General features: G+C 42.7%; 3 protein-coding genes across 3 annotated transcripts; 1 reads left to right on the forward strand and 2 right to left on the reverse strand.

Annotated features, from left to right (window-relative positions):
- Positions 1-5,566: 5,566 nt before the first annotated feature.
- On the reverse strand, positions 5,567-24,564 carry TDP2 (tyrosyl-DNA phosphodiesterase 2). Its single transcript, XM_073678866.1, has 7 exons — positions 24,335-24,564; positions 20,453-20,571; positions 18,564-18,740; positions 16,449-16,540; positions 13,884-14,002; positions 7,519-7,689; positions 5,567-6,097 (listed from the first exon to the last, which is right to left on the reverse strand). The coding sequence occupies exons 1-7, from the start codon at positions 24,482-24,484 to the stop codon at positions 5,816-5,818; spliced, it is 1,110 nt and encodes a 369-aa protein (XP_073534967.1). The 5' UTR covers positions 24,485-24,564; the 3' UTR covers positions 5,567-5,815.
- A 115-nt stretch (positions 24,565-24,679) lies between these two features.
- Positions 24,680-31,853, forward strand: ACOT13 (acyl-CoA thioesterase 13). The gene is made up of 3 exons (XM_073678867.1): positions 24,680-24,970; positions 28,225-28,409; positions 31,579-31,853. Exons 1-3 carry the CDS (start codon positions 24,887-24,889, stop codon positions 31,733-31,735), a joined length of 426 nt encoding a protein of 141 aa, XP_073534968.1. The 5' UTR covers positions 24,680-24,886; the 3' UTR covers positions 31,736-31,853.
- Positions 31,854-59,137: 27,284 nt separating this feature from the next.
- Positions 59,138-66,859, reverse strand: CUNH6orf62 (chromosome unknown C6orf62 homolog). Its single transcript, XM_073678859.1, has 5 exons — positions 65,532-66,859; positions 62,811-62,987; positions 62,184-62,306; positions 60,856-60,990; positions 59,138-60,407 (listed from the first exon to the last, which is right to left on the reverse strand). Exons 1-5 carry the CDS (start codon positions 65,658-65,660, stop codon positions 60,282-60,284), a joined length of 690 nt encoding a protein of 229 aa, XP_073534960.1. The 5' UTR covers positions 65,661-66,859; the 3' UTR covers positions 59,138-60,281.
- Positions 66,860-72,089: the final 5,230 nt, after the last annotated feature.

The following is a 72,089-nucleotide window of genomic DNA, read 5'->3' on the forward strand; positions in this document are numbered from 1 at the left end:
GTTTTTCCCTTCCCCTGATACGCCTGTCTCTGGGGCGGGCGGGATTTCTGAAAGGGCTGAAATCTATTAGGTTTTTCCTCAGGGAATCCCTTTTTCTTATCGGAGGCTTTTTCCAAGATATTATCTAGGATTGGCCCGAATACCCTTAAACCTGAAAATGGGCTGGCACATAATTTATTTTTAGATTGAACATCCCCCGACCACGTCTTCATCCAGAAAGCCCTCCGGGCTGCATTAGGCAAAGAGTTATTGCGGGCCGCGAACCTGACTGACTCAGCGGAAGCATCCGCCATAAACCCCGTGGCCAATTTTAACAATGATAAAGAATCTATTATGTCCTCTCTAGGAGTATTATTTCTGATTGGATCAACCAGCTGGAGGATCCTCAGATACATGGATCTCGCTACTGAAGTGGCAGCTATGTTTGCCTACATTGTTGCCGCTGACGCTTCCCAGGCTCTTTTAAGTAGTCCGTCCGCCTTCCGATCCATTGGGTCTTTTAGACTTGATGAATCCTCAAAGGGAATAGAGGTCTTCTTGGCTACCTTAGCCACATGAACATCAATTTTTGGAACCTCGTCCCAGGTCCTGATGTCCTCTGGTTCAAAGGGAAGTCGGAGCCTGAAATCTCGGGGCACCACCAGCCTCTTTTCTGCTTCTTCTCATTCCTCCAGGATCATCTCTCAGATATGGTGGTTTACAGGAAAGACTGTCTCTGAACCCGCAATCCGCCAAACATCTCATCCTATACTGACTGATTCTTCTGGGTTTCTTCAACCTGCATGGTACCAGCCTCTTTTCTGCTTCTTCTCATTCCTCCAGGATCATCTCTCAGATATTGTGGTTTACAGGAAAGACTATGTCTCTGAACCCGCAATCCGCCAAACATCTCATCCTATACAGACTGATTCTTCTGGGTTTCTTCAACCTGCATGGTACTTCTTACAGCCTTCAAGAGTTTATCCGTGTATTCTGAAGAAAATAAGTATCTCTTCCCTATCTCTGGAGTATCTGACACCACCTCCCCTTCTTCCTCTGGATCCAAGGAAGGGGGCAGAACATCTTCTTCAGAACTTGCTTCCATCTCCCACCTGGGTCGTTTGGTGCGGGGACCCGGCTGTGTTGTATGAGCGGGAATTAGGCTGGAAACTGAAGCTTGCACCTCCTCTCTAATCATGGATCTCATTTCGGTTAGAAGGGTAGATCTTTCTTCCCTAACGATCTTTGAGGTGCAGGTTGTACATAGAGGCTTGCTGGAGTCGCCAAACTTCTTATTACATATGGCCATGTCCTAGGCTTCCCTGATCCTTTCTCCTTGGATGGGGTAGGTGTTGCCATGTCCTAATATCAATATAGGCATATTAGTCTTCTATACTAATACTCCCCCTCCCCCAGCCCCCTCATACGCTGTGTTTTACTCACAGATGCCGGGGACTGCTCATTTGGGGCCTCAGACCTAGCTGTATCCGCCGTGGTGCAGCTTAATTCTGGGATTTTTCCCCCCTTAACGGACCCCAGGTAGCTTTTATCCTACCTTGGTCCTCATGTCTCCAAACCGCCTTGCGTTCCAGCCTGGAACGCACGCCGGGACCGGAAGAGGATGGTCCGCGCTCCCAGGTGACGTCACCGCAAGTGCGTCTAACTTCCGCTGGCCGCTCTCTACATATGAGCGGCGTCCCCGGCCGGCGCGAGCCGAGAGCCCCCACTCTGGGGGAAGCGGCTCGAGACCCCAGGAGCTCCTCCGCTCGACTGGGACATGGCTGGGTTACCCCCCTTGGGGGAGGTGTCGGCCACCGGGCTTCTTGACAATGCAAGGAGAGGCTGGAACCCCCCCCCGATCCTCATGGCCCCAAGTAAGTGTTCTTGCTGCGCTCTCCTCTCACACACCTGTCCTTTACAGGGACAGGAAAAACACTGAGGAGAGGGTGGTGGGAGGGGCTTTTAACCTCTCGCATTTCCTGTCCCTGTAAAGAATAGGAAGGACGACCTCCATAGTGCCATTAGGATGGACGTAATGGAAAGTACAATTTGTCCCGCAAAAAAACAAGTCCTCATACGGCTATGGACGGAAAAATATAAAAATTATGTCTCCTGGAATAAGGGGAGGGGAAAAAACTAAACTGGAAAAATGGAAAATCGCCCGGTCGGGAAGGGGTTAAGGCATTGTCTCCATTACAGATGCTAGCTACTATGTCTACATCTTAATCCAAGGCTGAATTGGATCAAACCTTCGTGCCCAAAATCTATCAAGCAGCATCCAGATTTCAGCTTTGCCAGGCTTTCTAGTCTGGATGGATCTCCTGGACCTGCCAGTAATATATTTTGGGGAAGCGGTTTTTAAAATTTCCCTCCCCTTTTTCCTTTGCTACCTGTTTCCCAGACTGAATAAGCACAGTAAGAAAACATATTTTACTTAGAGAAATTTTGAGTCTGGAGGCAGCACTATATTTTTTGAGTCTGGAGGCAGCACTATTTGCTTGTCTATTCTCGCTCTCTGCATATGCAGCAAGGTCATAAAGTGGGTTTTAGGGTTATGTCAGTTGTCCCTATTTTTTCTCTAGTTTATTCTTTGCTGATGATGCCACTTCTGTTCTGTTGTAGAGTGCTGCCTTCAATTCATATAATATAACAGTTTATACTAAGCAGACTACATAAACTCATATGAACCAGTAAAAAAAAATAAAAAAAATAAATCGGCATGCCTCTGTATGTACACAGATGTACAAAATACACTTCTGTGTGCATGAAGCCTAGCCATAAGGTAAACCATGTGATCATCTTGTGGTGTATAAGGACTAAACAACTCCATGGAAATAATGGTAACCTGCAATAGCTAAGTCCCTGATAGTCACCATAAATGATTATTCCTGCCTGTGCTAAAGGTCTTCATATCCAACGCCATCTCAGCAGCTTCACTCTAAAAGACAGTTATTCCAGAACTTATGCTCATGTTGAAGGATGGTCGGTTACTTATTGGATATTCTAACAACATATTACGCTCTATGCAGTGGCAAAGTGGATTTAGGTTTGCTGTCGAAACCGCATGAGATTCTAGAGCAGCAGTCAGCAACCTTTTTTTGCGCATAGTGGTGAGTAAAAATAAATAAAAAAAATCAAATATAAAAGTACTCCATCATACAGTGAGGCAAAAAAATATTTAGGCAGCCACCAATTGTGCAAGTTCTCCCACTTAAAAAGATGAGAGAGGCCTGTAATTGACATCATAGGTAGACCTCAACTATGAGAGACAAAATGAGAAAACAAATCCTGAAAATCTCATTGTCTGATTTGGAAAGAATTTTTTTCAAATTTAGGTGGAAAATAAGTATTTGGTCACCTACAAACAAGTAAGATTTCTGGCTCTCACAGACCTGTAACTTTTTCTTTAAGAGACTCCTCTGTCCTCCACTCATTACCTGTAGTACTGGCACCTGTTTGAACTTGTTATCAGTATAAAAGACACCTCTCCGCAACCTCAAACAGTCACACTCCAAACTCCACTATGGTGAAGACCAAAGAGCTGTCGAAGGACACCAGAAACAAAATTGTAACCCTGCACCAGGCTGGGAAGACTGAATCTGCAATAGGCAAGCAGCTTAGTGTGAAGAAATCAACTGTGGGAGCAATAATCAGAAAATGGAAGACATGCAAGACCACTGATAATCTCCCTCAATCTGGGGTTCCACAGAAGATCTCACCCCATGGGGTCAAAATGATCTCAAGAACGGTGAGCAAAAATCCCATAACCACATGGGACCTAGTGAAGGACCTGCAGAGAGCTGGGACGAACGTTACACAAGCTACCATCAGAAACACACTACGCCGCCAGGGACTCAGATCCTCCAGTGCCAGACGTGTCCCCCTGCTTAAGCAATTACATGTCCGGGCCGGTCTAGAGAGCATTTGTATGATCCAGAAGAGTATTGGGAGAATGTCATATGAAACCAAAGTAGAACTGTTTGGTAGAAACACAACTCGGCATGTTTGGAGGAGAAAGAATGCTGAGTTGCATCCAAAGAACACCATACCTACTGTGAAGCATGGGGGTGGCAACATCATGCTTTGGGGCTATTTCTCTGCCAAGGGACCAGGACGACTGATCCGTGTACATGAAAGAATGAATGGGGCAATGTATCGTGAGATTTTGAGTGCAAACCTCCTTCCATCAGCAAGGGCATTGAAGATGAAACGTGGCTGGGTCTTTCAGCATGACAATGATCCCAAGCACACCACCAGGGAAACAAAAGGGGTGGCTTAGTAAGAAGCATTTCAAGGTTCTGGAGTAGCCTAGCCAGTCTCCAGATCTAAACCCTATAGAAAACCTTTGGAGGGAGTTGAAAGTCCGTGTTGCCCAGCGACAGCCCCAAAACATCACTGCTCTAGAGGAGATCTGCATGGAGGAATGGGCCAACATACCAGCAACAGTGTGTGCAAACCTTGTGAAGACTTACAGAAAACGTTTGACCTTTGTCATTGCCAACAAAGGATATATAACAAAGTATTGAGATGAACTTTTGTAACTGACCAAATACTTATTTTCCACCAAAATTTGAAAAAAAACAATTCTTTCCAAATCAGACGTGATTTTCAGGATTTGTTTTCTCATTTTGTCTCTCATAGTTGAGGTCTACCTATGATGTCAATTACAGGCCTCTCTCATCATTTTAAGTGGGAGAACTTGCACAATTGGTGGCTGACTAAATACTTTTTTTGCCCCACTGTATCGCACCCACTTATGGTGATATTGGACTAGCTGACTACTGGTCACGTTGGCAGAGGTGACAACCTTTGTGCTTGCTCTTTTCTGCATTTTACTTGGGACACAGGAAAGACGTCGTGCCCGATGATTTATGTAATGCAATGTTTCTAATGGAATTTGTCACCCGAACAAACCAATATAATTTCTGCCCGAATGGTAGTCTCTTGGTAAGGAAAAAAGGTAGCGCTCAGTGTCAGCCACGTATCTCTTTCCTCATTGGCACAGCTTGCTAGGCTCAGCCACATTTGCTTGGTACACATCTTGATATTCTCCTATTAAACTTTTTTGGCATTGTGCACCTTACCTTCTTGGTATTATACCCACCTGGTTATTCTGTTGATAAAGGCTGCCATCTCTCTGGCTGGTCCTTTTGTTGCTGCTACCATAAAAACCATGTCAACTTGTAGGTGGTCAATGACTTTTGGATAACCCTTATGTTGACCATATAGGTATGATTGGGGTTGGCCAAAACCCTGCCCACCTGCAGATGCACCAGGAACAGGAAATTAAATTTTGAACAAAAAGCCACATGGTAATAACAAAAAGCATGAAGATATAGAATATGTATTAAACATCAATGTGTCATTATAAGTAAACATGGGGACATAGTGTGTAATAAATATGATTTTTGGTGATTATTCGAGTGACTGTATAGCTCATGCTGACACATGTTGCTACAATTCATTTCCATGCCAGAATAGTGTACCCATTTGTGTTATATATGCAGAAGGAATGCAATGGAACTCCTTATTTTAGGATTCGGGAAGCTTTCTTTCCCCTTTGACAAAGTAACAAACTTACACAATATAAGTTTTGTGCACCGTGGTTTTATTTATTTAGATATTTGCTTAATATTTAAGAAAATCAAAATGGTTTGAAACACAATAAAAACATTCCTAATGACATTGGTACAGGGGATAAAAAAAGATTTACATTTCCCACATGAGAGAGGACTCATTTTTGCATATAAATAGTTGGCAAAGGAAAAAGAAAATGTCTAAATCAAACAGCTTAATTAAATGAGATTTAAAAGGAGTTTAGCTTCAGATCGACTTTTTACAAAATCACATCAAAGACACAAAAGAGACCCCAGTGATCACTAGGAAACCTTCCACAATCCAGCTTTTCAGTGCCAACTAAATCCAGAGAGTGAGGAACAACTTGACTCCCATCCTCGGCAGCTCGGTAGAATATACGGTCAAACCGTAGCCTGCAAGTATATGAGGCTTTCAGATTGTTATTCATCTTTGTGTCCCAAGTATAGCGACAATGCTCGGGTTTCCCCAAGAGTTCCCAAATGTCCAAAATATTACTTGGTAAGCCTCCAATTTTTCCAATCTGTAACAGAGGGAAAAAATATTTCAGCGTTAACTTAAAGTCTATTAGGCTTTGTTCACATACACTTTCACTATTGAAAACTTTGGAACCTCTTTATAAAATCAGTAGGTTAGTCTTATGGAGTGGAAGCCAAGACACCAATGTGGAAAAACAGTCCTAATTTGAACTAATTTATTATGTGGTGCATGTCTCTTAAAGAGGTTGTCTGGTCCAAACAGCTAAGTCTGCAGACTTATGAATTCCCCCCAGCGCACGCACTGTGCGCTGCGAGGATTCGCTTGTTTCAGACCTGGGAACAGAGGGTATGTATGCATTATACATACCCCCGGCCAGCAGGTGCTGGTTTGCTCCATACACTTCTATTGAGCTGAGTCTATTGAGCTGAGGCCACGCCCCGTTTTGTGACGTGACCATAAAGTCGGAGTGGTAACAAGACACAAGTGTATGGAGAGCGAGGCCGTGCCCACTGGCCGGGGGTATGTATAACTCATACATACCTTCCTTTCCTGGGTCTGATACCAGCGAATACCCCGAAGCACACACTGCGTGCGCTAGGCGGATTCATAGGTTGCAATCACACAGAGTGACTGCAAACTTATCGGTTTGGACCGGACAACCCCTTTAATGAATTAGGCACATACATCTTACTCCTGCACGGCCCTCATTAAGAATGGAATAGGAAAGCCCAATATTAAAGGGGTTTTCCAGTCTTGTGGTGAAAGTCTGCAGTCACTCTTTGTGACTGTAGACTTCTGAATCCTTATAAGCGCATACTGAAAGCAGTCAGGATTCTCTGGTGTTTCCAGCGAGAACGGGGCAGTCATGTGACCACAAATATTCAATTTCTGGCCACATTCCAACTAGAGGTGTTCAGAGTTGCTAAATTCACTAGTATTTACTGAGGCCGAGCATGTCTGGTTGGCATATGACCACATATAAGCAAATCCCATCACTGCCTTTACTTGACCCACATAGACTAATGGCAGACTTTGACCACAAGACTAGTCAACCTCTTTAATGAATTGGACCCTTGGTGTCAAGTTATAATATAAGCTTTACATTCTATACATGATATTTGAGTAAACAATAAGCACAACAAAATCATTTAAAGGGTTGTCCAGGACTGAACAATTGACGTATTTTTAAGATGAGCTGAAAATGTACAGGACGGTACTAAGCAGTGAACGAGGCAGAACACAGCAGCCCCGTACACTAGTGGTCACCACCAAGTATTGTGATTTATCTCCCATTCACTTGAATAGATGATATGCTGCAGTACTCAGCAATAGCCACTAAGCAATGTACACGGCTGCTTTGCTTTGCCCTGACAACCCCCACCGATCTCATATTAATAACCTATCCTGTGGACAATTCTGGACAACCCCTTCAATGAGGAGTTTAAACTGGTGATTGGAACAGACCTCTTGGTCCCTCAGGTTTGTATCTCCACCAAATATGACAGTGGTTGAAGCAGGCATCTCCTGAATCTTCTTCAGGACAATCTGCAGCTGTTTCTGACGTTCACTTGCATGTTCCTTGGTACTTTCTAGATGGGAAGTCATAAGGCAAATATTCTGCCCACAGATATTAACCTATTATAAAAGCAAACACTAGTCACATTTACTCTTCATGTTACAGTAGAAAAAAAAAAAAAAAAAGAAATAAGAAGGAATGAGTTGAAAGGATTTCTACCATAAAATAGAATACTCAAGGCACAGAAAAGCATATAGGAACAAAAGAAACATTTAATATGCAAAGTGCCTCTTCAGAGAAAAAGAGGACTTGAACTCTATAGCTCCATCTATTGGAAGCAGCAATCCTACAAATCACAATCGACCCTTTAACGAGTCGTGCAATATGACTTAGGATAATAGCCAAATCAGAATCTCAATTTGCAGACACGGTGTTTCGCGCTGTTGGCGCTCATCAGTGCAAAGTATGAGAACACTGTGTCTGCAAATTAAGATTCTGATTTGGTTTTTAAGTCATATTGCACGACTCGTTAAAGGGTTTATAGTGACTTGTAGGATTGCTGCTTCCAATAGGTGGCGCTATAGAGTTCAAGTCCTCTTTCTCTGAAGAGGCAATTTGCATATTAAATTTCCCAGAGGAGCATTGCACGGCGAATAAGCCTCCTTACCTTGACATGCCAGAGCCGGTATGTCACTCTCCACAAGGAGAAACGTTACCCCTTAAACATTTAATAAACACCAGTACATAAATATTCTAATTAATGACATAACGGAATATTGTTTTACTGATGAAAATCATTCTAAAAATGTAACGAACCCTTCTCTCCCCTCTTGGATACATTCCGAGCAGTGAAAGGGAGTGTGTCAACCCAAACTTACAAGATAAACTAAGCAAATAACATTATAAGGAAAAAGAGCCCCTATAAAAACCTCACCTTGATTCACGAATACTGGCGCTTTATGCTTTATTACTCCTCTCAGGGGCTTGCATACATTTGTCGTAATTTACGTCAGTTTTGTGGCATATAGTATGATGAATTTGTTGGGCGCGCTTGGACATGTTCATTTAAGCGCTGCTCACTTTTCAAAAAGGTTGGCAGAGCCGGCAGACACTGGCGTAGAAACAAAAGATGAAACTTTAGTTTCTGCAGAAAGGAGGCAGCCATTACAACACAATCTGCTTAGCCTTTGAATGCCTGTATTCCCTACAAAGTTGTGTGCTTATTTTGTACTGTCAGTTTGGGCTAACACACTCTTTAACCCCTTACTTACATCCGCCGTACATGTACGGCACAAGTCTGTAGTGGGTGTATGGAGCGGGCTCACGGGGTGAGCTCGCCCCGTGCCTGGAGGGTACTTGCTGTGTGTTACAGCCAGGATCTGCATCTAACAACCACAAGTGGAGAAGAGCTCTGCCCACAAGTGTTAACCTGTTAAATCCGCTGTCAAAGTTTGACAACGGCATTAACAGTGTGCTGGCATGGGGGTGCATCATTCTATGCGTCCACTGGCGTGCCCGTGATGTGATCACGGTGCGCAGATGTGTTGCTATGACAGCCGGGGTCTATTAAAGACCTCTGTGCCAATCATTACGGCGCTCCCTTGAAACCCATCCTATGGCTGGGCTTTAAAGGAGACTTTGATTTTGACTATATGCATCAATACTGTGGTATCAGACGATCACAGGACTGAAATACAATAAAATAAAAAATAAATAATAAAAAAAAAGTTTAAAAACCATGGGAAAAAAAAATACAAAAACCATAAAAAAAAAAAATTTCTAATCAACCCCTTTTTCGCCCATTAAAAATAAAGATAATAAATAATAGACATGCATGTGGTATTGCAGCATCCAGAAAAGTTTGATCTTTCAAAGCATAAAAATAATTAACCCGATTGGTAAACACCATAAACAAAAAAAAATATTTAAATACCCCAAAATTGTGTTTATTTGGTTGCTGAAAAAAAATGCTGTAAGGGCTCATGCAGACATCTGTGCAACATGGACCACAATGCACAGGCTGGCCGCGGGTCTTCAGACTTGAATGTAACATCTTGTCGAGAAAGGGTTAATGTCCAAAGCAAATATAGCAATGTTGGAATTTAACCCCATGAACTTGGTTATACTTTTTTTTTCAGAAGAAACAGTGCATTCTTTTGGTGCTAAAAAAACAGAACCCTTGCTATCATATAATACCATAATATAGTACTGTATAATATATATTTTTTAAATATAATAGTATTATATAATAGTAAAGAAAAAAAGTGCAAAAACAGTTTTTCAATTTAATGTGTAAGAATTTTAAATTATATTTTTACTAATTTTGCCTTTAGGGATTTAATCCCTTATTTGTTCTGATTACATGGATATCATGCTGGTGCATGTTATTTTTGTGGACTAGTATAGAATCTAAAATACATTGAATTTCCCTTATTACATGTAAAATAAATCAATTTCAGAAAATTGCATATGGCCTGACAAGCAGATCACAGTGTAAGTATAGAAGAATAAGCCTAGTACTGAAACATAAAATGTTACAAATTAGAAAGTTACACATTGTCACAATTCATATTACAATTAAAAAAGAAAAATGTAGCGATTTTATAACCCTAGCCCTTCTCTTAGCCATAACCCTAGTTAGGGTTAGAAAAAATAGTGTAAAATGTATTTATCTATTTATTTTGTACAGGAACAGTTCTCCCAGCAGGCTCATCTATACTCTCACAGAATTAGGCTATGTTCACACATGTTGGGTTTTTCAGAGTCACAAGTCTGCAGCAAAATCTAATCTCTGGCAGGAAATCAGCTGCATCAAAAATGCATGTTTTGCTGCGTTTTTCAGTGTTTTTTTCACTGTCCTTATTTATGTACAGTACAGACCAAAAGTTTGGACACACCTCATTTAAAGATTTTTCTGTATTTTCCTGACTATGAAAATTGTACATTCACACTGAAGGCATCAAAACTATGAATTAACCCATGTGGAATTATATACTTAACAAAAAAGTGTGAAGCAACTGAAAATATGTCTTATATTCTAGGTTCTTCAAAGTAGCCACCTTTTGCTTTGAAGACTGCTTTGCACACTCTTGGCATTCTCTTGATGAGCTTCAAGAGGTAGTCACCGGAAATGGTCTTCCAACAATCTTGAAGGAGTTCCCAGAGATGCTTAGCACTTGTTGGCCCTTTTGCCTTCACTCTGCGGTCCAGCTCACCCCAAACCATCTTGATTGGGTTCAGGTCTGGTGACTGTAGAAGCCAGGTCATCTGGCGTAGCACCCCATCACTCTCCTTCTTGGTCAAATAGCCCTTACACAGCCTGGAGGTGCGTTTGGGGTCATTGTCCTGTTGAAAAATAAATGATGGTCCAACTAAACGCAAACCGGATGGAATAGCATGCCGCTGCAAGATGCTGTGGTAGCCATGCTGGTTCAGTATGCCTTCAATTTTGAATAAATCCCCAACAGTGTCACCAGCAAAGCACCCCCACACCATCACACCTCCTCCTCCATGCTTCACGGTGGGAACCAGGCATGTAGAGTCCATCCGTTCACATTTTCTGCGTCACACAAAGACACGGTGGTTGAAACCAAAGATCTCAAATTTGGACTCATCAGACCAAAGCACAGATTTCCACTGGTCTAATGTCCATTCCTTGTGTTCTTTAGCCCAAACAAGTCTCTTCTGCTTGGTGCCTGTCCTTAGCAGTGGTTTCCTAGCAGCTATTTTACCATGAAGGCCTGCTGCACAAAGTCTCCTCTTAACAGTTGTTGTAAAGATGTGTCTGCTGCTAGAACTCTGTGTGGCATTGACCTGGTCTCTAATCTGAGCTGCTGTTAACCTGCGATTTCTGAGGCTGGTGACTCGGATAAACTTATCCTCAGAAGCAGAGGTGACTCTTGGTCTTCCTTTCCTGGGGTGGTCCTCATGTGAGCCAGTTTCTTTGTAGCGCTTGATGGTTTTTGCAACTGCACTTGGGGACACTTTCAAAGATTTCCCAATTTTTTGGACTGACTGACCTTCATTTCTTTAAGTAATGATGGCCACTCGTTTTTCTTTACTTAGCTGCTTTTTTCTTGCCATAATACAAATTCTAACAGTCTATTCAGTAGGACTATCAGCTGTGTATCCACCAGACTTCTGCACAACACAACTGATGGTCCCAACCCCATTTATAAGGCAAGAAATCCCACTTATTAAACCTGACAGGGCACACCTGTGAAGTGAAAACTATTTCCGGTGACTACCTCTTGAAGCTCATCAAGAGAATGCCAAGAGTGTGCAAAGCAGTCATCAAAGCAAAAGGTGGCTACTTTGAAGAACCTAGAATATAAGACATATTTCAGTTGTTTCACACTTTTTTGTTAAGTATATAATTCCACATGTGTTAATTCATAGTTTTGATGCCTTCAGTGTGAATGTACAATTTTCAAAGTCATGAAAATACAGAAAAATCTTTAAATGAAAAGGTGTGTCCAAACTTTTGGTCTGTACTGTATGTAAATAAAACTCTGTGAAAAAAAGAACCCCATTCTATTTTGCCATCAAAAACGCTGATTTAAATGGTGGTGCACTTTTGGTGTTTTTTTTTCACCACCCATTACTTCCTATGGGTGCAAAAACGCTGAAAGAACTGACATGCTCTATTTTCCAAAAACCCAACCAAGGCACAAAATACTCAAAAAAAAACAACCAAAAAACATGATGTGTGAACAGAGAATTCTGGTTTCTCATAGAATTTGCTGGTACTGCAGAACGCAGCTGAAATTTTGCATAAAAATCTGCAGCAAAATACACTGAAAAACCCAACATGTGTGAACATAGCCTTACACTTGAGAGGCTGGGAGATGCAGGGGAACACAGCCCAGATTCTTCCTAATAGCCAGGCTGTGAATGCAGTGATAGGCCCATTGCAGTGATGACAGATAAGCCTATGACAGCGTTCTTCTATGCCCCGGCTCTAAATTATCGAGGGGAATGGATAGCTGAAGTGCCACTGTAAAAAGGTGGCGCTGCAATAATGACTACAGTAAAAAGGCATATTTGTGATCATTAAAGGGTAAAATTGGAATAATATATAAGCATAAGTTAAATAATTTAATTTTAACTAGTCATTACATTTTTAATATACGTGTAATTTTAGTTTCCCCTAATTAGGCCCTTCCTCTGTTATTCCCCTTAAAAGCAAAGGAAAAACACCGACAACTGGAAGAGATAATTTCCTTTCGCCAATTGGGTGTGTCCTACTGACACTGCCATTTCTGACTGGAAAGTATCATTGTGGAGGGACACACCCCCATAACAAGGGGAATGATAAACCCCAGTTGTCAATGCAGTCATACATTTCCAGAGGAAATAACAGGAGGGTGGCAGAAAGGGTTGAAAGAAAAGAAGCTGCAGAATTGGTATTTTATGGGGGAGATTGAAGAGCGCACAACAAATACAGATAAACCTTAACTTGGGGGGAGTTGCCCTCTTTTGATGACCATTTTTCAATATCATTTTGGGTGACCATTTAAATGAGGTTTTATTATTATTTTCTAAAACAGGTCAGGGAGATGAAGGGTCGCTTTTCAGACATTACGCAACAAAAGAAACAAAAACACACACTATTCTTACAATCCATAAAAAAAGACCTGTTTAAATGGTATTAGACACAATCCAGACAAGTAATAACAACCATTGTTTTCTCTAAGGGCGCATTCAGACGTCTATAATCGAACTGCAATGCACGGACTGGCCGCGGGTCTCTTGACCCGAGGATTACAGCTTCATATATTTACTTGAAGCTGTCACGCTCAGGTCAGGAGACCCGCGGCCAGTCCGTGCATTGTGGTCCTATCTGACAGATTTGACTGAATGTCTGAATGCACGCTAAGGGTGAGAAGAGCGATACGTTTTCTAATGGAAACTGCTTTAGGAAACGCTCCTTGTTTGGGGGGCTTACGGAAGAGTTTTCCATTTAATGAAGGGATTTTGAAAAGTTTTTAAAGTGTTTCGTAACAGGATTTTTGTAAGCATTTTTTGCAGCTTTTTACTTGGACAGTGCCTACTTTGTAGAGGATTCTATAGAGAGCCACTTCAAATAAATGGTTTTACAATCAAAATGAATAGGAAGAGTCTTTCAAGCATTTTAAAGCAATTTTTTGTTTCAGTGTCTCCCTCCCCCCCAAATTACCTGCTCTTAACGCAAAAATCTGTGTTAACATACCCTATACTAGAAAGGATGACAAGCCTAATAACAGCTTTGTCTGTAAAGTATAGAACTTTTAGCTCGCATTTCCAAAGCGGACAGCGACGACAACATACTTACATTTGTGATCAGCAAATTTCTCATCATAACTGTACTTGGGAACGGAACAATTTTTTGACTGAGGAGTCTTACTCTTGATTTTTTCAGCATTATGGCAATAAAATAACCATCGTCATTTCCTAGAAAGTTATCAAATAATAGTAAAAAAAAAACAAAAAAAAAAAACACGACACATTGAAATATCCCTATGATATTCCCAACAGTCGTTACAGACAAACTTACACAAAAGTCAAGTCAATTTCATACCATGAAATAACTATAGCATAAATTCACTTGAAAAAAACTCACCTGATTTATCTTAAGTAAGACAAGTTCCTAGAAAATTATCACCAATGGCACGAATACCAAAATAAGATTATACTATAAAGCATGTAATTAAGCAACAAACTACCATACGTTTATACTGTATACATCTGTACCCGTTTTTCTGATCCTCTTCCTCAAATGTGAATTATCTGAAAGTTCTCAACAGGACTTTCCCTCTCCCACCTTTCCTCCCCACCCCCCCTCGCTTCCATTTTGTTCCCTTAACTTTCAAGTTATTGTCCCCCATTTACAAAACGAATGTCGTTGTTTTTTGTTACATTCAAATGTATACAACTGTTATTATCTATGCTTCCGTTTTTCCTTACACCATTCTTAAATAAAGAATATACAAAAAATAAATAAAAAAATTAATGTATCAGAAAATGTCAGACTTTTTTTTTTAAATCAGATTTTTAATATAAACTTAGTTTATTTTTGTACTTTTTTTCTCATTAGTATCTAGCTAAATACATCTTGAAATGTTACAGGTTTTTTTTTCATACTGGCCACAATGGTCAGAAAAGATAATGAGATTACTCTGCTCATTCTGTCACTATCATTAGAGGGATAGTGTTTTAGCAAAACACTAAACCTAGAAGAAAAATAATGGGTAAATTAAACCAGGAAGTTGCCCCCACTGGTTGATAATCTGCAGCACTTTCTGTATGATCCTGAAACAGCCAGTCTTGTAGAATTCCTGTAAGGCTATGTGCCCACGATGCAGAAATGCCTTCTGCATCAGTTACTGCATCAATGCGGCGTGGCATGGAGGCGATCAGCCTGTGGCACTGCTGAGGTGTTATGGAAGCCCAGGTTGCTTTGATAGGAAATTAATATGTACACTAAAATAGTATCGATAAAAACTAAAAGTCATCATACTGTGAAAAACAAAGGACTCATGTAGCTACCTTGGAGAGAAAAATGGTTATGGCCCTCAGGATGCAGATACAGAAGTCCGTTTTTTCATAAAACATGTTTTAATAGTGCAGAAGTAAAAAAATTTAACAAACCATGAAAGCGTTAGTTATCACTGGAGTCATACCAACCCGTAGAACGATATTAATCGGATATTCTTTATGCACGGTAAACGGTGTAAGGGTAGGTGCAGACAAAAGTTTTCACTCCAAGCGGAAAAAAACGGTCCGATCATGCTGATCAGACTCTGATAAGAGTTAGATCAGAGCGGAATCAGTTTTTCTCAGAGGCGGAGAGAAAAAAAAAATATATAAAAAAAAGTTTCTCCACCTTCTCCATTACGTCAGTCCATGAACATCAGACTGCACTAGGATGTCACCCGAGTTTGGTCTGATGTTTTCCACGGACCCGTAGACTTGCACTGACGAATTTGATCTGACACTTGGATCAAAATAGGACATCTCACAGAAAAAACGTCCTCGGAAATAAATACCAGGACATGTGCACAGCCCCATAGAACAACATGTCTCAACTGTGAAAACCACGGATAGCACTAGTCCGATAAAGTCAGTCGTGCGCATGAACCCTAAGAAAAAGAAAAATAGTGCTGTTTTTTGCATTCCCTCACTCAAAAAAAAAATATATATATATAAACTAATCAATAATGGATATTTGCCCCAACATGGTGGTAATAAAAAATACATGTACTGCAAAAAAAAAAAAAAAAAAAGAACTCATACAGCTTTCTTGACTGTTAATCAAATGGACCTGGTCATTGAGGGGTTAATCTGTTGATTCCTTCGGTTTTTGACCTACTATACAAACTGGGCACTGCAGGGGAGCGAACGCTACATCCAGGACAGTAAGGAATAGGGGGAGCAGCGCTAAGCTCTGGAGACAACTGAGAATATTTCTTTACATATTTCTCTATTTCTTGGCTTTAACTGTAATATGAGACAAAATTGGATCAATTACATTTAGAAGATTGAGGGGGGAATTGATGGGATATTTAATGTTTGGGCACCTTCTGTGTCCCTTTAATAAGGAGGTTATTGTACTGCTGGAGGCCTAGATAAGGCAGAAGCCAAACATTATACGTACATACAGTTACTCCCTGATCCAACACTGGAGACTATAAAAATGTCTCATATTTAGATACCATGAAGAATACAAACCCTACTGCATGGAGCATGTCATACAGGACTGGTCTATTTCCAACATGGTGCCATCCCCAGAGAAGTAATTTTGAAAAAATAAAATTCTCTTCTACAGACACCTTATAAATGAAGCTAAAAACGAAAACTAAACTATAGCCATATAAGAGTTGTCAGAATAGCTACATACCTATAATGATTGTGTAGCTGACAGCTCTTTTCTTCAGATATTCGTAATATGGTGGAATAACCTCTTGCAAGAACACTATGTCAGGACTGTACCTGCAATAGCACAGATAGTAACAAAAAAACTATAGATATATCAACCTACATTATTTAAAGAGAATGTGTCATCAGAAAATTATCTATTGTTTAAAAATCAGGATTTTATGCTAAATGTATTAAAAAAAAACAACAACTTTTATTTTTCACATCACTATCTATACTGCTCAAAAAAAATAAAGGGAACACTTAAATACTACATCCTAGAAATCACTGAATGAAATATTCCAGTTGTAAATCTATATTCCTTACATAGTGGAATGAATTGAGAACAATAAAACATAAAAATGATCAATGTATCAAAATTAATATCCCATGGAGGTCTGGACTTGGAATAATTCTCAAAATCAAAGTGTAAAATGAAATTACAGGCTGATCCAACTTCAGTGGAAATGCCTCCAGACAAGGAAATGATGCTCAGTAGTGTGTGTGGCCACCACGTGCCTGTATGACCGCCCTACAACGCCTGGGCATGCTCCTGATGAGGCGGCGGATGTTCTCCTGAGGGATCTCCTAAGGAGGAGGTAGCGGTCCTGCTGCTGGGTTGTTGCCCTTCTATGGCCCCCTCCATGTCTCCTGGTGTACTGGCTTGTCCGCTGGTATCTGTTCCATGGTCTGGACACTGTGCTGATACAGCTACCCTTCTTGCCACAGCTCTCATTGATGTGCAATCCTGCATGAGATGCACTACCTGAGAAACTTGTGTGGGTTGTTCTGTAGACACCGCCTCATGGTACTGTACCTCTAAGGGTAGGGACACACTGCCGTATAACTCATGCGATAATCACATCGCACTGAACGGCACCTCTCCTGACCTGAGAATGACAGCATGATGGATTTCTATGCAGCTGTCAAGCTCAGGTAAGGAGAGGTGTCGGCCAGCACGAGGTTTACCATGCGATACTCGGACGAGAAATACGGCAGTGTGTCCCTGCCCTAAGGGTGAGAGCAATGACAAAATGGAAAAGTGAGAAAAACAACAGCCAAAAAGGATGAGAACAGAGAAATGGTCTGTGGTCACCACCTGTAGAACCACTCCTTTATAGGGGGTATCTTGCTAATTGCCTATCATTTCTACCAGTTGTCTGTTCCATTTGCACAACAGCAGGAGAATATTAAACAGCAGTGTATATTAAAGAATAAAAAAAAATTGTGATTTTCACACTGGCCACTAGGGCTAATATGAGACTCCTACTTACTGTTCTTTTTAGCAGTTAATGGAAATTAGCAGCGATAGACTGACTGACCTTACTACATTGAGGAGAATTTTTTGCTGCTAATGCGCAGATCTCAGCAAAGGTCATTGTGAATGGAGGGGGAAGGTGAGCTGTGACATCTCCTATTGTGAATGGAGAATCTGGTATTATCTACTGAATATAGAGGTATTAGCGGTCATTGTACATCCGACTGAGGATTTTGAGACTGCTGTAAAGTTATTTATAAAAAAACAAAACCTGATTTAAACAATAGGTCACTTTTTAATGACACAGTCCTTTTATTGGGACCCTCCAGGCAAATCTTATACATCGACAGGTCTAGTGCAGAAACTAGGGTGGTAGAGGACACAAGGATATTTACTTTCAAGTATAAGTAATATTCCTGCATGTTGAGTTCATTGCAATAAAACGTCACATGACCATTTACTCTTTATCTTATCGCATCACATTGGACCTAACATTGCATCCTTAAGATATTCAGGCTGACGGAGAACCAGAGCAAAATTTTAATGGTCAGTAATAAATTCTTACGTTAGTAAGTCGTCAAAACTTGTGCTATTAGGCCGGATTCACATGTCTGACATTCACGGTCCAAGTAGGAGTCGTGATGTCCGGACCGACCTCACGTCTCCTGATCAAACTCAACAGCCTTATAGGGCATTTGTACACTAACCTTAGTGAAGTGAAACTTCCCCACATCTTGCCTGAAAAAAAATCTACTACTTAAGGTCTCATCTGCCATTTATATTATTTATGCAGTCTCTAAATTAGGGATGATCAGAAGAAAAATACAGATGTAGACTTACAATGCCAAATAAGAACACACCCCCCGAGCTCTCTCTTGAAGGTTGGACTGGTCAATTCCATCAACGTTCCAGGTAAGGAGAGTAATGTTGCTCTCGTCTTCTCGGTTCAAAGTGGTGGGACCTTCTACGGCAGGTGTCTGCTTTATGACAACTGGTGCGTCTTCTGTCAAGTCAATGCTAGATAAGAAATTCAAAACCATGACCATTAATGGTGCTCCGTGTACCTACTCTAATAAGTCAAGCACTGGATGTAAAAGAAAAATAAGGCCTCATTCAGACTTCCATTATTCTTGCATAGGAGGAAAAAAAATACTATTTCATCAGTGCGTTGGATCCGATTGTCATCCATTTTTGGTCCATGTGTTTGTTTTTACCATCACTGGGGCATCTGGTTTTCTCAGATGCAAAAACAGAGATAACATTTCCAAACCTCCTCCCACTAAACAGGTAAAAATAAAAAAAAAATAAAAAGGTACTCTGATGACATCCATGTGCTATCCATTTTTCCCACAGATCCAGGTGCTCGCCGAGTATTTTGGCGTGTTCGGGGTTTCATTCATTGCTGCCGTGCCTGCCTGCAAGTGTCACAGCTGTTTGACAGCTGTAACACATGCAGAGATAGCCTGGCGAACAATGAATGAATGAAACCCCGAGTACGCCAAAATACTTGGCGAGCACCCTAGCGTGTTCACCGAAAGAGTTAATGGGGCATACTTGCTCATCACTAGTGTCCACGTATCAAAAACAAATCAAGAGCCAAGTGCTCTTTAAACACACGTCAAACTCCGGCCCTCAGAGTGAGTATATTTGGCCCGCAAATCCAGGCGGGGCCATTATACTTTATAGAGCACTATGTGAGGTCATAATACTGTATGGAAGGGAATGCAGGGCTAATTATACTGTATGGAGGACTATGTGAGGCCATTACACTGTGGCAATGCAAGGCCCATTATATGGGCAGCACGGTGGCTCAGTGGTTAGCACTACAGCTTTTAAGCGCTGGGGTCCTGAGTTCAAATCCCACCAAGGACAACATCTACAAGGAGTTTGTATGTTTGCCCAGTGTTTGCGTGGGTTTCCTCCGGATTCTCCAGTTTCCTCCTACACTCCAAAGACATACTGATAGGGAATGCAGATTGTTAGCCCTGTTGGGGACAGCGATGATAATATCTGTAAAGCGCTGCAGAATATGTTGGCACTATATAAAAATAAAGAAAGATTATTATACTATATGGAGGGCTATGTGGGGCCCATTATACTGTATGGAGACCTTTGTGTGATACAGTGTAGCTGTGTGGGGATTATAGTTTGGGAACCATACTGTGATGGGGTCACCATACTTTGACGGGTGGATTGGGGGGTGGGCGGGGGTTCGCTAGGGTTATCATACTGTGCGTAAGTGCAGGGTACTGTGGGGGGAATTCACTGTAGGGGTGTATTACTGTGTATGGAGTGCACTTTTGTTGGCATCATACTTTATTACTCAAGGGTTTTTATCCTTTATTACTTATTTCAAATTAGGCCATTGAGCCATATGCTTCTTACTGCTGTTACATAACATATTACATTATTCCAATATGCAAAGATCTATTAATTAAAATGTACTTTGTTCATGGGACAACGCCTTTAAGTTTGTGTCCTTATGAAAAGGTTCATCATATTTGATAAGGAAAAACTCTCTCAATTGTAGACATTTTTTTTAATAAATATCAAGGTTGGCCCGTGGCTTTAATTTTGACCCTCTGTGTATTTGAGTTTGAAATTCCTGCCTTAGAAGACTTGTAGATGGCGGGTTCTCCAGCCACTTAAGAACTTTGATAGCACGCGCTGTCCAATCAGCTTCACATCTTCATGTACAATACATCAATATAACCCCCCGTTAATCTCACCACGTGTCTGACGAGGTTATAGGCATGGTTTCTGACGTAGCTGGATTTGTCAAATTAGTTAAAGCCTCTTCCCTTGGAGGATTCTCGAATACAGGTTCAAAGTAAGAGTTAACCGCTCTCTGAAAATTAAAAAAAATTAAAAATAAAGAAATATATGAAAATACAAAAAAAACTAAGTACATAATAACATAAAGATAAATATATATCTTACATCTTCCTCATGAGGCATAATCAGCATAGTTCTGTTAAGAAAGACAGCCAGTGTAGCGCTGGAAAAACTTAAATGGAATCTGTAGTCGGGTTTTTGCCATTCAACCTGAGAGCAGTATGATGTGGGGGCAGAGAGCCTGATTCCAGGGATGAGTCACTTGCTCAGCAACTTGGTGTAGTTTCAACACAATCAGTGTTTTATCAGCAGGAGCTTATCATTGCCAGCCTAGGTATAGTGTGCTAGACAGTCCAGCTAATCTGTGTAACCCTGCCCGCACCACTGATTGGGGATATACACAGCTCAGCATTCTGACTACTGCTAAATCTAAAGCAGAGAAAACAGGGATTCTAGCAAAACTAAGCTAAGCAGCCCGGTAAGTTACACATTGCTGGAATCAGGGTCTCTGCTCTTACATCATGCAGTTCTGAGATTCCATAGCAAAAACCTGCTGAGAGATTCCCTTTAAGCTTTAGTTTCCACTAAAAACTTCTAATGCAGAATGCTTTGAAAAGTTTCAAAATGGAGTTGTACAAAAATGTTGCGGCTTTTGGAGTTTTTAGTTTGCAACAGCTCAGCCAAGATGGTTGGAGCTGGGGAGGAGCCAGATGGGATGTGGCTAAAACCACCCGTCAAAATTTAGCAAAAGCGACAGCATTCTTTAAGCCAGAAATGCTACTTCAGTCCCTGGAGCTGCACGACACTGAGAAAATGCGCCAAATTCATTAAGGGCCTGCGCCTTTAATAAATTCAGAGCATCGTACTCCAGCCAGCCCTTCACCAATACTGACGTGTGAAGCGGCAGTCTTAATGAATTGCCCCCCAATGAGTTTTCCCTACTTAAGGGGTATGACTTATCCACAGCACATCTAACCTTAGGACCCCTTCCACCAGGAAAGCTTGCTCCGCTATAAAACTACATATTCACTGAGGCCGTGCCGTAGAAAACAAAAATATGTTCTTGGCAGTTCCACTGCTGAGAATGTCCGGTCCCGGGGTCTCCAACAATTTAGGAACCTTTTCATACACTGTATATTAAATAACTCTCACAAAATGGAAATGTATTTAAAAGGTGCAGGGTTATAAAAGAAAAAATATCAAAACAATAAAAAAAAACAACAAAAAACAGTTTGTGGGGTTGGGAGGTCCGAGCTATCAAAATATCATGTGATTTATCCCACATGGTGAGTTTTGTATTAAAAAAAATAAATAACAAATGTTAGAATTGTAAAATTGCTGTTGTTTTGGTCACTTCGCATCCCCCCAAAAAAACTGAATAAGTGATGAAAAAATAAAAGTCCCAAAATGGCCCTAACCTCACATGTAAGGAATGGTCCTGGTCCAGAAGAGGGTATTTGCTTCTTGTAATTTACCTGTGGAACGTCAGCATTTAAGAAGAGGTTGTCGAGTAGTGGATGACCCTTTTAACGTCATTTCTGCAGCACAGTCAACAAAGTAAGACCACGTTCACATGTTCAGTATTTGTAAGACAAAACCAGGAGTGGAACAATCATTGGAAAAATATAAGGGTATGTGCACACGATGCAGAAATGAAGCAGAAAATTTCTGCATCTCCCTGGCAGAAAAAACGCATGCGGATTGTACATGCGTTTTTCCTGCGGAATACATGCGGATTCACATGCGTTTTTCCTGCCAGGGACAGGCGGATGTGAAGCGTTCTTCACATGCATTTCCACATGCGGGTTGACAAGCGCTTTCCAGGCGATTTTAGCATCACTTGGAAAGTGCTTGACAACTTGGTCACACTATATAAATCCATGCAAACGGCGTATATAGTGTGACCGTATAAGAATGTTTAAAAATAAAAAAATAAAGCTATACTCACCCTCTGATGGCCCCGGCGTGTGCTACCGCGTTCGTTCCTGGCTTGTTCCTGGCTGCCGGGATATCGCGAGACACTGCGCTGAAGGGCCTGCGGTCACATTACTGTGACGTCACCGAAGGTCCTTCAGTCTTGCACGCGAGCAGAGGGAAGGAGACCGGGGGCCGTCAGAAGGTGAATATATCTTTATTTTTTATTTTATTCTTGTTTTACAGCTTTTTTAATGGTACCTGAGTCCGGAGGAGAGTCTCCTCTCCTCCACACCCGGGTACAATCTGCACATTAGAACGCACCAATAACGCAAGTACAAATGCAGTCTTGCGGAATTGGCGCGTTCTAATGCAAGTCAATGGCGGCGAAAACGCAAAATTAATTGACATGCTGCGCATTTTTGAGCGCGTTTACGCTGCGAAAAAATCCGCATCATGGGCACAGCACATGCGGATTATCATTTGGGAACATTGCTGCCCTTCTACCATGCGTTTTTAATGTGTTTCCGCGGCGTTTACGCAGCTGCAAAAACGCCGTGGAAACGCATTAAAAACGCATCGTGTGAACTCAGCCTAATAGAAACAAGTCACCACTTCTGTATTTATCACCCACTCCTGGTTTTCACTTACAAATACTGGGGTAAAAAACTCATCAAATACTGACCGTGTGAACGTGGCCTAAGACTAAACAAAAAGTTGGCTTTTATTCCATTCCACCCCAAATCTAACTTTATTATTAGTTTACCAATACATTACATGTTAAATGAACTAGATACTAAAAAAATGCTACTTAGCCCCTTAGGCTGAGTTCACACGATGCGTTTTTAATGCGTTTCCGCGGCGTTTTTGCAGCTGCGTAAACGCATTAAAAACGCATGGTAGAAGGGCAGCAATGTTCCCCAATTGAAATCCGCATGTGCTGTGCCCATGATGTGGATTTTTCCGCAGTGTAAACGCTGCGCTCAAAAATCCGCAGCATGTCAATTAATTTTGCGGAAACGCTGCGTTTTCGCCACCATTGACTTGCATTAGAACGCGCCAATTAAGCAAGACTGCATCTGTACTTGCGTAATTGGCGCGTTCTAATGTGCGGATGGTACCCGGGTGTGGAGGAGAGGAGAGTCATCCACACCCAGGTACCATTAAAAAATCTGTAAAAAAAGAATAAAATAAAAAATAAATGTATAGTTACCTTCTGGCGGCCCGCGCACCGCTCCTGCTTGGTTCCCGGCACTTTGCAGTGAGTTGAAGGACCTGAGCTGACGTCAGTCATGTGACGGGTCACGTGACGCTGACGTCGGCAGGTCTTTCAATTTAAAGTTGCCGGCGAGGGAGAACGGAGTGAGCAGGACAGTGCGAGCCATCGGAGGGTAAGTATATATTTATTTTTTATTTTTACCACTCTCTCGGGTCACACTATATACGCCGTTTGCATGGATTTATATAGTGTGACCTAGTTGTCAAGCACTTTCCAGGTGATGCTAAAATCGCTTGGAAAGTGCTTGTCAATCCACATGCGGATGTACAGATCCACGCATGTGGATCCGCATGTATTCCGCAGGAAAAACGCATGCACAATCTGCATGTGTTTTTTCTGCCAGGGAGATGCAGAAATTTTCTGCTTCATTTCGGCATCGTGTGCACATACCCTTATAGGAAAATAAAAAGCGATTGTCCTGGGAAGGCAGCGAACATAAGTGGCCACAGATGGGTTATAGGAGCTGCTGGCTGTGACCTGCAGATTATGCGGATGTACAGTGTTTCCATACAGCACTGTTCACACCGTGCACATGAACCCTCCTCCCCTGCCACTTCTGGGAGTATCCGGCGCACAGCCATACTTCCAGCTCCCAGTCATTTTCCGCCAGGTAACACTGCGCCACAGCCCGGTCACAGCCCGCAATGCTGGAGAACTCCGCACATCTCCGCTCCCTCTCCGTTATCAGAACCGCATCCCCCGGGGAGGTCTCCACAGCACCGGGCAGCTCCATGCCACAGTCCGGAGCCAGAAGTCTAGAAAGCACGCCCAAGGCTCTGTCCAATCAGCGCAGCTGCTGCACTGAGCCATTATCCCATTGGTTGGGAAATCTCAGCCAGTAGTATCACGAGATACACGTACTCTATTACAGCCAATCCGTAAAGTTCTAATCACGTGCTGCGTTCCAGTGTGGAACACGGAAGTATGAGTAGCTCCTGCTAATTATCGTGTGCTTGCTCCGTTTCTGCGTAACTCGTTGTAGTGCTGCTGCTGTCCTGCGGCGCCGGCCTAGGAAGCTCCTTTTAGCAACGCCCTAAACGTGTTGGGGGCAGGGCTCGTCAGCGCCTAATTTCTCTTGGAGGTGACCTGAGCTGTATACGCGCCGCATATTGCTCCGGGATCGCGCTGACCGGTCATGAGCGCTTTAACCACGAGCACGTTACGATCGCTGATCAAAGTCTTAGGAGAGGGGGCCGGATTTGACCGAGTCCTGAGCAAGGTATACTGCGCCGTGACCTAAGTGATCATTGCATTGATCCTACGGGCGCATTGCCTGCAGCAACCAATCAGATTACTGCTTGTATTTAAAACATTGGTCTGAAACAAAGAGCACTGGCCTCTGATTGGTGGAGCTGGGCAACGCCTCCTCTGTCAGTATTAGGTTTTTTTCAACCCCTTAAAATAAGAATGGCTTATGTTTTGAGGTCAGGGCTGCCAGCAGGAATTTCAGGGCCCCCTTGAGACTGCGCCAAGGCTTCACCCCAGCTCTGCCGCACCCCTCCAATCATCCACAGTCCCACTGCCCACTCTTGGAAAAACTCCACTTCTGCACCACGTTCTCACCAATCACAGATTAATAGTTCCCGTCCAACACCGGATCACATACATAGCCAGCAGTTTTTGCTTTGGCCAAAAGATTTTTTAAGCCGCCGCCAGGACGAGGAGACTCTTCTGGCCGGGCCCTACTCTACTCTGACCTATTAAGCATTTCTTATAATACCCAATACTCTTCTTAGGTATATTTTTGTTTAGTTTTATTTAACCCCTTTAGGACTTTGGGACTTTACGTATTTGCATTTTAGTTTTTTGCTCCCCTTCTTCCCAGAGCCATAATGTTTTTATTTTTTGGTCAATATGGCTGTGTAAGGGCTTTTATTTTTTCCGGGACGAGTTGTACTTTTAAACGCCATCATTGGTTTTACCATATCGTGTACTGGAATCGGGAAAACAATTCCAAGTGCGGTGAAATTGCAAAAAAAGTGCAATACCACAGTTGTTTTTTTTTTTTACCACGTTCACGGAATGCTAAAACTGACCTGCCATTATTATTCTCCAGGTCATTATGAGTTTGTAGACACCAAACATGTATAGGTTTTTTTTTTTATTTAAGTGGTGAAAAAAACATCCAAAGTTTGCTAAAAAAAAAAAAAAAATGATGCAATTTTCTGAGACTTGTAGTGTCTCCATTTTTCGGGATCTGGGGCTGGGTGAAGGCTTATTTTTTGCGCGCCAAGCTGACGTTTTTATTGATACCATTTTGGGGTAGATCCGATGTTTTGATCGGCAGTTATTGCATTTTATTACACTGTTGCGGTGACCAAAAAAATGTAATTCTGTCGTTTAGAAATTTTTTTCATTACGTCGTTTACCGATCGGATTAATTATTTTTTAATATTGATAGATCGGGCGATTCTGAACACTGCGATACCAAATGTGTATGTGGTTTTTTTTTTTATTTTATTTTGAATGGGGCGAAAGGGGAGTGATTTAAACTTTTATATTTTGAAAAACATTTTTTTACACTTTCTGCATGCTTCAATAGTCTCCATAGGAGACTAGAAGCTGCAGTTATCTGATTGCTTCTACTGCATACAGATGACCACTGGGTAGCGCTCATAGCAATTGAGACTAGACAACCACAGGAATGTGTCACATACATTATTTAAAATAACCAATAATATCAAACAAGGAACAAATACCGTCACACCATGACCAGACCATATATTACCACCACTTGGTGACCGAGTAATGCCACAAACGGGGACAAATACCGCCATACCATGCATGACCAGATCACATATTACCACCACGTAGTGACCAAATAATACCACATACAGGGACAAAAACCGCCACACCATGACCAAATCACATAATACCACCACGTAGCGACCGAATAATGCCACATACAAGGAACAAATACCACCACACCATGACCAGACCACATATTACCACCACATAGTGACCGAGTCACACCGTGACCAGATCACATATTACCACCACGTAGTGACCAAATAATACCCCACATACAAGGAACAAATACCACCACACTATGACCAGACCACATATTACCACCACATAGTGACTGAATAATACCATATACAAGGGACAAATACCGCCACACCATGACCAGACAACATATTACCACCATATAGTGACCAAATATGACCACATACAAGGGACAAATAAAGCCACACCATGACCAGACCACATATTACCACCATATAGTAACCAAATAATACAATACGTGTGCTGTATATGTTTTTCATGGACCCATAGACTTGTATTGGCCCTTTTTCACCTGCGATACTGGACAAAAACTGACATTACAGTGAGTTTTGCACAGACACATGAGTCGGTCGACAGGGGTAGGGGTACTCGGATACCGGGATGGATGGGTTACTTCTGTGGGGATCACGGTTGGTCGATTCCCGGTTCCGTGCCCTGGACCGTCAGTAAAGGGTTGGGGGTGAGGATGATGGGAGTATTGTGTCCTGACGCCTCCTGTGGTAACTGGTAAAATCAGTTACCAGCGCTGTGTATGGTTGCTGAGGTGATCAGCATACGGCTTGTACGAACGCTATAGGCAGTAATGTCAAAGTAGGGACACACACACACACACACATTAAGTCTTTGTTTCAGTACCTTTCTTTTACTGATGTCCGGTAACAGGTACAGTTCAGGAGGGTAACCAGGTTTTCGGTGCAGGTAGAGATATTCACTCTGGAGATTTGTGAGGCGTCCTCTAACAATGTGTGCGTTGTTTGGGATCAATCCTGCCTTAAGCTGAACCTGCCACCTTCACTTTCTTTGGGGTCCTCCTCTACAACTGACAATGAGGACCTTTCCTTGGGGCTACCAATTCTCTTTCTGGGCCCCTGGTCCTATACTTGGTCAAGTTTGGCAACTCTTTCCCCTTCTTCAGGGGGAGTAGATCCTCCTGATCTGTCCGGGTTTTCTATGCTATTCCTGAATTAATAGCAATCTCGGACTCCGGTGTCCGGGTGAGCTAAAGGGATCATAGTTTTATCTCTTTCTCCTTCTAGCCTCCGTCCCTCTCTCTAGGGCGCTTCACAACTCAGCCCAGTTTCCTAGTTCAGGGCTTAACTGGTCCCCGGCCAACAGCTCTCTGTCTCTCTCCTTCACCCGCCTCTCAAGACTAACTGCCGCTTTGCTGTCTCCCTGGAAACTGACTCCTCCCCTCAGACCTGGGGTGGAAGGTGTTGTGTGTGCCCAAGTGTACATCTCTCCCTGCACCTATGGATCCTGTGGTAATCCCCTACAGGGGTGCCACACACACAGTCCATGAAAAAGCACGGACATGTGAACAGCCCCATAGACTATAACGGGTGCATGTTGTACCCGTGAAAAACACAGATAGAACACGGACATCTGAGTGCGGTCTTACTTGATGAGGTAAAGCAGATCATCATTCTTGTGAATAAAATATATGGTGTTGCTTCTGAATTTCCTCAGCTCCAGCTCGTGTCTGCAAGTCCTGGTAAAATTGTCTGTGAGCTGAAAGTTGATGAGGAGCACACGAATCGTGGTGGCACCATGCATGGCGGCTGCACGGCTACCTTGGTTGACACCGTTTCCACCGTTGCCCTTATGCACACAGAAAGAGGAGCTCCGGGAGTCAGTGTGCACATGAACATCACGTGAGTGTGGCTTCCTGGTGTGATAAGCTGTAGGCTGTTGGTGGAGTTCTCTAGAGAAATATGCCTGTACATTATTAGAGGGTTCATACCCTACCTTGTGGTCAATGCGTAATTTTAAAGGTGTAGCCCAAGAAATGACAATTAACTATATTGATCAGTGCTTCACTGATCACTAAGCCAGGGGTTCCTGAGTTACCTGATCCTGCTCATGGCAAGGCCACAGGTTGAATAGTGTGGTGATTAATCATGGGCACCACTGCTTATTTTAAAATGTGTGGGATCGACAGACATTGAACCCGATTCTAGTGAGTGTTGGGGGCATCAGTTTTGGGGCCCCCACTGATCCTACATTCATTAGCTATGCTGTGAATAGATGATAAAGGTCATTTTGGGAAATTACATCCAATCTGGAGACACCACTTCTCTGCCAGACTCTGGTTTCTTAACCTAATGCAGTTAGCCATGTGTCAGTTAAAGGGGTTGTCCAGGCTTGGGACACAAGCCTGCAGTCACTGTATGTGAATCCTCACAGCATGCATAGTGCGCACTGTCAGGATTTTCTGGCGCCAGGAATGGGCGGTCATGTGACCACAGTTATGCAATTTCAACTACACACTGTAGGCCACAGGCAGGCTGCGCACGTCTGGTCGGCATGTGACTACATGTATGCAAATTGTATACTTTTGGTCACACGCCATTTGCACCACTTGCAGGTCACTTTGAAGCTGGTGGCATCACTGAATCCGACCTATCTCTTCCCCTGAGCTTCTCTCATGCTGCCACTACTAAACAGCATGGGAGATTGCAGTGTTTGGACCAGCGGTAAGACCATACTGCTAGTCTGAACGGTCAGCATTGAGGAGCGCACCGCCTCTAGTAAAGAAAGAAGCCAGGGGGCGGGAGTGATGCGTTCCTGAAGATACAACATTGAAACAACCCTTTAAGCCACTAAGATTGAGTAGCCCCTGTTCTGAAGGGCTCATGGTTACCATGCATTACATTATTTGAACGGATATCATTCATTGCTACATTGAAAGCCGAAGAATAAGGAATTTATCTGATGGAAATCGCCAGTGGTCCTCAGAGAAGTGGCTATAAACGTTTCTGAGGGCTCATGCATCTTCGCAAAGAGTTTTTATGGCGGTTTAGGGAATTGCAGAGGCTCCACTGAATTTGTTGGCCATGATTGATCAAGGTTGGCATTTTGTATGCCAGCCTTGAAGAAGGTTACAATGGAGTAAGATGTGTGAAATTATTTGAGGCATAAATATAGTTCATTTTTTTTAGTTGCCATGAGCCAGCACAAGAAATATTTGCCAGACTGGGATACATTTTTGTGGCTTAAATAATAAGTTTGTCGGCTGTGCTTGGCCACATTCATTCTCTACTAAGCTCCAACCGCTTTTTAAAAAGTTGGCGAAACTGGCTTAAAAAAGGAACTCTCAGCCGCTGAACAATCATGTGACATTGCAAAGCATTTTACTACAGAGTTCTGAGGAAAACGGAAAAGTATAATGGAGCATGTCGTATTTTTTCTTTCTGTTGGATTCTTTAAAAAAGAAACCAAATAAAAACCATTGCATGCTTACATATAAAATCATGTGCAATCGACGTTGTTTCAAGCGGATACGCTCTGCCTGAAAAAGCGCTGACCTAAAGCTCAAAAGAATGAACATATGACGGCCATGTAAAAATGCTGAAGCATCTTCCTCCTGAAAAACTTGGCTGTTCGTGTATGTCTAAAAGACGTTGTATGCACATACCAATACATAAGACGATGGCTTATGCATCAATATGAAGAACCTACATAAACCGAGCCCTAAGGCTGATTTTACACGGTTTACGTCCCAACTTCATATTTTTCAATCCTATTAATTCCACTTCAGTCTGTGAGTGTCCATTCTGAAGCCACAATCACATACTTTTTTTTTTTTTTGTCTCCATAATATACACTTATCCAGCCTCCTACCTTGGAGAAAAATAGTTGTTAAAGGGGTTGTTTTTGCTTCTGATATTAAAGAGTTTGTCCACTACTTTTACATTGATTACAATATCTGATCGGCCGGGATCCGACAACCGGCGCCCCCGCCAATCATCTGTTATTGGCGTTGGCCGCCTGCTGAAAGTACTCACTTGCCAAGCTGCTCTGTCTTCTGATAGCGTCCGCCGCAGGGTACTACACATCCGCCTCTAATTGATTTGAATAAGAGGCGGATGTGTAATACCAAGCCTCAGCCACTACCAGAAGACAGAGCAGCTTGGCAAGTGAGTATTTCCGGCCGACACCGATAACAGCTGATCGGCGGGGGGTGCTGGGTGTCGGATCCTGGCCAATCAGACATTGATGTCCTATCCTAAGGACAGATCATCAATGTAAAAGTAGTGGACAACCTCTTTAATGAACACCCACCATCCTGATAGAGGTCAACACTTTACAATCCCACCTCTCCGGATGTCACCAGTCTGATATTAATCTATCCAAGGTGAGGTCATCAGTACCATAAGCCTGGACAACCTCTTTAACTCTGTAGTCAAGTAGATGAGTCTACACTCTGTATGTTCCAGTGCTGTTCATGGACGAGGATGTGATCCTCCACAGACAGTATAGCAAGAAGTCTGGTCACAGCGTTTTCATAATACTTTCTATTTTCTTAAAATGCCATTTTTTAGTTTCAACAAGACAGATACATGAACATATTTTAGCCAACCCATAGGCAGTTGAAAATTACAAAGTTTGGACCGAAACGCGTCCATGCATCTGTCTAATTGAGAATGAAAAAGCAGTTTTAAACAAAAAAAAGCATTAAGAACACATTTTGAATGCTGGGACTTCTTGTCCTTTAAACTGGGCAAAGTCCTAGTGAGAGAATATGAGAAATCTGTGACAAAGGTCAGTGAGAAGGTAATTTGATGATGTGACAAAGCATTCTTAGAAATTCAGTGATTACATATAGTCATGAATATTCATACTGTCTAGGCAATGATTGAATCGTCAATTATTAAGACAGGGTTTTCTGTGGTTTCCATGACCTTTGGACCACCAAACTCTCTGAGACGTGAGGCAGACTTGAGAGGAGAGGACTCTGGAAAGATCGTGGGGTTTATTCGCCAAGTGTTCTTAAAACTGCTCCAAAAAATAATCACTAGAATTTCCTCTACTCTCTTAAAGGTATATGAATGCTGCCAAAATTGGAGAATCCGTTCTGATTACTGCACAAGTGTTAAAGCAAGGAAGAACGCTGGCATTTGCCACTGTAGATCTGGTTAATAAAGAGACGGGGAAACTTATCGCACAAGGAAGGCACACAAAACATCTTGGAAGTTAGAACCTTAAGTTCTAATGAAGGACTTTGGAAAAAATATGTATTGAGAATTTTCACTCCATTCAGTTTATATTTTCACCCTTCATATAGTTCCGTTTAATAAAATTCAATGTTTAATGTCCTCTTTTTTTGCACTTTTATTTTACATTGCGGCAAAAAGCTTAATTAAATGAAAGCATTTTATAGTTTTCATTCCTCATTATATCTTAATATAACATACTGTGTGCACATATCTATACAGAATGAAATCACATACTATATAGTGCAATAGAATTATAGGCACAGAACGACTGTTAAAGGGGTTTTCCAGTCTGAAATGAAAAGTCTGCAGTCACTCTGTGTGACCAGACCGCCAAATTGTGACATCATGTATGTCACGAGACGATTAGACTGTCTTTTGCTTCGCTCAATAGAAGATAAGTTGGAGTTACGTGACTGCCCACTTGCCAGGACTATGGGATCGTAACAGTGGTTGCTTTGCACTCTGTCACAATTGGACAGTCTGCAGTCACATAGACTGACTTTTCATTTCAGACTGAGAACCTCTTTTAAAGGAATATTCCAAGATCCTATTTCAATATGTAGTAGGTGTAACAATAATAAAACTATTATCAAATGCCACCAATTATAAATGTAGTGTAGTTCTGATCCGCTATGTCACTTACCTCATGTGCAGGGCATTGCAGTAGCTTAGGTAGCCATGGTTATAACCACTAACTAACTATCACTATGAGTGGTCGTAACCATGGATACCTAAGTTACTAAAATGCCCTGCACAAGGGGTAAGTGACATAGCGAATCAAAAGAACTATACTATATTTCTAACTGGAGTTATTTTCTAATATTTTTATTACACCTACTACATATTGGGGGATAGGATCTTGCAGATGGCAATACCCCTTTTAAATACGATCCTTCTGCCCAATAAACAGCATCATTTTATCGGCAGAACATACACCAGATGAAGTACTGCTGCTGATTTTTTTTGCAGATTATAAATTATACAGTCACTCGCCAAACAAGTGTCTTACTTGTTAGTTACATGACTACTGGCATATTTACGTGGGACAATAATCGGGAATAAGCGTTCGCCATTTGTCGACTCACTTAATTGTGACATTACTTTTTTCTTGATTGTAACATTACGGGGAATCTGCTATTATGTGGGAATAATTCTCATTTACATAACTTAATGTTCAAGAAACGGCATCAGTCTCCAAATGACGGAGAATTTATTAGGTACCTGGAGCTTAAGAAAAATATAAAGATGTTCCTAAATAAACCAGTAGATGCTGCAACCCGTCAGCAGTGCAAGGGCCGAGGTAGTCTCTGTCTTCATGTGCTTGGAGCTGTAAATAATATCTGTGCAGCCTCTGACCCCTCCCTGGCTGAGCAATGCCATCATTTACTTTTTTTATTATTTTAGAAGGGTAGTCCGCTAAATGTTATATTAAGTGGTGCCGATGACAATATGATACTCCATACCTGCCGAGACATGCATTCTAACAGGTTTATGGGATCGTAACTTCATTGGCACCGTCATCTCAAAAGTTAAAGTGAGTGGCACCAGAGTAGCCCTTTTAAAAGGGTGGACAATCTCTTCTTAATAGCCCCAGGGTGCAGCATAAAACTGTATACTTAGCTCCCAGATGGGCACCGTTCCTCCAATATCAGCATTTGTCTCCCATGGGTATCCTGACATAAACAATGTCACGTGACTACTGCGATGGAAAACCGCTCTGCTTTAATGGACTAGTAAAGGCTGCAGCCGATCAGCAGCCATGCGCCATTGTTTGTCAGGGTATGGGCAAAGGAGACGAGACTGAGAAAGGTGGAGTGTCACTGGTCCATAAGCTAAATTTTAGGCTGCATACTGGAGAGGACTTGGCCAGTTATTGCAGTACAGCCTTGTCTAGAGTTTACACTAACCCTCTAATCCCTTCACGACCTTGGGATTTTGCGTTTTTGAGTTTGATTTTTGCTCCCCTTCCTCCCAGAGCCATAACGTTTTTATTTTTCGGTCAATATGGCCGTATGAGGGCTTGTTTTTTTGCCAGACGAGTTGTACTTTTGAACAATACCAATGGTTTTACCATATCGTGTGCTGGAAAACAGGAAAAGTGTGGTGAAATTGCAAAAAAAAGTGCAGTTCCACAGTTTTTTTTTTTTTTTTTTTTTTTTTTTACCATTTTCACTAAATGCTAAATTTGACCTGCAATTATGATTCTCCAGGTCATTACGAGTTTGCAAATGCCAAACATGTATAGCTCATTTTTTATTTAAGTGGTGAAAAAAAATCCAAGCTTTGTATATAAAAAAAAAAAGTGCCATTTTCCGAGACTCGTAGCATCTCCATTTTGGGTGGTGAGGGCTTATTTTTTGCATGTCGAGCTCACATTTTTATTGATACCATTTTGGGGTAGATATGGTGTTTTGATCGCCTGTTATTGCATTTTATTGCAATGTTGCGGTGACCAAAAAAAGTAATTCTGACGTTTTGATTTTTTTATCGTTACGCCGTTTACCGAGCGGATTAATTCTTTTTATATTTTGATAGATCGGGCGATTCTGAACACGGCAATACCAAATGTGTATTTTGGATTTTTTTTGTTTTATTTTTTAATGGGGGAAAAGGCGGGTGATTTGAACTTTTATATTTTTCTATATTTTTAAAAACTTTTTTTTTTTTCTACTGTTTTTACATGCTTCAATAGTCTCCATGGGAGACTTGAAGCTGCGATCGTCTGATCACTTGTGCTACATATAGCAGAGCTTCAGCCCTGCTATGTGTAGCAGAACTGATCATCTACTATGAAGGCCAGCCACTGGGTGACTCTCATAGCAGATCAGCAATGACAACCACAGGGGTTGTCATGCCAACCCATCGGTGCCCCACGATCGTATGCAATCATGTGATGGAGATTGACAGCAATATTTAACATGTTAGCAGCCGTGGGTGGATCGCGATCCCACCTGCAGCTGTTAAGGGCATATAACAGCTGATCAGATCAGCTGTCATGTGCTTGAAAACATGCGGGCTCAGCACCGGAGCCTGCATGGAATGCAGGGACACGACCTATGATGTACCTATACGTCATAGATCATGAAGTGGTTAAAGGGGGATTTCAGGATTCTCATTTGTATTGGTCAGTACAGTGTCCGGGCCCATCGCAAAATGGGATTCGGGCATATGCGCCGATGGGGTCATTGACTCTGATGGCACCGTTATAGTATATGTGTGCTCTGACGTGCATCACTTTCGAGTGTATACGCCTACTGGTAGCGGACACTCTGAGGCAGTCTGCCTACGTTCGAATCCCGTTTATGGTAGGGAGGTTGGAGGGTGGGGTTCGGGTGTAAGGTCCGACAGGACCAATGAACGTGGGCACAAACGCAGTGTGAATGGAGCCTTATCCAACACGTTCTAGTTGCCATGGGATGATCTTTGAAAATGGCTGGACGGATTTAACACTAATAAGTAAAGCCGCACAATCCTTATACATAATAGCCAAAAAAGTACCTGAGAGTGTATTCCCATATACTGGTTTTGGCAAGTAGTTGCAGGGATTTTCAGAAGCTGCTAAGAAAGTTATTGGGGAAGGGTGGGGTGTCACTGCACCACAGCAAGTGTAAAAAAATAAATAATACTTGTATTGTGGTATGATGGGGCACAGTCAAGCTGAAGCTAAAGGACAATATCCTCAAATTTGCCACCAAATTAAAATGACAAATGACATCTAAATGTTTTTTTACATTTTGTAACCCGCTGACTTTTGCTTGACATAATGTTCGGAAATATCTCTGTTTTCTTAAGTCTAAAGTGTAGGTCATAAATAAGTGATCATTCAAGACACAATTATAACTAGAGAATGGGTCACATATAGCTCCGATTGTAGACTTAGGAAGCCCCCTTTTCCAGTGAGCATGGCCTCCCCAGCAATCATAACAACATTTTATTATGCTTTGCTTATATAGCGCCATCATATTCCAGAGCTCTTTACAGACATTATCATCACTGTCCCCATTGGGGCTCACAATCTAGGTTCCCTATCAGTATGTCTTTGGAGTGTAGGAGGAAACCGGAGAACCCAGAGGAAACCCACACAAACACGGGAAGAACATACAAACTCCTTGCAGATGTTGTCCTCGGTGCGATTTGAACCCAGGACCCCAGGGCTGCAAAGCAACAGCACTAAAAAACAGTGACATGGTGTGTTTGGTTAATCTTAAGAGTCTGGGTATTACAGTAAGATACTGACTTTAACCCCTTTCTAGCCCATGACTTATTAATACATATCTGCGCCCTGGGACTTAAGAGCCTGATACGTATTAGTACGTCATATCTTTAATGCGGCACCGGCGGTCGCGGTAATCGCATTAAATTTCCTGCGCCATCTTACCTCAGGGTAGATGGCGCCGTCATCCCGGGGAGTGTCGCCGCCCCCCGCACCCACGATTGCTGTGATTGGCTGTTCACAGCATTTCTGTTTGCGGCAATCAGATTGCCGGAAACCGTGACGTGCAGCCTAGGATCGGTGCTCCTAAGAGCACCGATCCTAGGCTGTTGCTAGGAGACCCCAGCCCTGGCCCCAACCCGCTATGATCGGTGCGATCGCCGATCACATCGATCGCACCAATCATAGCGCTACCGCACGGTAACGGGGCGCTCATTGGGTGGTGACCGCCCCATGACCCCCTGTGATGTGGACAGAGGCCCCAGACAGCTCTGATTGGAGCGATCAATGATGACATCGATCACTCCAATCAGAGTACCTGAACACAAGGTGACAGGGTGGTCACAGGGCGGTGACCGGCTTGTGATCTGCCTGTCACCTCCCTGTGACCCCCTGTGGTGCGTGCCCAGGCCCCAGCCATCTCTGATTAGTGCGATCAATGTCACCATCGATCTCACCAATCAGAGTACCTGACCGGGTGGTGACCGGCCTGTGACCTGGCTGTCACCACCCTATCACCCCCCTGTGACTGCCCTGCAGATCCTCACACTTGGTGAGGATTTCTATAGAGCGGTCACACTGATCTGCCCTGTGCTGGGCCTTGTAGTGCCACATAATCTTCTGTGACACCACAAGACCTTCTTCTCACCTGCTTCAGACGCTGCTGCTGCTGCTTCAGCGTCCTGCTGCGGTCTCCTGCTCCGTGTCCTGCTGCTGCAGATCCTGCTCCAGAGCCTCTTCCAGAACCTGCTGCTGAAAGAAGAACAGAGAAGACTTTGGTAAGTTCATCTCTGATCTCTCCTCCGCCCCACATTCGTCCCAGGAGAGAAGATGAACTAGCGACCCCGTATGGACCTCGTCGCCCAAAAATTTTGAGCCACTGATTCCTGATTTCGTGGCAGAATCAGGAATCAAGTTTGACACCACTGGCCTCACAGAACTAGACTTTTTCAAAGTCTTTTTCTCTGAGGATTTTGTAAACCTCATGGTGGGCCAAACTAATTTATACGCTCATGAATTTTTGGAACAAAACCCCTCTTCATCATTTTCTAACTGGTCTCCTGTAGACGCAGTAGAAATGAAGTTTTAGGGCCTGGTCCTTCATATAGGGATACTGAAGAAGCCAGAACTTCGGCAATACTGGAGTGTTGACGTTTTGTATAACACTCCAGTGTTCCGAATGGTCATGACCCGAAAAAGTTTTCAGGCCATCCAAAGTTCTTGCATTACAACGATAATGCAAGGTGTCCTGCACGCGATGACCCGAACTTTGATCGTCTTTTCAAATTTCGGCCGGTCATCGACCACTTCAACAAGTTTGCTGAAGTGTACGTGCTCCAAAGGGACATCTGCGTGGATGAGTCCTTAATCGCTTTTAAGGGGCGGCTTGGATTCTGGCAGTACTTGCCCAGTAAGAGGGTCAGATACAGAAGCAAGCTGTATAAACTTTGTGAGTACCTCAGGGTACAATCACAAGTTTAGAGTTTATGAAGGGAAGGACTCCCGGATTGAGCCCCCTGAATGCCCCCCCTCCTGTTCTGTGAGTGAGTGGGAAAATTGTGCGGGACTTGGTGCACCCACTGCTGGATAAAGGTTATCACCTGTATGTGGATAACTTTTATACCAGTGTCCCTCTCTTCAAGTCTCTCTCTGTGCGACGTACTGCAGCCTGTGGTACTGTCTGCAAAAATCAGAGAGGCCTCCCAAAGACGCTAATTGGGCAGCTGCTCAGAAGGGGTGAGAACAGAGCCCAATGTAGCGACCACCTTCTGGTGGTCAAGTACAAGGACAAGAGGGATTTCCTTTTCTTGACCACCATACATGGTGATGGCAGCACCCTCAGCACTGTACGAGGTTCCACTACACAGTTCGTCAAACCAGACGTGTAGTGGGGTACAAGTACATGGGGGGAGTTGATCTCTCCGATCAAGTCCCCCAGCTGTACAGTACTTTGAGAAAGGCCAGAGTGTGGTACAAGAAGCTGGCCGTGCATATCGTTCACATGGCAATGCACAACGCTTTCCTTCTGTCACGATGTGCAGGCCAAACTTCTGCGTCGTACCATCCGTTCCAGGAGGTAGTGATTAAGGTCTTGATATTTGGCAGCGGTGACTGAGCGGGCCCCAGTACTTCTGGAACTGAAGGACCTTGAATTGTACCGGGCCAGCATTTCCCGGGAGAGGTCCCTCAAACAGGAAAAAAAGGTAAGTCACAAAAGAGGTGCAGAGTGTGTTATAAAAGGGGAATACGCAAGGAAACCATTTATCAATGTGACACCTGCCCCGACAAACCTGGCCTGTGCATGAAAGAATGCTTCAAAAGGTACCATACTTCCATGGACTACTAAATTAATTTCTGACGTATGACAACCTGACAAACACTACACAACTGAGGTAGTGTTCGTCAGGTTGCCATACATCAGTTCTGTAGTGTTCGTCAGGTTGTCCTACACAACTGACGTACTACATTATAAAATTCAAAAATCAGGTACCAGTTCCAAAAAGGAGGCACTTATAGGGCATTTCCACTGTTTAGGCACATCAAGGGCTCTGAGAACGTGACATGACGCCAGCAGACCGTTCCATCAAAGTCTGCATTCCAAAGCGTCACTCTTTCCCTGACATGCGCCCAAACAGTAGTTTTCTCCAACACATGGGGTATCAGCGTACTCAGGAGAAATTGCACAACAACTTTTGGGGTCCAATTTCCCCTTGTACCCTCATGAAAATAAAAAAATTGCGGCTAAAAGATCGTTTTTGTGGAAAAAAAAAGATTTTTTTTTCATGACTCTACGTCATAAACTTTTGCGAAAGACTTGGGGGTTCAAAGTGCTCACCACACATCTAAAGAAGTTCCTTAAGGGGTCTAGTTTCCAAAATGGGGTCACTTGTGGGGGGTTTCCACTGTTTAGGCACATCAGGGGCTCTCCAAACGCGACATGGAGTCCGCTGTCAATTCCAGCGAGTTTTGCATTAAAAATGTCAATTGGCGCTCCTTCCCTTCCGAGCCCTGCTGTGCGCCCAAACAATGGCTTTCCCCCACATATGGGGTAGCAGTGTACTCAGGAGAAATTGCACAACAACTTTTGGGGTCCAATTTCTCCTGTTACCCTCGTGAAAATAAAAAAAATTGGGGTCTAAATTAAAATTTTAGTGAAAAAAAGTTAAATGTTCATTTTTTCCTTTCACGTTCAATTAATTGCTGTGAAGCACGTGAAGGGTTAATAAACTTCTTGAATGTGGTTTTGAGCACCTTGAGGGGTGCAGTTTTTAGAATGGTGTCACTTTTGGGTATTTTCTGTCATAAAGACCCCTGAAAGTGACTTCAAATGTGACGTGGACTCTAAAAAAAAAAAAAAAAAAAAAAATGGTTTTGTAAATTTTGTTGTAAAAATGAGAAATCGCTGGTCAACTTTAAACTCTTATAGCTCCCTAACAAAAAAAAAAAAAAAAATTGTTTCCAAAATTGTGCTGATGTAAAGTAGACATGTGGGAAATGTTATTTATTAACTATTTTGTGTGACATATCCCTCTGATTTAAGGGCATTCAAAGTTTAAAAATTGTGAAATTTTCAAACTTTTTGCCAAATTTCCATTTTTTTCACAAATAAACGCAAGTGATATCGAATAAATGTTACCACTATCATGAAGTACAATATGTCATGAAAAAACAGTCTCAGAATCAGGGGGATCCGTTGAAGCGTTCCAGAGTAATTACCTCAAAGTGACAGTGGTCAGAATTGTAAAAATTGGTCTGGTCATTAACGTGCAAACGACCTGGAGGGGGGGGTAAAGGGGTTAAAAAGTAACAGATGTTTTAATTTATATTCCATAAATTGATAGTACATAAGATATATTGCAAAGTTTCTTATTTTCATATAAGAGAAATCTGCTTCTTTCTCCTCCAGGACTGATCATTCATTTTCAGAATTCTCAATTCCTGGATAAAATCTGTTTTCAGTTAAGACAGGTTATCCCATTACTGAGATAGATGATAGTTGCTACTTATGAGATTCTACAGTACGTAAATGAGAGGGGCAAGGAAGAGCTCCGCTGCTAGCTCCTTCCTTCTCCATAGAATCTTATCAGTACCAACGGTCATCTCCTATCTCAGTATTGTAAAATTCTGTCTTCATGGAATATAGATTTTACCGAGGAATTTAGAATTTTGAGAATGAATGATCAGTCCTGGCGGAGAAAGAAGCAGATTTCTCTGATAAGATATATTACAAAGTTTTTTATTTTCATGTCTACTATTGATTTATGGGGAAAAAATACAATGATGGTTAGAACATACTTTACATTAAAGGACCCCGAGAACAAGAGTTATCTCTTCTGGAAAATCAAAAATCAGCATGATAAACTGGACCCTATGGCAGAATGAGGAGCCATCAACCATTTGTCCCAAATTTTGTGGAATCTTTCAGTGTGATGGCACAGCCATTTCTTATGGGGCAACAGAGCATTAATGAGCGAAATCCATTCAGTTATGGCTGGGGATTGAGCTGCCCAAGACTTCTTCACCATCTTCTTTCCATATTGAGATTCTGTCAAAAAGGTATGCATGCACTGTATCTTGTCACGCATGCTTCCAAATCAATATATGGTAAACATTTTTTGGGCAGAGAAGAACCGGGGAACCCATTATATCATTTAAGTAATCACCTGCTCCCAAAAACCCAGTATCTGTGGTCAGTTCCAAATGAGGTGGAAGAAAGTGCCAGGAGCTGTATGACATTTGAGGCATTCATTAAGGTAATCAGGTCTAAATCTAGCTAGTCATGAAGTAGTGTAATATGTAGGATGTGTAATTGTATAAAATGTTCAGTGTGAGTCGAATAAACTAATTTGGGTGAGATTATTGCCCCTCCCACTCCTCTTCTATTAAAGAGGATGTCCACTACTTTATCATTGATAACCTATCCCTAGGATAGGTCATTAATGTCTGATCGATGGGGGTCTGACCCCCGGCACTCCCACCGATCAGCAGTTCTCAGTTTCGGTGGCTGGAAATGTTCAATTGCAAAGATGCTCCATTTTGTGATAGTGTCCATGACTGGGAACTGCACATCCGCCTCCTATTAATTTGAATGGGGGTAGATGTGCAAAACCCAGCCGCGGCCACTATCATTAGACGGAGCAACTCCGCAGTTGAGCATTTTCGGCCGATGACCACCACCACTGAAAACTGTTGATTTGCGGGGGTGCCTTTTGTCGGAACCCGTCCAATCAGACATTAATGAACTATCCTAAGGATAGGTCATCAATGATAAAGTAGTGGACAACCACTTTAATTGTCCCACATCTGCCTCCCACTTCTTTAATTAGTCATGTGGGGTCAAATAGACCCCAACCGAGTTTGTCATATTTCCGCAAGTATGAAAGATAGTTAACCGTCCGTTTCAGTAGCTTCCTAGTTTAGGCAACCCTCCTTCCTCATTGCATCGTGAAATGCGGCATCAACTGCATGTGCCACACTTGTAAGAGCTTATAAAGTGCAAGAGCAGAAATTTTCATCTTGCCACGTTTCCTGAAAAGACGACTCAATGATGACACCGAGCCTTCTTGTTCTGGAAGTAGCCAAAGTCCTGTCAAAGGTCAATGTCATTTATGTGTGAGATCTAGCGACCAAAAAAACAAAACCAAATGTGATAATTGCAAGAAATTTATGTGCAATGAACACCATAAGAAGATATGAGATTCTTGTGCCAAATAATTACTTGTTTTTTCATAGCACATAAGTAGATGTTTGCATTTTGTTGAATACTAAAAATTTTATGTTTAGATGTTGTACCTTATGTTCCTAAATGAAGTAAAATATTTAGATTTGAGAGTCCTCAGTAGTTGATACCTTTTAATGGCTAACTGAAAAGATGGTAACATCTAAATTAAGTAAAAATTCTTCATTAATATGTTATTTTTTTATATGAAAACTGGGGTCTCATGGACCCCACAAGACTAATAGTGTAAGTACTTTGGCGCAACTAACTGAATTTTAACCCCTTCATGACATTTGACGTACGTTTACGTCACGGCTTAAGTTATAGCCGAGTTTCGTCTGTCACGGGCAGGAGCGGTGCCCGCACTGCCCCATGCCATTTAACCCTTTAAACGCAACGATCTATAGCGATTGTCGCAGCATTTGAAAGGCTGGGAGGGGGCTCCCTCTCCCATCCAATCGGTGCCCCCACTACGTCATAGCGAGGGCCCAATCGTTGCCATCTCAACCCGATGTCTTGACGACCTCCAGGTCTGCCAGCTACAGAGGCCTGTTTAGATCATGCCTGGAGCATGGTCTAAAAGGCGATCTGTCAGTGCAGCACTGACACGTTTAATGCATTGCAGTGCTGGTGCATTGCAATGCATTATACCAGCGATCAGAGTATTAGAGGTTAAAGCGAACCTGTCAGTAGGATTTAGCCCTATAAACTAAAGGCATGGCTATAATGGTGCTGTGATGCTGATTAATCTGATACCTGATGTGAAGGGATCCACTCAGTGGCTGCTGAATACTCACCTTATGAAATTTTCATAAAATGACATATTTTATGCTTCTGGGCGGGATGTGGGGGCAGGGTCTTCTTCTGTAAACCCCCCCCCCCTCTTCCCCCACACCAGCCTCCTCTGCTTCTTGTTTAGGTCACTGATTATTCAGTGACCTGCCTCCTTTTTAAAATTCTGTGCCGCCGCCATCATTGTGTGGTCAGCGCGTGCGCAGTGTGATTCTCGTTCATGTGTGCAGGTCTTCAATAAATCGATTCGACCTATAACACTTTCACACTTTTTAATGCCTCCAGTGAAGTTGGTAAAAAAAAATAATAGGAAAAAATGTGGCAAAAAAACGATGCTTTTCATCCTACCACCAAAAAAAGTGAAATAAAACGCAATCAAAAAGTCAAATGTAAATAAAAATGGTATCACTGAAAACGTTATCTGGTCCCGCAAAAAAAAAAAAAACCGCCATACAGCTCTATCAGCGGAGGAATAAAAAAGTTATAGCTGTCAGAATGCAAAAACAATTATTTTTTCTATGAAAGTTTTTATTGTGTAAAAGCGCCAAAACATTAAAAAAATTATATAAGTGTGGGTATCATTGTAGTTGTACTGACCCGAAGAATAAAGCTGTCACTTTTACCACACGGTGAACTGCATAAAAAAAAAAAACAATTGCTGTTTTTTGTTTATTCTGCCTGCCAAAAATCGGAATAGAAAGCGGTCATAAAATGTTATGTGCCTGAAAATGGTACCAATAAAAACATCAAGTCGTCCCACAAAAAACAAGCCCTCACATGACTGTTGGCAGAAATATAGAACAATTATAGCTCTCAAAATATGGCAATGCAAAAACTTTTTTCACAAAAAAAAAGCGTTTTTTAGTGTGTGACAGCAGCCAAACATAAAAAAACAATATAAACCTGGTATCGCTGTAATTGCACCGATCTGAAGAATAGAGTAATCTAATCACGTATACCGCACGAGAAACTGCATAACAAAAACACAATTCTCAACCTGCTGTTGATTTGTTCACTCTGCATCCCAAAGATCACAGTAAGATTCGGCTCACATTTATCCTATGACCTACACTGAGCGCTTACACTTGGGTTTTCATGTAAATCTCTGAAATACGTGATTCAGACCGAACCCCCTGCGGAAGATTCCCTATAATGAGGCAGATGGAGGCACTGTGGACACTATCTAGCCTATGCAGGGCCAGGACAAGGTATTTTAGTGCCCCCCCCCCCCTCCTGATGCACCCTCAACCCCCAAGTAAAGGAATGGGTCAGAGATTCAAGTAAAAGGTCCCCTAACGCCCCCCTCATTCCCTTCCGATGGGTTAAGTATCAAGCTATGATGACTATTTTCACTAGAATTGTTACATTTTTTTACCTAAAAATACCAGCAAAAGTAAAAAAAAAAAAAAAAAAAAAAAAAAAAAGTAATATACTTTAACCCCTTAAGCCCCGCGGGTGATTTGCACGTTAATGACCGGGCCAATTTTTACAATTCTGACCACTGTCACTTTATGAGGTAATTACTCTCGAACGCTTCAACGGATCCCCCTGATTCTGAGATTGTTTTTTCGTGACATATTGTACTTCATGATTGTGGAAAAATTTCTTCGATATCACTTGCGTTTATTTGTGAAAAAAACGGAAATTTGGCGAAAATTTTGAAAATTTTGCAATTTTCAAAATTTGAATTTTTAAGCCCTGAAATCAGAGCGATATGTCACACAAAAGAGTTAATAAATAACATTTCCCACATGTCTACTTTACATCAGCACAATTTTGGAACCAAAATTTTTTTTTGTTAGGGAGCTATAAGGGTTAAAAGTTGACCAGCGATTTCTCATTTTTCCAACAAAATTTACAAAACCATTTTTTTAGGGACCACATCACATTTGAAGTCACTTTGAGAGGTCTTTATGACAGAAAATATCCAAAAGTGACACCATTCTAAAAACTGCACCCCTCAAGGTGCTCAAAACCACATTCAAGAACTTTATTAACCCTTCAGGTGCTTCACAGGAATTTTTTGAATGTGGAAGAAAAAAATGAACATTTAACTTTTTTCACAAAAATGTTAATTTAGACCCAATTTTTTTTATTTTCACAGGGGTAACAAGAAAAAATGGACCCCAAAGTTTGTTGTGCAATTTCCCCTGGGCACGCAGATACCCAATATTTGGGGAAAAAATACTGTTTGGGCGCACGGCAGGGCTCGGAAGGGAAGGAGCGCTATTTGACTTTTTGATTGTAAAATTTGCTTGAATAATTAGCGGACGCCATGTTGTGTTTGGAGAGCCCATGTGTGCCCAAACTTTGGAGCTCCCCCACAAGTGACCCCATTTTGGAAACTAGACCCCCCAAGGCACCTATCTAGATGCATAGTGAGCACTTGGAACCCCCAGGTGCTTCACAAATTGATTCGTAACAATGAAAAAGTGAAAAAAAAAACACTTTTTCATTTGTATGAATCAATTTGTGAAGCACCTGAGGGTTCCAAGTGCTCACTATGCATCTAGATAGGTGCCTTGGGTGGTCTAGTTTCCAAAATGGGGTCACTTGTGGGGGAGCTCCAATATTTGGGCACACAGCGGCTCTCTAAATGCAACATGGTGTCCGCTAACAAATTTAACGCAAAATTGGCTCAAATTGTTAGCGACACCATGTTGCGTTTGGAGAGCTGCTGTGTGCCCAAACATTGGAGCTCCCCCACAAGTGACCCCATTTTGGAAACTAGACCCCCCAAGGCACCTATCTAGATGCATAGTGAGCACTTGGAACCCCCAGGTGCTTCACAAATTGATTCGTAACAATGAAAAAGTGAAAAAAAAAACACTTTTTCATTTTTATGAATCAATTTGTGAAGCACCTGGGGGTTCCAACTGCTCACTATGCATCTAGATAGGTGCCTTGGGGGGTCTAGTTTCCAAAATGGGGTCACTTGTGGGAGAGCTCCAATGTTTGGGCACACAGGGACTCTCTAAATGCAACATGGTATCCGCTAACAAATTGAATGGAAAATCGGCTCAAATTGTTAGCGGACACCACATTGCGTTTGGAGAGCTTCTCTGTGCCCAAACTTTGGAGCTCCCCCACAAGTGACCCCATTTTGGAAACTAGACCCCCCAAGGCACCTTTCTAGATGCATAGTGAGCACTTGGAACCCCCAGGTGCTTCACAAATTGATTCGTAATAATGAAAAAGTGAAAAAAAAAACACTTTTTCATTTTTACGAATCAATTTGTGAAGCACCTAGGGGTTCCAAGTGCTCACTATGCATCTAGATAGGTGCCTTGGGGGGTCTAGTTTCCAAAATGGGGTCACTTGTGGGGGAGCTCCAATGTTTGGGCACACAGGGACTCTCTAAATGCAACATGGTATCCGCTAACAAATTGAATGGAAAATCGGCTCAAATTGTTAGCGGACGCCACATTGCGTTTGGAGAGCCCCTCTGTGCCCAAACTTTGGAGCTCCCCCACAAGTGACCCCATTTTGGAAACTAGACCCCCCAAGGCACCTTTCTAGATGCATAGTGAGCACTTGGAACCCCCAGGTGCTTCACAAATTGATTCGTAATAATGAAAAAGTGAAAAAAAAAACACTTTTTCATTTTTACGAATTAATTTGTGAAGCACCTAGGGGTTCCAAGTGCTCACTATGCATCTAGATAGGTGCCTTGGGGGGTCTAGTTTCCAAAATGGGGTCACTTGTGGGGGAGCTCCAATGTTTGGACACACAGGTGCTCTCCAAACGCAACATGGCGTCCGCTAACAATTTGAGCCGATTTTCCATTCAATTTGTTAGCGGACACCATGTCGCGTTTGGAGAGCCCGTGATGTGCCTAAACAGTGGAGCTCCCCCACAAGTGTCCCCATTTTGGAAACTATACCCCTCAAAGATTTTATTAAGGTGTGTAGTGAACATTTTGAACCCAGAGGTACGGCACATTATTTGTTTACATTAGGTCATCATATTGAATAAGTTTTCATTATTCTTGAGCGCAAGTGCTCGCTACTTGAGTTTGCATCGGGTACTCAGGTATGCACCATGTACAGCGTGTGCTCGAGTGACATGCTCGAGTCCCTGCTCCACATGTTTCACGGTTATTAGACACCCAAAAAAAAACATGCGGGGATCGCTCATGCATGGCAGGCAATCCCCGTAAAGTTTTTTGGCCGCGAAGCATATGGGGCAGAGACTCGAGCATGTCACTCAAATACCCACGATACTAAATGCATACCAGAGCACCCGATGCAAACTCAAGTAGCGAGCACTTGCTCTCAACACTAGTCGCCATATCGTCATCTTTTTTTCTTACTTTTGAAAAAAATCCCAACCCCAGCCCTAGCCCCAGCACAACCCTAGCCCCAGCACAACCCTAGCCCCAGCACAACCCTAGCCCCAGCACAACCCTAGCCCCAGCACAACCCTAGCCCCAAACCCAGCCCTAACCCTAGCCCAATCCTAACTCAAGAGTTTATTTTTGACGCCGTTCCTTGTGCGGTATAAGTGATTAGACGACTTTATTCTTCGGGTCGGTGTGATTACAGCAATGCCAGAATCATATGGGGTTTTTATGACTGACAGCTGTCACACACTAAAAGACGCATTTTTTGTAAAAATCTAGTTTTTGCATCGCCATATTTTGAGAGCTATAATTTTTCCAGATTTTGGCAGACAGTCATGTGACGGCTCGTTTTTTGCGGGATGACTTGACGTTGTTAATGGTGGCATTTTCAGGCACGTGACATTTTTTGATCGCTTTCTATTCCGATTTTTGGGAGGCAGAATAAACAAAAACCAACAATTCAGGAATTGTTTTTTTTTTTTTTTTTTTTATTCTGTTCCGCGTGTGGTAAAATTGATGAGGCAGCTTTACTCTTCGGGTCAGTACGTTTACAGCGGTACCACATTTGTATCATTTTTCTATGTTTTGGCGCTTATACACAATAAAAGCTATTTTATAGAAAAAAATATTTTTTAGTATCGCTTTATTCTGAGAGCTATAACTTTTTTATTTTTCGGCTGATGGAGCTATATGGCGGCTTGTTTTTTGCGGGACGAGATGACGTTTTCAGCGGTATCATTTTTATTTATATGCGTCTTTTTGATCGCGTGTTATTCCACTTTTTGTTTGGCGGTATGGTGATAAAGCATTGTTTTTTGCTTGTTTTTTTTTTTTTTTTTTTTTTACCGTGTTCACTGAAGGGGTTAACTAGTGGGACAGTTTTATAGGTCAGGTTGTTCCGGACGCGGCGATACCAAATATGTGTACTTTTATTGTTTTTTTTTTATTTTTTTTATAATAATATTTATTGATGGGTACATTATATTTTTATTTTTGGTGTATTATTTTTTTTATTTTTTTATAATATTTTTGCACATTTTTTTTTTTTTTTTTTTCCACTTTCACACAGTTTATACACTTTATTACTTTGTCCCACTCTGGGACTTTCACTTTTTTTTTTCTGATCGCCTGCATGGCACAGGAATGGAGCACCATCCCTATGCCATGAAGGCTGTCAGAAGTGCACAGTGTGAAGATTGCTTGGAGATGCACTGCGCATGTCCAAGCAATCTTCCTGCTCTCTGGTGACCCGGATGTTGTCATGACGACATCGGGTCGTCATGGCAACACCCGGGAAGCCTTTGCAGACTGCGCTGGAAGCCGGAAGAGGAGGTGAGTATCGCCGATCACCTCCCCTTGCCCCCGCAATGCCGCGATCGACTTCGATCGACTTCGATCGCAGCATCGCGGGGGTTAATGTGCTGGGAGCGGTGCGTGACCGCTCCCTGCACATAGTACCGGGTGTCAGCTGTAACAATCAGCTGACACCCGGCGGCGATCGCGCCCGCACAGCCTGTGTGCGGGCGCGATCGCGATGACGTACTAATACGGGTCTGGCTCTTAAGTCCCAGGGCACAGACGCGTATTAGTACGTCAGATGTTATTAAGGGGTTAAGGGCTCATACTCATATGCGAGGAAAACAGTGAAATCCGATAAAAAAATCAGATTGCACTCAGACCAATGTTATTCTATGAGGCACTTCTCATGTGACTTTTTCTCAGCTGAAATTGGACTGAGAAAAAAAACGTAGCGTGCTACGTATTGCCGCTTATCTCGGACAGGATTCACCAATGCAAGTCAATGGGTGGTGAAAAAATTGCACTGCACCTTGTGAGTGCCATCCGATTTTCATGCACCCATCTCCTTGAAACTCAACAATTCATCAGCCGCATACAGTAAAATCATAGCAGTACCCGACAATATAGAATAGAGAAAATAGCTATACACACATAGAATAGTTAGATTGTAAGCTTGCAAGCAGTGCCCTCTCTCCTCCTGGTATCTGTTGATTTATGTGATTATTGTTATTCTGTAATGTCTTTTATTGTCTGTACAAGTCCCCTCTAAAATGTAAGGTGAATATGTTGGCGCTATAAAAATAAAAAAAAATATTATTAAGATGTCAGTGACATATATCATTAGTACACTGACTGTGTTGCTTACTGTACATGTCATTTATTGTTAAATTAAAGAATTTAAAAAAAAAAATGGTGTGGGGTTCCCCGTAATTGTATTCTCTAGCAGAGGGTAAACAGACAGCTGTAGGTAGATGTTTGTAGCCCGGGAAGGGGGGGGGAATACCCATGGAGCTTCCCAGGCTACTAATATGAGCCCCCAGCTGAATACTTAGCCTTTACTGGCTATTAAAATGGGGGATCCCCAAAAAAACTGACGTGGGGTTCCGCCCATTTTTAAAGGCCAGCAAAGGCTAGGCAGACAGCTGGGGGCTGATATTAATAGCCTAGGAAGGGGCCATGAATATTGACCCCCTCCCAGACTACAAACACCAGCCCTCAGCCACCCCAGAAATGGTACATCCATAAGATGTGCCAATTCTGGCACTTAGCCTCCACTCTTCCCATTACCCTGTGATGGTGGCAAGTGGGGTTATAGGGCTGGGGTTGATGTCAGCTTATAATGCCAGGTGACATTAAGCCCAGGTTAGTAATGGAGAGACGTCTATAAGACACCCCCATTACTAACCCCATAGTGAAAGTGAAATGGTAAAAAAAAAACAAAAAAAAAAACACCCACACCCAGAATTAAATATTTTATTTGAAATAACCACACAGACTCCATTAATAGTTCTAAATTAAACCCTACTTACCATTACGCCCTTTCCTCTGATTCCCATTTCTCCTGTAATAAAATAAAATAATAAACCAACCTCATCCTCACCTTTCTGACGTGAAGAACATAATCCGTTTGTCCCACGACGGGACAAGCTCTGCTACATCTAGATGACAGGCTGCATAGTAGCTTGATGTGACTATCCAGCCTGCCATCCTGCAGAGAGACTGAAGAGCGCATGCTTGCGCACCTCAGTGACTCACAGTGTCATCAAGTTGAGCGGAGTTCATATTGTATGAACTTCGTTCACCTCATTGACGTCAGCGCAAGCGTGGGAAAGTTCTCACCGCGCATGCGCTGAGGACATTTGCCGCCACCGCGAGCGTGAGACAGTGACAGTTTAAACTTATGACAGACATAGCATATCATGGTGCGGGAACTGGCACCCGCTCATGATCATGACGTGCTATGACTGTCATAAGTTGTTAATGAATCTTCAATAAAGATGTTATTTTAAGGACCCCTTTTCTGGATTTTTCCACTTTCCTGCATTGAACTCGTCGTACTACAAGGCTTTATCTATGCATTGGTGATCCTTGTTCCGTGAGTGAGCTGATTATTTTCTTTATTAGTACCAAAAAAAATAGTTTTGTAAATTTTGTTGGAAAATTGAGAAATTGCTAATCAACTTTCAACCCTAACTCCCTAACAAAAAAAATTAATCTTTCTAAAATGATGCTGATGTAAAGTAGACATGTGGTAAATGTTATTTATTAACTATGTAGTGTGGTATAACCATCTGGTTTAAGGGTATAAAAATTAAGTTTGAAAATTGCAAAATGTTCCCCAAAATTCTGATATTTCCACAAATAAACACAAAAAATATCGGCCTAAATTTACCAATAACATAAAGTACAATGTGTATCGAAAATAATCTCAGAATCACTGGGATACATTGAAGCATTCCAGAGTTGTTACCACATAGTGATACTGGTCAGAATTGTAAAATTTGGTCTGGTCAGGAAGGTGAAAACCAGCTCAGGTGAAGGGGTTAAAAGGAACAAGGGAAAATTCCCCACTTATTAAGGAATCTAATATATAAAGCTGAATGTGTGTGTATGTCCAGGATTGGCATCTGCACAGTCGCAGCTACAGCCACAAAATTTTGCCCAGTCACACGTCTGGACCCCGACAGCGTCATAGGCTATGTAGTGAGGTGAAATTTTAACCCCGCGCATTCCAATTCACCAAACCATTTTGCCCCTATCTACATAATGGAGAAAAAGTGAAAGGAAAAGTGTTGGAGGCAAATTGACAGCTGCCACATGTGAACAAGGGAGAATTAAAGAATGAGCGCGATGGCGCCAAAGAGTATATACCATACAGTTGCTAAGGTGGGGCCCCGACATGGGATACTCATACTCACCACACACGGGGATATGAACACACACACAAAATGCCCCACACACTACCACGTGCTTGAACACATATACCTCCCTCAGCACACACAAAACTCATCTCACAAAGATTTATCAGGCGGCCAATAGCAACCAATCACAGCTCAGCTTCTATTTTGCTACAGTTAATCTGAGCTGTGATTGGTTAATATAGGCAACAAAGGACATTCTCAGTATAAGAAAGCTTGTGTAAGGTAATAAGATGTCAGTTAGGGTGTGTTGGTGGAAAGGCTGATGTCAGTCACATTACTTCTATGTGAGAGGATATAGAAACTGCCAGTTACAGACTATTTTTACCGCAATAATGCCTCATAAGAAAAGGAATTTCATGGCACGAATGTCAGCTGATGCGAAAAGAAAAGCTGCATTACGGGCCAATGAAAAATGTGAAGACCGAGAAACAAGGCTGACACACATGAGAACAGCAGCTGCTTCCTCAAGAGCCAATGAACTTTCTGAGCAGAGGGAAGCGAGGCTTGCAGACATGAAAACAAGAGCTGCTTCCTCAAGGGCCAATGAACTTTCTGAGGAGAGGGAAGCGAGGCTTGCAGACAAGAGAACAAGAGCTGCTTCCTCAAGGGCCGATGAGCTTTCTGAGGAGAGGGAAGCGAGGCTTGCAGACATGAAAACAAGAGCTGCTTCCTCAAGGGCCAATGAACTTTCTGAGGAGAGGGAAGCGAGGCTTGCAGACAAGAGAACAAGAACTGCTTCCTCAAGAGCAAATGAACTTTCTATCTATTTGTTTTGTGGTTTTTGTGTGGAGAATACATTTTTGTTAACACATTCTATTTTGCTAACAGCAGTTATTAACCCGGGAAAAGCTGGGTAGTACAGCTAGTTAATTGAATATAAGGTGGACATCAACTGGGAGATGAGAAGGTTAAGCACCAGTGCCAAAGCAGTAAGGGGGGTAGGCAAGTTCCATGGTCTTGCACCCATCATTGCAATCATAACATGTTTGAAATGAAGGTAATTAAAAATCTGGGCATATGGCAGATCATTGATGGTCTGCACAATAGGAAAGTCCCCGATTCAGTACATACCTGGGATAGAAATCAAACACCTCATTTCTCCCATCCCAGTTCCCCAAACAGGGATAACAGTTCCAGGACTCTCTCACTGTGTCAAAAGGGGTATGTGCATGAATCTTAACTATCTTGATAAGTCCTTCTATCGCCCTCCATACCAGCAATGCCTGCCCGAGGACTGGTTGGGCTTCCAAAGATCGCCTTCTTGCCTCCCACACCACAAAACATGCAATGGATACAAATATACCTTGCTAAAAGGACGCATGAGAAGGGTTTCTGTGCCGCGCCGGCCGCTGCAGTCACGGTACTGGTGCATGGCGGTCCATCTGCTTGTCAGACCCAACCGGAGGCGCGCGACAGTCTTTGTCAATTTTAGGGTTAATAATAAAAGGTTTGTGATGCAAGTTGTAGTGGATGAAAGCGTAAGGGTTGCTGAAATCTCACATTAGTCAATGTGGGCACAACTTCTTTTTCAACAGTTTTCGATAACGTTACATAAAGAATAGTTCAATATAAATACAAATCAAATCTACTTATTGGTTTTCCTTGCTCTAGGAATCATTCCTATAGCGAGAAGGGGTCTATCCCTGTGTACTACGCTGTGATTTGCGCAAAATAGCAAGGTCAGGCAACTTTCTACCACTCTTTGAACTTACCACAGGTACGGCAGGCTGACAGCTAGCAGGGGGCAAGTTTTCTGGTCTTTGAGCATGCAAAGCATCAGGGGCTGGCATTAACTGCTCCTCTCCTTCGGAAGGGTTTGGTGTTTCTGGTAAGGACCGTTGTGGAAACAACTTCACTGGCACTACTATCGTATTGTTGACTTGCAGCAAAGAATGAGGAAATTCACCTAGGATGGTGCGAATCCTTGTGTCAGCCTCTTCTATCTGCGGAGGGACTTTCCTAGTTTCAACTCTTTCGCGCAATTGGGCTGGACATATTTTCAGATTGTCTCGGAATACAGTAGTACACGTTTTTCCGCCGTTTTTGGAGATGGTACACACTTTGCTGTTATGGTTAGATGGTAGAATGGTGTAAAGCTGGGCCTCCCATTGGTCCAACTTGTGGTTTCTTCTCTTTTTCTTCAACACTTGTTCACCTAGGGATAGAGGGATTGCCAGCGCATGCTGATTAAAATCTCTCTCCTGTCTTTGTCTAGCTTGGGTAAGACTCTGTTCTACACATTGCTGAACCTTTTTATACTGCAGTTGTCTTTCTGTGTTCCAATCAGTGTCTTGTGCTTTCTGTCTGCAACTAAAAAATCGCATCTTTATTTCTGAGGCAGTATGGGTATCAAAGGTATCTCTGAATTTAACAAAAATGTATTTTACAGTCTTTTTATCAGTAGCTGGCCAAGATTTGACTTCTCTTTGGGCTGCGTCACTGAGCTGACTCTTAAGTATGGTAATTTTCTGCTCTTCTGACATGGTGTAAAGTTCAAACAGGCTTCTCTTTGAAGTCGCTTAAGGTGTGCGATTCGCCTGCATACTGTGGCAGCCATGCTGCATCCAAAATTTAAGGCAATATGGGAGCCGCTGCCCCACTAGGGTTGCTGAGACTAGACTTTTCCCCACTTGTTAACCCCTGCAGGGGTGTGACTCACTGCTCCTGTTGCAGCAGGCTTTTTACTCCGCTGATGCGTTTTCCGGTGGGATCCCGGGTAACCGGGCCTCAAGCAGTGTTAGCTAGCAGTTCTCCACCCACCGTGAGTTCAGACACTGTATGCACAGTCTATCACCAGAATTCCCTTGCTACTGCAGGGACGTGAAACAAAACAACTGTTCCTTAGAAGAGTTAGGGTCCTTAGGCGCCTGTTCGTGACGCCAGAAAAGAGTCTGTGCCACCCCAGCCGGCCGCTGTGGTCACGGTACTGGTGCATGGCGGTCCGAATGCTGGTCAGGCCCAACTGGGGGCGCGTGCTAGTCTTTGTCAATTGTGGGGTTAATAAAAGGTTTGTGACGCCAGTTGAGATGTTCGACCTGGTATGACCGGGCACTGATGAAGGCCCCTGGGAGTTAGGTGGAGATGAACAGTGCCAGATGATTAACCCTTCCCAAACAGGGCTGGCTCCCAGGGGCGTTGGAGCAGGAATGGCACAGCAGAGAATAATCAGCATGAACTGAAGGTCTGCAAACAGTTCCAGAAGATTCCATACAACCCTCACAAAGGATTTTGGACGGACCTGTAGGGTGAGAGCTCAGTTTCTCTGCTGTGGCGTATGTAGCCTTCCTGCTAATTATATCTCTAGTAAACTATTCCTTGGACCGCCAGGGGTCCAAGGTGAACAGTTACTGGATCTGTGATCCCTTCCAACAAGCAGGCAACTTGAATCCTCTGGGAAAACACATACTTTCTCTTGTAACAGTGTTCTTGATTCTATATAGCTGCTGAGCCCCTTGGCAAAAGCCCTTTTCTGCTAGTTATAAAGGCCGAGCAGTCTCTCAGTTTAGCACAGACTCGGGAAGCCTCTATGGCTCTAGGAACTGATACCTTGCCTTGTGCAGCTTGTACTTTGAGAGCACACTGCTCTCCCCTGCAACTCCATGATGCTCCATATTCCTCACACTTCACTGCTCCACTAAAGCACACTACACTTCAGAAGCACCTCCTCCCCTCTGAGGAATTGTGCACACTTCCCGATCCCTTACTGAAGGGAACAAGGTAACAATGTGTGGATGCAATTATAACCGTAGAGAAATCGGCCCTCACATGCAGGCATTTTGTGGCGCTTCAGACATAGGCACCACATTTTTATCCTCAACGCTTCTGATGTCTGTCAGTGAGGTGTGCTAATTGACTTGCCAAATACATCCAAATGTCCGGTAATGCCATGCCCTCAGCTTTGCATGATGCTACAAGATGTCTAAGGGATACCCTGTGTGCCCGTTATTCCACACAAATGAAGCTATCCTGCTCTCCAGTGTCTGAGTTATACATTCGGGAATATATATAGGAGAGGGCTGTAATACAGTATTTTGGGTAAAAGGATCATTTAAATTAAACTTATTCTACCTGCAATCGATAAGTTTTCTCAATCTTTTAATTTTAGAATGTAGATGGGAAAAAGCAGGGTTACATTTAGCTGTCTGTATTCTGTCACAGATCTGGAAACAACTCTCAAACAGGCTGGTCGATTCTCTTAATAATGCGCCTCCAATCTAGAAGGAGCCATTAAGTATACAGGTAAACTGCACTTGGACCAATCCATAATGCATTCAAGCGACAAATCAGGATCTTCAAGATAACATTCGGGAGGGCCTGACTATATTTACATTGGGGTAAGTGTCATGGAATGGTGGATGTAGGAGTAGTGAAGCATCTATGAGTAGATGTGTTGCTGGGAAACAATCTGGGAGCAGGATTGGTCTGCCATTGGGTCAATGTCGTAACCCAAAGACAAGGACCGGTTCACCCTGCATCAGCCGATAGGAAAAGGAGCAATCTCAACATGCCGATGACTAACTCGGGGCCAGTGGTGAGTAATACATAAAATGCAATGACTTACCATGAAGGAATAAAACCTGGGGGAGGTAAATTACATCAGGGAGGAGGCCCAAGGACTTCAGGACACTGGGTCTACCATCACCCTGGTCAGCCCAGATATTGTCTTCCCCAGAACACCATTTACCTGGCCGCCAAGTGACCATTTTCCTAGCTGGTGGGTCTGCACTCTGGGGTTGGTCGCAATGGATACAAGTTTTCGTTCTCATTGGGTATGTGTGGAGTCTCCCATAACAAACCGGGGATCAGGGGGAGGTTATGGAGGAACACACGGGAGGGACAGACCCCTGTCCCAGCAACATAAATACAGAGTCCACGTCTCAGGGCTTCCCCCATTGGAGAGCTGGCAGGATCTGAATCATCATATGAGAGAAGCAGGAGATTATATTCTATTATACGATTGAGGAGTTTATTCACAAGGGTGACATGGAATATGCGTTGAAGAAACTGGTGGATACAAAGTTTCATTCTCAAAGGTGAGACCTCTTACATTCTGTCTGATACTGAAGAAGTGGGGGAGGTATGTGAGGAGCTGCTCACTTAACCCTTTCGCAACCATGGGATTTTCCGTTTTTGCTCCCCTTGTTCCCAGAGCCATAGCGTTTTCATTTTTTGGTCAATATGGCCATGTGAGGGCTTATTTTTTGTGGGACGAGTTGTACTTTTGAACGACATTACTGGTTTTACCATATCGTGTACGAGAAAAAGAATTCCAAGTTCGGTGAAATTGCAAAAAAAAGTGCAATATCACAGATTTTTTTTTTTTTTTTTAACCACGTTCACTGAATGCTAAAACTGACCTGCCATTCTTATTCTCCAGGTCATTACGAGTTCATAGACACCAAACATGTATAGGCTCTTTTTTAAGTAGTGAAAAAAAATTCCAAAGTTTGCTAAAAAAAAAAACAAAACGCCATTTTCCAAGACCCGTAGCGTCTCCATTTTTCAGGATCTGGGGTCGGCCGGGTGAGGGCTTATGTTTTGCGCGCCGAGCTGAAGTTTTTATTGATACCATTTTGGGGTAGATCGATGTTTTGATCGCGTTATTGCAATTTTGTTGCGACCAAAAAACGTAATTCTGGCGTTTAGAATTTTCTCGTTACGCCGTTTACCGATCGGATTATTTTTTTTATATTGATAGATCGGGCGATTCTGAACGTGTTGGTACCAAATATGTGTATGAGGTTTTTTTTATTTTATTTTGAATGGGGCAAAAGGGGGGTGATTTAAACTTTTTTTTTTTTTAATACCATTTTTTTTTTTTCCACTTTTTGCTCGCTTCTATAGTCTCCATAGGAGACTAGAAGCAGCACTTGTCTGATCGCCTCTGCTACATACAGGGGACGAGTGGATCCCCTGTATGCAGCAGAAATGCTCCTGTGCTATGAGTGCCGACCACTAGGTGGCGCTCATAGCGATCAGCTCATGACAACCACTGGAGTCTGCTGCAGACCCAGGGTTGTCATGACCACCCATCGGTGACCCGAGATCACGTGACGGGGTCACCGATGGGCAGGGTGACGCGCTTCCAGCGCAGCGCTGTTAAATGCCATTGTCAATCTGACAGCGGCATTTAACATGTTAACAGCCGCGGGTGGATCGCGATTCTACCCGCAGCTGTTGCAGGCACATATCAGCTGATTATTACAGCTGCCCGGTTCAGTGCGGGCTCAGCGCCAGAGCCCTTACTGAACCGGGGGTTACAGCCTGGTGCGTACTAATAAGTCCCAGGCTGTAAAGGGGTTAAAGACTGATACTTTTCCAGCACGGAGCTCCGTTTCTGTCGATATTAGTGTTTTATTAGAGATTTTCTTGCTGTGTTTTATTAATATTCTGCTTGCTCGTCAGTTTATGTAAACTAATTTTACTTGTAATGTGTCCAGCATTCCAGTAATCTCATCAGTATCTCAGGAGCCTTAAGCCATTGTTCAAACAGCATCTAGGCCCATTGTAGATCTGAGGGGAGGGCAGTCACCACAGGAAGTCTCACATGCAGACCCAGGTACTGAGAAAAAGAAAAGAAGCCACATGTTTAGTGGAATGACAAAGGCATAGGATCAAGACTGAGGGCCTGGAAGGATGGATGAATGAATGCATGACATATGGAGTGTTGTAGATCAGTTACCGACCGGTTAAACATGCTGCAGTTGTGGCATCTGTCGTTTGGATTTAAACTTTCTTAAAAGGATTGTTGCTACTGGATTATCTGTGCAACCATCGTTTTATCTGTCATCTGGAGGATCGGGGACTATGACTATAGACTATACTGGCACAAAGGCAGTGGAACTACCGTCCCGGGAAGGGGATCTTGTGGACCAAGACAATTGTATTTTGGACATTTACCTGGAATTGCTGTATTACCATGGATGTGAGGAATAAAATATTGTTGCATCGTTAACCTGCCTAGGTTATTATTAAAACCCACAATCTCAGAGCGTCACAATTATTTCCAGCATTGTGTGCACTTTTAAGAAGTTAAATCATGATGCAGATTTTACTTGTAAAGCTTTTTCTTCTTTTGCAGGCACTTTAGTATACGGCACCTCAGAGGGGAGCCGCACAGCTTTTGGATTTTAACATCAAGTTCTTGGCTTTGGATAGGACCTCACATCAATTTAATAACTGCAGCATGAGCCACTGAAGTTGTATTAAGAAACACCATGAACCACTAGCAATTGTAACCTTGACTAGTGGGTGGAGCTCATAGATTTAGAGATATAGTTGCTAAGACACCTAGTTCTCACTAACCCATAGATGGGGTTTGTGAGCAGGATTCTAATTGTTCCTGCAAGAAAACAGCTGTAATTCAAGCTTTGACCAGGAGATGGTGCTCAGACATAACCACATTGACTTCACTTACAGAGAAGGAGCCTAGAAGAAGCAAGGATGGCAAACAGCATCTCAGAGGCGCTGCAGGCTAGCACTAGATCACTGTCCACTGGACATCCACTGACAGCACAGGGCCTGTTAGCAGGGAAATAACCCTTCACGCTCCTCCAGCCCCAGTTATACATCTTTAGTGTCACCCTCACCTTACAAGATTGAGGCCTGTCACTTCCCCACAGTGCCTTTGGGACAAACCAAGTACCTCCCCAGGTGAGTGGTTTGTTAGGATGTTGGTAGAGAACTTTGAAAAAGGGATTTATGTAGCAGAGCTTGCTCAGAGCACGTCCACTCTCCATGCTGTCCAGGCCACATTCCCCCGGTTACTCTTCAAGTTATGTTTTCACACTGCTTATCAGTACTAGAAATTTACTACTTTAGATTCTCGCAGTCATTGGATAGCAAAAATTAACACTTGCATTAAAGACAATATGGACATTGAGATTTAAGCTTGTTTATTTTAGATTTTCAATGTAATCCAATTTCAAACAAAAGCTAGATACAAATTGAAACCAGGTAAGCACTAGTATTAGCCAACGGGAGCAGGCCTATACAAGTTTAATCAAAAAAGGTACTGAAACCCTTTGAGCAAAGCTTTCTTTCAATACAATACAGTAGTCAACTTTATTTTCATTGCACAAAATAAAAATATCCTTATCCAACTTGGCACGCTTTAAACTTTCCATTACAGTTTTCAACTGCTTTATAACTTAAGTTTCCAGAACCCACCATGGGTTTACTATTATAGAAGTATTACTTTACTCTACAAAAAGTAATAACTGCCCAAATACCAGCAGGTTTATGCCTCATTTCCTCCATCCAGAGCGTGTTTTCCACAGTGTTCCCAAGTACTTGACTTACATTTAATATAGCCACTGCAGACATCTAGGCTATATTAATGTTAATGCACCCACAATGGGAAATGCAGATTGTATGCAGCAACTGGGAGAAGAGATCAAAAAGGTCAAGTGCCTGAACACTTTGTCTCATTCCTGCAATAAGAACTAAGGTATGAAAGCAAATTCTGAATTCCCGGATTTCTTCTTATAAATCTGTCCAAGGCCAGCCTTTATTTACTGTGGAAAATCCTTGCTTCATTGAAGCGATTCAGATAATGCTTTCATAGTTTGGTAAAGCAGTGAAGCTTTTATACCTGTTACTTTCATGTTTCACCCTTACAACTATAGTCTAACATTAGAAACTTTGTTAGGGGGATATGACCAGTGCAAATGGGAAGACCACAAAAACAAATAATACCTTGTGCTTTCTGATACATTTGATTCAGTGTGCCAAAGTCCCATCATTTCACATTTTACAAGGCTAAAGCATAGATGTTTCAGAACATCCTCTCTTTCACAAGGTCCATGCAAAACGGAAAAAAAAAAAAAAAAAAAATATATGGTAAAGAAAAAAAAAAAAAAAAAGTTCAGGTACAAAGTGATGAAAGAAAATAAAAATACAAAGTTATCCAGCATGAAGGTTCACAACGTACAAGTGTTCTGGAGCATGAGTCCATATTCTTCTTGAGATTGGATAAGAAAACAAAAATTAACTGATCTTCCCAGTTTGACTGGTCACAACCTTACTCTGGCATGTACGGGCGAAGGTGATCCTCAATGGTGCCAACCGCCCAATGGGTGAGCTGTTCCTGTGGCAGGTAGAGGCAGATGCTGCATAGCTTGAGGATTGTGGCTTTGCTTTTAGGAGTCTGCAGAAATGAAAGATATATATATGTATATACACACATTGTATCTGCTTAAAAAAAAAAAAAAAAGAAAGCCAGTAAACAGACCAAGTCACTTTTATATATGGGACACTGAAAATTTTACAGTTGAAGGGCTCATTCACACGTCACTTTTATAGATCGATCACAAACCTATTACAATGTTAATTTTTTTGCAGGCAGATAGCCGGGAAAAAAAAAAAAAAAAAGCCAGCGGCAAGTTTAGTATGCAACATTGGAATTTTGCAGCAGATTGCAACAATGTATTTCTACAGCAATTACACAACATAAGCATGCTGCAGATCAATGTGTGATTTTCTTTAAAAATCTAACTTCCATGAATTTCATTCAAATTGCTGCAGATCAGATGTGCAATTTTCATGCAGTTCCAAGTTAGTTACAATTTAGGCCAGTGTGGCAATGTGAGACTAACCTGCAAGTGCTGTTTGTCTATGAAGAGGAACACTGACTGGTTAGGATTGTTCAGAACAATTCCAGCCTTGTCATTCCGGCTTAGTACATGCAGAAGATGTTTTTCATAATCACCATGATGAAATTCAAACTTTGCCTATAAAAAGGAAAAAACAAAAACACAAGTTTATGATCAAGACACCATCAGTACAAACTGATAATCAGATCTTTGAGGCTATGTGCCCACGATGCAGAAATGATCTGGATTTTTCTTGAGCGTTTCTGCATCTCCCTGGCAGAAAAACCGCATGCGGATTGTACATGCGTGTTTTCCAGCCAGGGACAAGCGGATGTGAAGCGTTCACATGCATTTCCGCTTGACAACTTGGTCACACTATATAAATCCATGCAAAAGGCATGGATTTATATAGTGTGACCTTAAAGAATGGTAAAAAATAAATCTATACTTACCTTCCGATGGCCCCCGAATGTCTTTAGTCGATCCGTCCTGGCTTGTCGGCAGCTCACGGTACACTACACTGAAGGACCTACTGTCACATGACTTACGTCAGTGCAGGTCCTTCAGTCCACCGCGATCTGCCGGCAAGCGAAGACAATGAGACCAGGGGACATCAGAAGGTAAATATTATATTTAATTTTTTTACAGGTACTATGGTACCCGGGTCCGGAGGAGAGTCTCCTCTCCTCCAGACCCAGGTACCATCCGCACATTGAAACGCTTGGATTCCGCATGTACAGATCCAGTGATGCGGATTCCATGAGTTCCAATGCAAGTCAACGGCGGCGAAAACGCAGCGCTTCCACAAAATAATTGGTAGTGCTGCGTTTTTTTTTTCCGCAATGATAATCCGCAGCGGAAATTTCTACAGCATGTGCGCAGCACATGCGGATAATCATTGGGGAACATGGCAGGCCTTCTACCATGCGTTTAAGTGTTTTTGCCGCTGTGGAAACACTTAAAAAACACATCGTGGGCACACAGCCTAAGGGTATGTTTATTCGTGCCATTTTTTCAAAAATCTCATGCACATCCCCCCCCTTGTTTTTTAATTCAGTCAGAGGGGTTTTCACCATTCTATTAAATAGGAAACAAAAACGTATCAAAACCTTATGATTTTTACGCAGTTTTGCTGCAGAAAAAAAAAAAAAAAAATGCCGCGTGTTAACATACCCTAAAGCTTCATATTTTTCCAAGACAACCATGTACAAACAGGAGCTCAACAAGGTGCCAATAAGTGTTTACCAAAAGGTCCAACTCATTCTGTAGTCACATGGCTGTATAAAATGGTATCAGTTTTATTAGCCAGTACATGTACAAAATATACTTGCCATAACAGGCCTGTAGGGTTCCTCTGATCCCTTCCATCTTGAAAACAGAAGACAAACAATCTTCTCTATATCATTCCGAGGCCAAAGTATAAAGTCCATCTCTTGAGTACATCCAATTACATCCTATAAAATGCAAACATAAGTGTTACCTTTATATCTCTATGAATGAAATGTCATTTTTATTTAAATACGCCTCACATAAAGCCATTAACACTGAAGGATGTAGCTTGGACATTGAGCAGATTGTTAGGCATTGACCTTACACAAGTAGCATGTCCAAATTCAAGCATTGGTATTTTGCTCATGTGAATGATAAATAAGACGACAAAGGGAAATCCAGAAGCCAAGTGTGAAAAGTAGAAGACTGATTCCAGCCAGGTCCTGATGGTAGTATGGCACAAACTAAAGTCAAGACAGCCACTCACTGCAGGTATGATTGGCTTTACGTTCCTGCCCACCTATGGAATGCATTACTCTGGGCCATAAAAAAGGCCAGACTAATGCATGCTGTGATTTTACTCTGTTGACCATCGGTCTGTGTAGTAAATTTCCTATGTACATTTAGCTTATCAACTACAATTGGTCTGTGTGTAGTCCATTGACATGCTTGTCTGATCGAGCTCTTACCCTGCGCATTGACTGGTAGCGAGGTGCATGAAGCTGTACTACATCCTTTTGTAGAAGCTCAAGGGAACTCTCCAAGGAATAGCTGGAATCCCGCACGCCTTTCAGAATATTTTCTTCATAGTTATTAGTCATAACTGGTATAACATCAGCCACTTCAAAGAGAGCCGACTTCTTTTTCTAGCAGAGGAAAAAAAAAAAAAAAAAGAAACAGCATGAGATGTAATAAGTGCACTCTTCTGAACTGGGTTCACAACACAGAAGCTGCAGAAGAATTACACACCCACATTTTATGTTTTCTTATAAACGTTTAGTTGAACCCACGACATTAATTCCAAACTAATGTTTTTCTCTTTTCCAAGTAATCTACTAGAATCAGGAGGACAACTTAGGCCATGATCATATCGCATACGAAAGCCATATTTGAGGATACGCCAAATGCATCAAACAGATTCTAATCACCTACTGGGGCCAAAAAGATTGTGATTTAAGAATATTAGGTGATGTAACAAAGGCAATATCCTAAATTTGATATATATGCACACTTACTTTCTCCTGCTTCCCCCGTTTATTTAACTGCACTAGACTTACATTTTTGGCTTGATGGTTTCTCAATTATCAAGAGATCACAAATTCCTGGTGACAAGATTAGAGAATCGATTTGTGGGACTCAAGTCCAGCATCCAGATCAGTGATACCTGGCAGCTAGACGGAAGGCCCACGAATCTTATACCTTACCTGCATCACATTGCATAAATGACGTGCCACATCCAGCTAATTAAATGCAGAGCCAGGGACCTCAGAAGGCAAAGCCCCCCATCACACTAAGCAAGATCGCTGCTGAGTCACAAGTTTTGTGACGCAACAGCGACCTCGCTACGTGTGACACGTAGCAGCGACCAGGCCCCTGCTGTGAGATCGCTGGTCGTGTCGAAATGGCCTGGACCATTTTTTGATCGTTGAGGTCCCGCTGGGTAGCATGCATCGGTGTGCTTGACACCTTACCAACGACCTCGTTGGTGACTCAGATCTGAGACACATAGGCGTGATTTTGCGTTGCATTGTTGGGAAGATCTGACTGTTTGACATCTCACCAGCGACCACATAGCGACGCAGCAACGATCCCTGACAGGTCGTATCGTTGTCAGGATCGCTGTAGCGTCGCTAAGTGTGACGGTACCTTAAGAGATTTGAGGGCCCTCTATCTGGTGGTTACCGCTGACCTGGATCAGAGTCCCACGAATTGATCCACTCATCTCTAGCGCAGATATCTCCTCTTTTTCATATACCTTGCTATAACATCACAGCATCTCATAAAGCAAGTTTACCAATGTGAAATCGTAAACATCATTAAGGGGAATTTCCATCACTTTGATATCGCTGGCTAATCCTTAGCATAGATCACCAATAGCAGATTAGAAGGGGATCCTCCAGCTGCAGTCACCGCCTGAGAACTCTGTACACCATTTACATCAGGCCTCTGCTGAGGTTTCAAACAGCTGATCAATTTGGATCCCTGGTATCAGATATGAGCCTTTTTATTTGGTGCCAATTTTTACAGTGGACTACCAATGGGGGCATAGCTCAAAATGGCAATAAACAGAGCAGCCTAGACATGCCCCCAAAGAATCCTGTGGGCAACATACACTTGAAAACACCATAGAAATTAGCACCAAGTAAAAAGTGCCGTGCCCATATCTCTGGAACCATATGGAGGATTAAAAAAAACAACATATGGAAATACTCAAGGGGAGCAGCAGGAATAAAATAAGAGCAAAAACTGGTCACTCGAATGAATCAGTGCCTCGCTGTTCAATTGCAACTAGGTATGTTTTACTCAAACACTACAGGATTTCAAGTAAGTTTAGAAAGCAGTCTGTCTTTTGTTCGCCCCAGTTTATTTCGCAGGCCATCACTTGGGTCAGTGTGGAGAGAAGTCCGTCCTGGACTAAGCAGGTCTCTCGCTATGGTCCCAGTCCAGTGTTTCACAGTAAAACATGTTGCTCAGCCAGGCTTGGATACATGCTCCTTGTGGGTTCAGCAACATAAATCTTGAGGTCAGGTCACTTTAAAGAAGTTGTCCACTACTTGGACACCTCCTTCTCATACCCCTCGGTATCGACACTCGCTCTCCCCTGGGCTCTCGTGCGGTTGTTGTGACACGTAATGCCGGTCCCCAATCAGCGTCTGCATCACTGTCCTCGCCTCCAGTCAAATTGAACATGAAAGTCAGGAGCAGCCCCAGCCCGGATTTCCTCTTCATCTCAAGGCAGAGACAGTGACCCCAGCTGATTGGGCGCCAGCATCACAACAACCGCACTGGAGCCCCGGGAATGTGAATGCTGACACCGTGGGAAAGGAGACTGCACGGGAGGTGAGTATAAGATTTTTTATTTTAATCGGGCTAAACATTTAGTTCAAGAAGGGGTTGTCCAAGTAGTGGACAACCGCTTTAAATATGAGTACTGGAAAAAAGTTATATAATCAATGAAAAGCCAATTTAGTCTGTTCCTAGGCTGACAACCAATATGGCTGCCATTACGTTATACACAGCAGTTTTAGCTCTGGGGCAGAGAGCTCATCTCTGCATGTGACAGATATACCACTTAGGAGTCCACCCCAGCTGCTAGCTGTCATCTCCAGCTTTCCCAGGAACAGATGAGCTGCTCAATAACTTTAGTTTGTGCTGTGGCCACTGATCAGATTGTCTGGAGGACAATTTACCTTATCTTTGAACACAAAAGCGATGTACATCTTGAAGTCAAACTGGTCAGCTAGAGACTCTTTCTTCTTCCTTAGCTGAGAGCGCAGTCTGTTCAGAGCCTGCTTCTTCCGTGAGTTGGGGTCCCCCATTTTTTTTTGTAATGCCACCAAAAAGGCCTACGAAACTTCTAAAATTATCGCTAAATTTCGGGTATTTTCTTTTTGTGCACGTGAGACACCGAAGTCAACAGAAACAAGCCATGCTACCTCCTTCCAATGACTGACTCAGTCAGGTCAGCACTACTAGAGACAGGCCTGTCATACTACCGGGGTCAGGAAACAGAGTGGCCGGGCAACTGACAGGAAGGAGGTTATCATCTGATGAAACTAAGAGAGGCATCATATACATGGAGAAAACCAGAAACACAACTGTTAAAATGCTAGGGGGGGGGGGGGGGGGGGAGATGGGCCAACAATGGAAAAAAAACAAAGATGTCACCGGCTACTATCCTACACCATAAAATCAAAAGCCATCCTGCTTGGTAGGCCTCCCTGCGCACAGAAAGGAAAACTAAGACTGCTCAGCCAGCCCCGAGGTTGCATCATAAGAGAAGAGATGACGTCACTGGACTTCTACAGATCCCCTTGTCCTCCTACTACAGTGCAAAAAACAGCTGGAGATTATTTCTTCGTCTGACAGGTGGGGGTGGGGTGTTCACAGCAGAGTCGCCCCAAAATACCGGGCTTGGGGGCAGAGAGGAAGCCCATGTGGAAGATCAGCCGACACCCCATAGGGAGGAACACCATGATGGCGGGTGTACAATAGGAGAGACTGACCCTGACACCAGCTAGATGAGGGGTCACCGGTAAGGAGTACAGGAGGGCATGTCGTGATCAGAGGCGACAGAACGAAAATGACACACGGACTTGTATGTGTGGGATTGTGCGATAGTCGGCCGATCAGTGCGGGGAGTACACGAGGGGCTGTCTGCTGTCCTAGCCACGCCGGCTACCTGTCATGTCTGCTGGAGGCGGAGCGCTGCTGTCAGGATGGCGGATCAGCGGTCTGTTCAGGGGCAGGCTGGTGGCGAGGAGAGTGACGACTCCGGGGGGATCCATGTCAAGAAAACACCAGGGACCCCAACGGACCCCTCTGCTTGTGAGCCGCACTGCTCAGCGGGCTGTACAGCCTACTCCACCCCGACCCACCCATACTCCGGACCGGGGGTCTCGCTGTGAGAGGGGGAGGAGGCGGCAGGCCAAGGCCTCGATACCACGCAGTCCAGGAACTGACGAAAACCCCGGCTCGTCTTCGCTTATGTTCTCCAAGAAGGCAGCGCGAACACGCAGAGGCGTCACAGCCCGGGAGCCGTCCACACAGCCAGCAGCACAACACACAGAAGGAGAAGATGGCCGCCGCTGCGTCACCTCCTGCCTTCTCCCGCCAGGGAGCCTCCGGGTTATACCATTACCAGACAGAGGGAGCGCTTATTTACTACATTACTGGACTCGTCCAACTCCATTCTAAAAGCCATAGAAAGGACACAATTCAATGTGTAATATTAAAGCACTCCACAATTAGCATCTGAATAGCATAGCAACAGCTCCACACGGTATTATGACACCCCCCTCCACAAATGGTAGCGCCCACATTGGCGAGCACTATGTTTAGCCGAGCAGCTGATGACGTCTCCTCACATGACAAGAGGGAAAGCTCGTTAGTGTGGGCTTCACTAAACTTTATTAACAAGGAAGTGAACAACAGTCAGCTGCAGACCTGGCGCTGCAGGCTGTGCTGAGTCTTCTGAATCCAGAACATTCGGTTCATTTTTGCATTTGCTCCTGTTTTTTGATAAAGTTGTTGGTGTTTTTGCCATTTTTTAAAGCCTATTTTATGTGTTCACCTGATTTTTCTTGTTTGCCTCTGGGAGTGGGGTTTGAGGTTTCCGCTACTTAAAAAAGCTGCTATATTTTTCTGAAATGTGCTCCAGTTCTTTTACCACAATTTTTCTGCCATTCTGGGAAACTTCTGACCATTTTTGCTGTAAAAGGTGCAAAAATAGTTTGAACATTAAAATAAAGACCGTTGTTGACTGCACAGAATTACTGAACTGCGTGAGTCATTGTGAACAAATTGGCACAAAAATGAAAAGTGACTCAAACCCCCCCAGAAATGATAAATCAGGGCCTTCTTTTTTGTCTTGTGGTATTCGTTCCTGTTTTTTGGCCGGCAGCACAGATCACACGGACCCATTCAAGTCAATGTGTCCGTTTAACCCCTTTCTGACATCGGACGTAATAATACGTATCTGCGCCATGGGCCTATTGGACCAGATAGGCATTATTACGCCCTTGCGATCGCGCCTGCACAGAGGCTGTGCTGGTGCGATTGCCGCTGGGTGTCAGCTCATTATCACAGCTGACACCTGGTTAGTGATGAGCGAGTATGTTCTGTTAACCCTCTCGGCGAGCATGCGCAAGTGCTCGCCAAGTATCTTTAGCAGTGCTTGGTGTTATGTTTTCGTCATTCTGTGCTCATGATTTGCGACTGTTTGACCTCTTTAATACATGTGACGAATGCCTGTTTCTTAGGCATTCCTCACTTATTAAAGCGGTCAAACAGTCGCAAATCATGAGCACTGAGTGACGAAAACATAACACCAAGAATCGCTGAAGATACTCTGCAAGCACTCGAGCATGCTCGCGGAAAGGTTAACAGAACATACTCGCTCATCACTACACCTGGTAAGTTAATAAACTTCTTGAATGTGGTTTTGAGCACCTTGAGGGGTGCAGTTTTTAGAATGTTGTCACTTTTGGAATTTTCTGTCATACAGGCTCCACAAAGTTACTTCAAATGTGATGTGGTCCCTAAAAAATGATTTTGTAAATTTTGTTGAAAAAATGAGAAATTGCTGGTCAACTTTTAACCCTTAGAACTTCCTAACCCCAAAAAAATGTTGGTTCCAAAATTGTGCTGATAAAGTGACACCGGTCAGAATTGTAAAAATTGGCCTGGTCATTAATGTGCAAACCACTTTCGGGGTTAAAGGGATTAAACACGTACCGCACACGGATGCCATTCGTGTGACACGTACCAGCGCCTGGGAATCAGCAGTACAGTTATAGAGCTATTCCCAAACGCCAGGTGCTGATCGCTGCCCTCATCATAGTCCCCTGCCGGCGCTGCAATCAGCACCAGCAGGGACAATGATGAGAGTTGTAGTCTGCTCCTGCAGTGTCAACCTGTAAAAATAAGAATAAAATAAAAAAATCCTTATACTCAACTGTACTACATGTCCCCCGCTGTAATCCATCTGAGTGCTCACGCTGAGGAGCCGGGGAGAATGAAGCGTTACAGAGAGCAGGCCCAGGAGCTGCACTCAGCGAGCGGTGTCCTGTCACTCACTGAGCGCAGCGGAGGTCCGGGGTTCGCTCGCTGCAGGAGTCATTCACCCCGGCTTCTCGGCGTGAGCGGTCACATGGGTTACAGCGCCGGACACTTAGGACAGGTGAGTATATGGATTTTTTTTATTTTATCCTTATTTTTTACAGGTGATCACAGCGCCGGCAGGGGACTATGATGAGGGCAGTGTTCAGCAGCCGGTATGTGTGTTCCTTATGCGGCACACGGGTGGCACAGGTGCACACGGACACGGATATCTCGGGTACTGTTTTTTCCGGTACCGGAAATATCAGGATGTGTGGAAGAGCCCTAAGACTGTTTTTTTTTTTTGTGACACATTGTAAAGTGAAAAAGCCCCACAAGTTACACCATTTTGGAAACTAGATCCCTCAAGGAATTTATCTAGATGTGTGGTGAGCACCTTGAACCCACAGGTGCTTCACAGAATTTTACAACGTTGATCTGTGAAAGTGAAAAAAATATATATTTCCCACAAAAATGTTGTTTTAGCCCCAATTTTTTCATTTTTACAAGGATAGAAGGAGGAAATAGACCCCAAAATTTGTTGTGCAATTTCTCCTGAGTATGTCGATACCCCATATGTGGTCTAAAACTTCTTTTGAGGCACAGTGCAAAGCTCAAAAGGGAAGAAGCGCCATATTGGTGTTCATATTTTGCAGGACTGGTTTGACGGTGCCATGTCACATTGCCAGAGCCCCTAAGGTGCCAGAACAGCAGAACTCCCCATAAGTGACTCCATTTTACAAACTACACCTCTCAATGTAGTAATCTAGGGGTGCAGTAAACATGTTGACACCACATGTGCCTCACAGAATTTTACACCATTGGGCGGTGAAGAAAGAATAATTACATTTTTACGAGCAAAGTTTTGTTTTAGCGATAGATTTTACATTTTCACACTGGGAAATTGGTAAAAATGGCACCAAAATTTGTCACACAATTTCTGCTGAATGTAGAAAAACCCCATATATGGCTGTACAGTACTGCTTAGCCACTGAGCGAGATTCGGGAGGTACGGAGCACTATTTGCCTCCTGGAGTGCAGATTTTGCTAGAATAGTATGCTGACTCCATATACAGAGCTCCTAAGTGCTAGAATAGCAGAATCCCCCTTCAAGTGACCATATTTTTGAAATTATACCCCTTTGGGGATTTATCTGCATGTGTAGTGATGATTTTGACTCCATGGGTATTTTCCAGAAACAAGCAGCAGCGGATGTTGCTGAGTGAAAATTGCAAACTGCTGCTGTAGTGCCCAGTAAGCTGTAGTGCCCAGTACGTTGTACTGACCAGTACGTTGTGCCCAGCTCATGTCTGGACACAGGCACCTGTAAATTAGGTGGGCTCTCATCGTTACAGAAATGCCAAACATGTGGACGCTAACTGTGGTTTAGACACACTGGGGCTCAGAAGGGAGGGGGGAATTTGGATTTGGGAGTGCAGAATTTGCTGAATTTCTTTTGGGGGCAAGAAGCCATAGTGCTTTTTCAGAGCCTTTGTGCTACCAGTAATGTGGAAGCCACTATATTTCCGATAACAAATGATGGACCTGAGTGGGGACTTGCTTTTTTTGTGGATTGATTTGAAGCTTTGGTTAGGAACAATTAACATAACATTTGGATCACATTTATCTGGCGCTCTACGCTGAGCACTTATATCGGGGTTTACATCTAAATCTCAGAGTGATGTGAATCAGATGAAACCCCCGAGGGATCCATTCACTATAATGAGGCAGCAGAGTTACTCTGGACTCTGTCTGGCCTCTGTTCAGCAGTGTCCTTCTTTTTAGAAGCACACAAAACTGTAGCCAACGGAACTTTTATGTACGCCTAATAAAAAGGCGGACACCGTCGGATCACAGATCCTACGGCATCCATAGTGCCTCCATCTGCCTCATTATAGAGAATCTTCCACCGGGGGTTCAGTCTGAATCACTTATTTCAGAGATTTACATGGAAACCCCGATGTAAGTGCAAGATAAATGTGAGCCGAGCCATACTGCGATCTTTGGGACGAAGAATGAACAAATCATCAGCATGTGAAGAATTTGTTTTATTTATTTTTTACGCCATTCCTCGTGGGGTACAAGTTATTAGGCAACTTTATTCTTTGGGTCAGTGTGATTACAGCGATACCAGATTTATATAGTTTTTTTATATTTGGCAGCTGTCACACACTAAAAGTCGCTTTTTTTTGCAAAAACTAGTTTTTGCATCGCCATATTTTGATAGCTATCATTTTTCCATATTTTGGCCAAAAGAGTCATGTAAGGGCTTGTTTTTTGCGGGACGAGTTGACGTTTTTACTGGTACCATTTTTTGGGCACATGGCATTTTTTGATCGCTTTCTATTCCGATTTTTTGGAAGCAGAATAAACAAAAAACAACAATTCAAGAATTGTTTTTTGGTGTTTTTTTTATGCCGCATATTATAAAATTGATAAAAGTAGCTTTATTCTTTGGGTGAATACGATTACAGCGACATCACATTTACATTTTTTTTATGTTTTGGCGCTATTACAGAATAAAAACTATTTTGTAGAAAAAATAATTATTTTTGCATCTCTTTATTCTGAGAGCTATAACTTTTTTATTTTTCCGCTGATGGAACTGTATGGCTGCTTGTTTTTTGCAGGAAAGATAAAGTTTTCAGCTGTACCATTTTTATTTACATTTGTCTTTTTGATCACGTTTTATTCCACTTTTTGTTTGGCAGTATGATGATAAAGCATCACTTTTTGCCTCTTTTTTTAATCATTTTTTTACCGTGTTCACTAAAGGGGTTAACTAGTGGGACAGTTTTATAGATCGGGTTGTTCCAGACGTAGCGATACCAAATATGTGTACTTTTATAGCTTTTTTTTTTTCATAATAATTTTTATCTATGGGTACAATATATTTTTTTATTATTTTGTGATTTTTTTTTTTTTTTTTTTTATATTTTTACAACTTTTTTTTCACTTTTTTTTACTTTGTTCCACTATGGGACTTTCACTTTCTGAAGTCTGATCGCTGCTATAAGGCATAACAGTGCAGGATCACTGCTATGCCTTATAGTTGTCAGCCCTGCAGACACAAGTTAGTTAGATCATGCACTGCGCATGATCTAACTACCTTGCTAGTGCCTGGTGACCTGCATGTCGTCATGACGACA

Source organism: Phyllobates terribilis, unplaced genomic scaffold, assembly GCF_046119375.1.
Source record: "Phyllobates terribilis strain yellow unplaced genomic scaffold, ASM4611937v1 Scaffold_4__5_contigs__length_816908805, whole genome shotgun sequence".
Taxonomy (NCBI): domain Eukaryota; kingdom Metazoa; phylum Chordata; class Amphibia; order Anura; family Dendrobatidae; genus Phyllobates; species Phyllobates terribilis.

Coding starts and splice junctions, on each gene's coding strand:
- TDP2 (XM_073678866.1), bottom strand. CDS start 24,484: ATGGAGCTGCCCGGTGCTGTGGAGACCTCCCCGGGGGATGCGGTTCTG. Junction 20,572..24,334: donor AAAATGACTGGGAGCTGGAA/GTATGGCTGTGC, acceptor TTTAATTTTCAG/AGAGCGGTTAACTCTTACTT. Junction 7,690..13,883: donor GAAATTTGCTGATCACAAAT/GTAAGTATGTTG, acceptor CTTTTATAATAG/GTTAATATCTGTGGGCAGAA.
- CUNH6orf62 (XM_073678859.1), bottom strand. CDS start 65,660: ATGGGGGACCCCAACTCACGGAAGAAGCAGGCTCTGAACAGACTGCGC. Junction 62,988..65,531: donor CTTTTGTGTTCAAAGATAAG/GTAAATTGTCCT, acceptor TTCCTCTGCTAG/AAAAAGAAGTCGGCTCTCTT. Junction 60,408..60,855: donor TAGACAAACAGCACTTGCAG/GTTAGTCTCACA, acceptor TCATTTCTGCAG/ACTCCTAAAAGCAAAGCCAC.
- ACOT13 (XM_073678867.1), top strand. CDS start 24,887: ATGAGCGCTTTAACCACGAGCACGTTACGATCGCTGATCAAAGTCTTA. Junction 24,971..28,224: donor TTGACCGAGTCCTGAGCAAG/GTATACTGCGCC, acceptor GAATTTCCTCAG/CTCCAGCTCGTGTCTGCAAG. Junction 28,410..31,578: donor AGTGTGCACATGAACATCAC/GTGAGTGTGGCT, acceptor ACTCTCTTAAAG/GTATATGAATGCTGCCAAAA.